This window comes from Glycine max, chromosome 10, assembly GCF_000004515.6.
Source record: "Glycine max cultivar Williams 82 chromosome 10, Glycine_max_v4.0, whole genome shotgun sequence".
Taxonomy (NCBI): Eukaryota; Viridiplantae; Streptophyta; class Magnoliopsida; order Fabales; family Fabaceae; genus Glycine; species Glycine max.
The window spans coordinates 50,712,026-50,772,347 of record NC_038246.2 but is presented as its reverse complement, the minus strand read 5'-3'; the positions used below and the strand labels follow the sequence as shown (position 1 = coordinate 50,772,347).

Sequence of the window (60,322 nt, the reverse complement as noted above, 5' to 3'; positions counted from 1 at the left end):
GGTTAAAAGTTTAAGTGAGTCAATTATTTAAAATAGTAAATATGTATTTTGCATTAGAATCTTTTCTATTAATTTTATAATTATTTTCTGCTAGTTTACAGGTTTGGCTTGTGGTTTTAATGTAATTTATAGATTAGATAGCAAATCAAAACTTAATTATTTTGCATCATGCTTCTTCCTTCAGAGACTCAGCAACCAAAAGCAGGGTACAGAACGAACCACTTAATAATTCGTCAATTTCTGATTGTCGTTATCCAAAATCAATGGAGATTATTCTCGAAAAAGATACTGTGGTAGTTTTTGTTGGCTTCATTAAGTGGACATAATAAAACCATTACAAAATACGATATTATATATATAAAATTAATAATTATTTACTTTGTTCCTAATCGTGAAATGAAAGTCTATACAATGAATCTCAATCTTGTATTTAGATGCCGTTTATATCAGATAATTTGAATTAGCATGGTCCCCATTGGATTCCAAGTGCGATCGTACCAGCTGTAATAATGCTTTGTCTAGCCAATGTTCATAAATTCAAACTATAGCTATTAACAATTTAACTATCAAGTGTTTGTTGTTAACTTCTGTTTTTCATCAATGTCGGTCTGAATTAACGATAAATTTTTTTTATTCTATTTGGAAGCCAATTTCCAAAAAGTGAAAAATTTAAAATAACGTAGGTACGTCATAAAAACATACGAATCTATAGGATATCTATCTATAATAGATTTGCGCTTGGAAGAAGTTCACAAACGAAATCATTAAGCTGGAGCCGGATATTTGTTTGTTAACAATGGAAAAAGAACATATACGAATACAAAGATAAAAGATTAACAAAACAAGGGTTTCCACTTTCCAGTGGCATGCATATATAGAGCCAAATCAAACTTCAACACTTGAAATTTCATATAAATTTACGCAGCTTCTATACGATAATTATTGCCCCCATATTACGTGTGATAGATTCGATGACATACACGTATATTGTTAATTTAAAAAAAATAACGTTATCCCTCAGGATTTAGAGTCCTCTTCCAATTGATTTTTAGATGGCAGAACTCACTGAACGGCGCTTAGAGTTCATTGGATAAATAAAAATAATTTGATAGCCAAGATTCACGTGTTCTTATATTATAATTTTGAAAACTAATTTTGTAGAACAAGATTCATGTTTCTTCTCAATTAATCTACTCATTACCCTCTCTTTCCTATTACATAGTGATTGATCTCCATATACAATTTAAGAGAACGAGATTAGTCCATCCATTGCAATAATTTATATTTTCCTATTCTGTAAATCAAATAACAGTGGAAATACATGTTCTGATTTCCTAGCGAAATAAGGCAACTCCTCGGACTATGGCTGTTATATGTTACAAGCTGCCCCTGCTGATATGCTTTTCTTTGTTACTGGCGGATGATATAGGAATCCATCACGTTAGAAGCTAGTTTTTTTTTTTTTGTCTCTGTCCTCCTTGTTTTACTGATAAAAATATCAAGTAACAGTTCTAATAGGTTACTGTTTATAACTTATTTTAATATATTTGAGTTGTGTTTAGAATTTATATATAGTTGCTCCATACATGCTTCAGTTATATCCATAACATACTCCCATCAAGTAATGTTTGACCTCCTGTACTGCAGTGTTAGGGAATGTATGCATCTCTTGAACAATGAAACTAGGCCTGCATATTGGAATTGGAAGTTAAAAATAGGGTCTCTCTCAACTTTTGTCTCTGACTACTCACTGGATGATGGTCAACAGGTTAAGTTGGCTCTGGTGTTAGTAGCCTAGTAAATTCAACATCAAACAAAAATGCAAAACCATGTAGAGGTGCTGGAAAAAACAGAAAATATGCATCAAGAAATACCAAGATATTACAGGCATGATAAAGTGAAGAAGAATTATTTAGTAAATTGGCAGAGTAACTAAAACAAAAAAATATTTGAAGGCTTTAGAGCTGGTCGTGAACAAAAGGAAGTTGACAAGTGAAGGATTTGCTTTAAAGAGTAAAGTGAGGAGTTTTTTGATTGAAAAATCAATGGTCGGATCATATTAAAAGCATACAATTAAATGTTTAATAAAATATGTAGCTATTTAAACCTCTCAACCATTGATTTTCTAATCAATGGGTAAGACTTTCACTTTAGTCTCCAAAGGAGTAAAATCAGAACAAGGCAATCTGGGTTGGACCCACAGAATTTGAGACGAGCAAGGGGAAGAAGAAAAACTAGCATCATTGATCTGAACAAGGGAGAGGTGACACGTTAGCTGTAAACAGAAATTGTAGCAGCAAGATTCAAAAGATAAATACTAAATACATACGCTACTGAAATGGAAGGGAAAGCAACAGAAAGTCAATTTAGTGCATTTGTCGTAAATATTTTTTCATTTGCCTTCCTTCATTATTCTTATTTTTTTATAATTTTTTTTATTTGCCTTCCTTCATTATTCTTATTGATTAATAGTACTTAAATAGGAGTATTATTTATATTTATTGGTCAATTTACTTATTTGATAAACGAAAACATGTATTCATTAAGTAAGAGAAGTACAAGTTGACAAAACACACAATAAAATCATATTTTATTGTGTAGTTTTTTGGAATCCCCTCTTATGTAACAGAAACATGATTTGTATTTTTTTAATGAAATCATGTTTCCCTACAAAGGTATTCTCAAAATAAACTTTTGTAAAACACAGGCTGTGAATAGCAAAAGGTAGGTGAGAGTAACATCTCACCAAATTTTACTATTTTAGCCCAACTCTTCAAGGGTGGATGGGCCAAACAAACCGGCCGATTGAGTATTGACTTTTAAAATAAAGGCCTTTTGTCTATACATTTGTTCTACACTTAATATTTTTTTTTTTAATTTTTAAAAATTATCCCTACTAATAAATATAATTCAAAGGAAAAATGTAATAATGTATTTTTTTAATATATAAATTTTATATAACCACAATAAAAAAACAAAAAATATTACATTTTCCCCTTTCTACTAGAGTGGAGAACGTGGGAGACGCAACCCCTTCCGTGACCACCGCGTCATCGTCGCCGGTGAATTGATTCACGGGCAGGTAATGTTACCCTTTCCTCCTTCCTTATCCCTTTTAAGATTCGTAATCTTGTTTTGTCTAAATTTTAAGGGGGCATAATTGCAACTTCAAACTTACCTGGAAAACCTAGGTATCATTGGTCATCGTGATTATAATTGTTGTTTACACTCAGTGTTATCAATGCCGGAAGGCCAAAATTCCGCGCCATACATGTATAAAGTGTAATAGTAACCATGATTAAATCAAATACATGTAGAAAAAACTCTCAAGTTAGTTGCAATTTGATTTTCCTAAGATGAGCTTGCCAGTTAGTGAAGTCCTTTGTAGGTGATTACAGTTTTCTGCATTGATTTAAAATTAAATTCGAATGATACACACAAGTAATGCTTCACTTTGTGTCAAACTGCAGTGAAGAATCTGGGTGAAAAATGAGCAAGTATGGCTTGAACCTTAGGCCGCCTAAGCCAAAGAAGCAGCCGCCAAGGCCTTCCCTCGCCAACCCTTTTGGCTTTAATGAAGATGATGAGAATGATGTTGAGAGAGAAATTGCTCTCCAGGCTAGCAAGAATAAACGTCTCAAGGAAGTATGTTGATCTTGCTGTAGTAATTTCCTTGGTGTTTTGATACTTTTAAACCGGTGTTTATTATTGTGACTGTTGTATTTGTTTGTTTATGTTATAATCTCACTTTCCATTTGGTTTTTCCTTTTTTAAGGTTGAGGAGCAGCAAAAGAAAGCCCTGGAGGAAGATCCATCTGTATTTGATTATGATGGAGTCTATGACCAAATGAAAGAGAAAGTTGCTCGTCCATTGGTACAAGATCGTGAAGAGAGAAAGGTATGGTTGCAGTTCTAATAATCTTTTCTTAATTACAATCAAACAACCATTGTGTTGTTTTTACAACTGTATAGAATCATATAAATATAATGAGAAACTGAGAATCTCTGCCAACTTACATCATAATTATGATGACTCTGGGATTAGCAACATATAGATACACTGTCGTACCTTTCTTTTCTTTTGTTTTTTTGGATAAAAAATTCCTTTTATTTATTTAAAATTTAAAATAGTTGGTTTGTGCTAAGATAGCGATGAAATCCTTATACATTTTGTTATCAGATAACTTTCTGTTGGGTTGTCTTCGATATATCATGAGTAATCTATGTGTTTTATGTTACAAAAATTTGCAAGTACCCTTTTGTTGTTTTGATAGGGTAGTGACATATGACAAAGGACATGGCAGATGTCACAATGACACCGAAAAAACCTAGATATAAGGAGGCATATATACAGATGATAGATTGGTAGATCATCAAGTAGAGCATATGGAATCATAATTAAAATATTCATGATGTGTTATGAGATTGTGAGATTTTAAGATTACTGTATAAAGGTGTTAGTGTCAATCTGGGTATTGGTGTTTGACATGTATAGACACAACTTCTCTCAAGGTGTGGAAGCTCCATTATCAACACATTGCTAGAATAGCGAAAATGTTGATAGTGGCTTTCAAATAGGCTATGTGCGAATTCCTTTTTAATATTTTGTTTAAATTTATTTTCTTGTTTTACTTTTGTGAGAGATAGTGTTGAAATTGGCTCATTTTGGGTTATTTTCTAAATGACATTGGTACTCATCATCAACCTTTAATCATTGCAATGCAGCCAAAATACATCCAAAATCTGATTAAAAAAGCAAAAGAGCGAGAGCAGTATCGTGAGATTGTTTATGAGAAAAAGATTGCCAAAGAGAGAAGCAAAGATGACCATCTGTATGCTGACAAAGACAAATTTATTACTGAAGCATATAGAAAGAAGCTTGCTGAACGAGAGAGACAAATGGAGCTAGAACGACTGCGTGAACTCCAAGAGGAAAGAGACGATGTATGCTTCTGTTCTTTATTATTTTTATCATGTTTTCATATCTCTTCTGGTTGTCAACCTAGATTAGTAATGGATTTTAAAAGTTTTCCTTTCTTCTTCATTTTAGTGTATATTTTAAAATTTTTTAATTAACCTGACCTGCTTGTTTATGGTGTAATTCCTATCCCTCTATTTTAAATTATTGACATATTTTGTATTTAATATTTGCATAGGTTACCAAGAAGAAGGACTTTTTGCTTGATTTTTATGCTAACCTAGATAAAAATGTTGCTTATGGCGCGAAAGATGCTGAAGCAAGGAAACGTGAAAATCAGGCTGAGCATAGAGTTCCAGAGACCCATGAGGGAGTGAGCCTTGCATCAAATGAGCACGAAAATTGTAATGTGTCAGAGGAAGTGCAACATTCATTGGGCAACTCAAGTTCACCAGCGGGGTCCCCAAGAGTAAAGCTTGAGGAGGATCAGGGTGAAGCTTCTAATCCTTCTGATAGAAGTTTCAATCCCTTGGAAACGAAGCCAAATCCTGAGGCTTCTATGGAGGAAAAGGGTTCAGCTGAACTGCCATCAGATTCTCAACCAAAGCCCGATCATCACAAAAGAAGTCAAGATGCTGTGGCTGCAGCAAAAGAGCGCTTTCTGGCACGTAAGAAAGCAAAGGAACAATGAAATTTTTCCTGCCCTTGTTCAGATGCCTGGTGGTTCATTTGGTCTTTAGTTTTTCGTCCTTAATCTAATATCCATGAACCTTGCTTCAATGCCAAATAGCTTTATCTGTGAAAATGTCATAGAATGAACTGGAATACTGTGTTACTATATTTAATTTGGTGTCAATTAATTCATAATTAGGGATGACAAGGCGGGCGGATTTGACTATCTTCCTCCCCGCAAATGGCAGTACAGTACGGATTCAGGTTTATAAAAGGCAGGTGTGAAAAAATGAAACTTAACCGTATCTCATTAGATTTTATCAGGTTCAAGGAAATTCATGGAAAATTTATCTACAGTATTTTTTTAAAAAAATTTAGTTTGTTAGATATACTTTAAATAAATGATAGATTAAGTCAATAATTATATTTTAACTAATTATAAAAAAAAAATTAGAAAATAGTTACAAATTATGTATAATTATAAAATTACATACAAGCATATAATTATATTATTAATAATTATAAATATATACACATCCGGATGGGTATGGGAGCGAGACGAGAATGACATCCAATATCGACTCTGATCCTGATTTCGGTCAAAGTGGGATTTCTCCTTCAAAGTCGGGCGGGTCAAATGGGTATTCACCTGTTTGATTTTTGTTGTTATGCTTATTTGTAATTCAGTTCATTTGATCATAAACCTTTTCAAATATAAAATTCATTTTAATCTGGCATTGGTTTGAATAAAATGTGGATATCACTCTATCCCACTAATCAGAAGTCCCAATTCCTAACAAAAGACGTAACTAATTGATGTCTTAGTTTTACTCTTGCCCCCCAGAATTCTTCTTATAATGGTTATTTTTTATATTCACTAAAAATAAACTCTACAAAAGAAAAGATCTACTCTTCTCTAATTGAAAGTGTACACGAGTTTGTTTAATTTGCTAGCTGATTTGAAAAGTATTGTTTTTTGAATGGGCATATTTGTAAATTTTATCATTAAACTTTTATTATTTTATAAATTTTAACACCTAAGTTTTATTTTTGTGCATTTTACCACTCAATTTTCATGATTTTGTGAATTTTATCACTCAAGTTTTTTTTCTCACGAATTTTACCATCAAACTTTTAAAATTTTGTAAATTTTATCATCCAAATTTTTATGTTTGTATATTTTATCATCAATCAGTTGTAGTTATAATCGATGTAAAATATTATTTTTTTACATCAGTTATAATTACAACTGATGTCAAAAGTTAAAATAATTTGTATTTTTGTCTATGATGTTAAAATGCACAAAAATTGAAAATATGAGTGGTAAAATTTTCCATAATAAAACTTAGGTAGTAAAATTTACAAAATAATAAAAATTGAGTGGTATAATTTATAATTAAGCCTTTTGAATTCAATAAATTGATTATTATTGAAGTAAACACAAACGCATGATGATATGACTGACCCATAAAATTCAATTTTCAAGTTCATTTGAGATAACTCATTTTAATCTTATTAACCACATTCTTAACTCTTCTTTTGTTAACCCTCCAGTTTATATGGAAAAAGAGACTCTGACTAATTCGAAGTTCGGTCAAGAGATAAGTAAAGTCTAACAAAATTATTTTTGTCAAGTATCAAACTCGACATTCTTAACTCTTTAAACTTACTCAAATAATTTTAATTTGATTTTTATTTATGCATTATATCACATTTAGACACCATAATGATGCAATAATAAATTACTGAATTGGAATGTAAAAGTAATGCTCTGTTCTTCTTCTAAGTGATCAAGTATATATGGAATTATAAATTATGTAGAAGAAATGTGTGTGACCTATTTTTAAGTTTTGATCTCATATTGTGGTGATGAAATATTTCTCTCAGCCAATAATTGGGTATGGAGTATGTAAAGTGTTGGATTCTAAACACCCAGACTTCAAAAAAGATGACTTAGTGTGGAGAGTTACGAAATGGGAAGAGTACAGTATCATCAAGACCGATAGCCTCTTCAAAATTGACCATACAGATGTTCCTCTTTCCTATTATACTGGACTTCTTGGTAAATGACTTGACACCATTATGCTTTCCTATTCATAACTGGATAGCTTAGCTTATGCAAATGACAATTCTTTTACTTGTAGGTATGCCTGGTATGACTGCTTATGCAGGTTTCTATGAAGTTGGGGTCCCTAAGAAAGGAGATTATGTGTTTATATCTTCAGCATTTGGTGCAGTTGGCCAACTTGTTGGGCAACTAGCAAAATTGATGGGCTGCTATGTTGTTGGAAGTGCTGGAAGTAAAGATAAGGTAGAGATATTGCATGCAACCTAGAGCAATTTGCCTCTATCTAGTTTGAACAACAACAACCTCAGTTAACTGTTCTGTTTTTGGTTTAAATAAGGTTGAAATTTTGAAGAATAAGTTCGGGTTTGATGGGGCTTTTAATTACAAGGAGGAACAAGACCTGGATGCAACTTTGAAGAGGTGAGTACATAATAATTGCCTTAATTGGCACTTAACATATCCTTAGAGACAAATATTAAATTTAATTATCCTAATAAACTGTTGTAATTGATATTTCACAAGATAAGGAAATCAATTTTCTCAACTAATTAAATTTGGAATTGTTTTATTAGTGAGCCAGAATGCTAAACATATTAAATGCCGTTGGTTTAAATGGTGATAGGTACTTTCCTGAAGGCATTGACATATACTTTGACGATGTTGGGGGAGACATGCTTGAGGCAGCCCTTCTTAACATGAGAAGGCGTGGACGAATTGCAGTGGCCGGAATGATCTCACAGTATGATCTTGATGAGCCTCAAGAACTTAGTGAATATCATATACAAGCAGATCAAAGTAGAAGCCTTCACAGTTTATGATTACTATCACCTCTATCCTAAATTCTTGGATACTGTTTTGCCTTACATTAGGGAAGGGAAGATAACATATGTTGAAGACATAGCTGAGGGTCTTGAGAACGGTCCAGCTGCACTAGAAGCAATGTTCCAAGGCCGCAGTGCTGGCAAACAAGTGGTTATACTTGCTCATGAATAATTTAGTACAACCTTACTGTTTGATCTTTCAATTCATTTTGGTTGTGTTTGTAACTCTCATTTTGAGAGGTTCTTTGATTAATAAACAACGTGGTATCATGTTTAACCATCTTTTAATAATTTATAAGCGCGATTATTAAGCTGTCATGTCAATCTTTTAGTTTATATATTACTTTATCATGTTTATATTTTTGTTAAATTAACTTTATATTTTAATCAATTGTATTTATAACAAATGTATATGATGAATTTCATTCTATTATATATAGACATTATTTTTATTTTATTTTTGGAAAAAATGATGCTTGTATAACAAACTGTATAATAATTTATATAACTTCAAGAGAGAAAGAGAAAATAGAGACATAGATTTAAAATGTAATAAATGATTTGACACGTAATAGACACAAAAAATTGTTATGTGTATAACATCTCTATTTTCTTTTATCTGAAATAACAAAATAAAATAGAAAGAATTCCTTTCGGCCTTCCTTTTTGTTGGGTCTTTCAATTATTTTATTTACGTTTTACGTCTTCCCTTACACACAGTTTTGATACATAATACATATAAGAATTTTATGTAAAGTCCACATCATTTATCACCTTTATCTATTTTCTCTTCCTTGTACCCATCTAAAAAAACATTATTAAATGAGTTTATATTAAAATTTAATCTTAGTTGCAGACCATGTTTAAGAGTGAGTTGAAGTGAGGCAGTGAATTTTTTATTCAACAAGTGGCGTGTTTGTCTTACCACTTTGAACTCATAACCTTTATATATATGATCTTTAATTTATTTTCAACTTACAATGGTGAGATTTGTTCTCCAAACAATCCTAAAAAATCCATAAACTAAATCAAAGCAATTAAGCTAGCTATAATAAACCAAGGAACTGACTTTGCAATTCAAGGTAATTGTTGTAGAAGCATTTTGCGTGCACTCTTCTCCATGTAAGAAGACGAGAAAAGTTCTTTTACATACACACAGGAATGTATGCATGCATACATGAATGTAGGCATGTAACTGTGATCATGGGATAATAAACACCAACTGCAAGGAAGAATATGCTCCAGTACTTCCTTTGGATTCTATACTAGTACTATTACTAACTACTCTGCTCCATGAGAAGGCAAGTCATTCTGAGCTCTATTCATGTTTGGTTTTTCGCAAGTGACAACAATCTCATCACCTTGGAACTCTTTAAAGTGTGCTACTAGGCCCAACTCATAAACTTCAACCATAACATGATCCAGTTTAGCCACCATCTCTACAAGCAAAGAAGTGAAAGCAGCAAAGGGTAATGCTTCTGAGAACTCAAGGCTAATGATTGCACTCGCAGTCATACTCATTTGTGGCCTTAAAACCTTCCTTTTCAGTTCACGAGAGTGCTCCACGGATTGCCTTAAACGCGGGGTAGAAGAACAATTCCCGAGACTTGTGAATGAGAATTTGGTGTCCTCTTCAAGCTTTTGGTCAGGATGTGGAAGTGGAATTGCTTGAACTGCGGTTTTAAGGGTTCGAGTTCGACCATTCCTCAAGCCAAGTACAAGTTGTGGTTGGGATTTCAAGGCATTGTCCAGGTCTTGTAATGCTTCATTGAGATTGTTTGAGAGTGTTTGAGGGGAGAATTGACGATTGTTCCTTATGCTGTTGGCCAGTTCCCTTAATACATTTGACACTTCCTCTCCAAGTCTCATGCAAGAATCTTTGTACAGGGTACTAATTGACTTTGGTGTCTTAAGAATCAATCAAATGTTAATAAATAAATAAGTCGATGGAATATATTATAAAATCATGATAACGAGCATCAAATAAGAAGTTGCATTTTGTAGTCTTAAATGTACTTTTAGTCATCCTATTATTATTGAAATTTGATTTTGGCCCCATATTTTTTTTTTTGCCGGATTTTAGTTCCCAACTATTTTAATTATGTAGTTTTGATCCATTTGTTAACTTGACATCTTACAAACCAAGAGAGTGTCATGTCAGCATAGATGTACTAGTAGTAGAGTATCATGTCATCATTCTCATTAAATATTGGATGTCAAGTTAATAAATAAAGCAAAATTACACAATTAAAATAGTTAGGGGACCAAATTCACCCCCCAAAACTTTGCAGACCAAAATTGAACTTCAACAATAACAAGGAAATAAAAATAAAATTAAGTCTACTATTCCGATAATTATAGAGATGCTACTAAAAGAATAATGATTGCTATACAAAATGATATTTCTAGTGATTCTTATCTATGTGCTGTTGACAGATAATTCAGGTCCAGGAGTTCAATGATGGACATAATAGAAGCAATTTTTGAGGGAAAGAAAACATGAACTGGCATAATGACCTAGATCAACTAGTAAGTTCTTTTTATTTGAATAGAATTGTCACAAGCATCATCTGTATGAATTATGCTTTAATTCACTTAGAGTTAAATGAAAGATAACAATAGAGAGTTTAGAAATGCAGCTACCAGCTTGCATCATGAAAGTCACTGGATTAAGATCTGATATAAGCATTTCATAGAAGTTTCATAGCCCTCTCAAATGTTATGATGTTTCAGACAGTGTGTTCTGCATAATTTTAAGATGTATTTACGTTTTTTAGGGAATGATAATCTTTTGATTTACATTTCTCTTTTGGGTTGAAAGTTAAGTCAATAGAAAGCAGAAGCACATTTAAGTTAATTTTGGCATTATACAAACTCATTTCTAAGTTATTTTGTTTTCTAAACTATTTGATTTAGTACCTGAATTTCAGACTGTAGACATCCATGTAGTGCTACAACAGTGTAACCGAATTGGCGAAGAGCAGCTCCCACTCTTGTATATTGATGCCACGGAAATTTGTGGCAATATCTTGAGAATCTTGGTTCCCAGCTTGCTTGTGATGCCTGTTTTCCACACAACAATTCCACATATGAACTTCCATCACAAAGTACTAGTTTTTGACATGTTTCGCAGAACAAGAAAGGGGCCCCGAGTTACCAGTGTTTCATCTTTTGCTTTGGAATCTAAAACAGCCTTGTAACCTTCGTAAATTGGATCCTCCGATGAATCATCATCTTCAGTTTCTTCTTTTGCAGACTCATAAAAATATTCCCTGACACAGACTGCATGATTCTTTAGACCATCAACGATAGTATATAAATCAAAGGGCTAAAGCAACATTTTCATATTTAACAAATAATCTTCAACGGTTCTTTGTTTTGCACTTTAATTACCTTGTATAGAGTTGGCTAAGCCTTCAAGCTTTGATATGGTGTTCTTGTGGAGGTCTTCCCCTGACCAGTTTGGAAATACTAATATGGTCATCACAAGACATAGGCCACATCCTATGGCAATGGTGTATATCCGATCTCTTGCAAAGTCCCAGATATAATCAACACGGTAGCTTGATACAGTTATCAAATTAAAGGTTAGAAGAAAGATCAGAACACCATAGTCATAATTCTTCTTGATATTGGGAATGAACCTCACATAAGTAGTTAGTGCTCCTGCCCACCAAAAGTGAAACTACGGCTCAGGAAAACATTTGGTAACACCAGTCACAGGACAGAAAATTTGATTACAAGTTCTTTGCTTTTGAGGATAATAAAAATTACAAACATGGGACAAGGATTAACACATTCCCACTTAAATGGTAAGTTCGATGGTTTTGGCATGTGACTCTAAAGGTTTGATGTCTCATGTTTTACATATCAATTGATTTTCTCTTAAAATTTCAACAATTAGATACTTTTTTGGCATGCACTATATGGATATATGAGGCAGGACAAAGAAACAGCATAAATAATTAACCACAGATTCAGAAAAAAACTATAGAAAACTTTATCTCTATTTTGGTAATTCTCCAAAAGCCTTTTCATATTATTTTTGAAGTACAAAGAAAATTTCTTTCATGATAACAATAGACTAATAGTATATGCTTACCTATCATAAAAACTGCAATACCAATGTATACTGCTTGAAAAATCCGACCAGGGGCATCTGCAAAATACTTAATAAGAAATGCCAATGATCCTGCTGAGAGAGTCCCTATTCCTCTATTTAGTCCTTTGCATAATGTTGCCCCTGCAATCAGAGGAAAACCAAAAGGAAAAAAGGAATGGATCCATCAATACCTATTGACTTACGAGGCTATGATCCAAAAACAAAAACAATGCCAATGAGATAGCCTCACCTACAGTGAACTCCATCACCACAACCACAGTCATGACAGCCCACAAAGCATTTTTCCCTATCCCTTTGAACAATGGCTCCAACAAAAATAACAAAGAAACTAGTACCAAAGCCACACCGACTTTCATAGAATGAACCACCCTTCTTGGATCCTCTTTGCCAACCTTCCATATTGCCTTCCTTGCCAAACCAGGAAATCTCTTCAACTTATCAGCATAGCTATAAATATATCTCATTTTCGTAGAGCTTGTATTGGTTTCAGCCATTAAAACTTTCAAATCCTGAACCAGTTTCAATTACTGAGTATAACAATTGTTGGAAATCCCACGTGAACTAGTGATATGACCGGTTTCGTAAGATTGAGTGAGGCTCAAACCCAAATGCTAAGATGATATCATAGCCTATCCCAGCGATCGACTAGTGATATGAGATTGGAGATCAAGATCAAACGTCAAAGAAAGACGATTGAAGATTTAAGATCAAGAACAAGGATACCATCCGAATAAATCTAAAACTAGGGAAAAACTGAAATGTTGATGTTACGATGAGATGATGCAGGGAATTTCTATTTATATCCCAAGAGAATTCCCAAAAAAAACTAAAGATGCTCTTATAACTAACTAACTGTCACGAATTTCTGTCAAAAAAACAAAAAAAAAAGTCACCAATTAACTATACACGTGTAATATTAATTAGTATTAATGTTTCAGATATGATCGAGAGTATGTTGTGTTTTTAGCTTAAAAGCTTTCACAAAGTGACAGGGAACAAGTAATAAAGACGGTAGGAAAACTTTATTTATTTATTTTTTTCCTCTTAATTAATATGGATGCAGATAGTTCCAGCCGTTTGGATGGTGCAATCCAGTGTGATTATAAAAGAGAAAGAGACAGAGTCAATGTTCAGTGGAGAAAACCAACCTCACAGAAACTGCTTGTCTTGTTATCTTATTGGTGAAGGTGCTGACCAGAAGCTTATAGATATCATACAGGCTGAATAAGTTTCTCCATAAATAAATATAACAAGAAATAATAAAATAAGTTTTTCTACAAGTTTGAATTAGCTTGGCTTATCTGTTTTTTTGTTTTTATTTTCACTAACACAAGAAATACAGGAAATTGTAGTTGAAAATATGTTTGTTTTAATTTTTGAAAACATTTGGAGAGAAAATAGGTTGAAAACAGAAAACAATAATTTGTTGTTTTCAATTGAAAAGCAGCGTCACGGTAAAGACTTGTTAGCACCCCCTCAACAACCTCTCTTGGACCATCTTCAATCCTCGTTTTGGATCTCGCTCAGTAAAAATCTCCTCCTGTTGCACAGACCAATCGTTCTTAGACCGCGTTCCCCTAATCAAATTTTCATTTTTTTTATATTTTAAAAATAGAAGATATCAAATCAAAATAAACATTTTTTAAAATCGGAAAATAAAAATAGAAAATATTATCTTAAAGTTCTAAAAAGCTGGAATATTTTTTTTTTATCAAACCACTCGTTAAATTAATTAAGACACAGGGTTAAGGTTCAAGGTTGAACAAACATTAACTAATAATATAAATACATTTTTTTAGAAGAATAACAATATATATATAATTAAATAATAGATAAAATAATAATAAGTAAATATGATCTTGTAACTTTATAACTTAAAAAATATTATTATATCTTCTTAATACTCAAAATACGCATAAAAATTTAATAAGATGTTGACTAAGTTATTTATTCAAATAGATTTTTAAACTTATGTTGAAAGAGATCATCCTTAAATAAATTTTAATTCATTGATTGTTAAATTCTAACAAAAAAAATGAGATTCACTAAAATAACACAACCTTGGTCTTTTGAACAAATTAATTGTGTACCATAAATTAGGATTTGAGTTTAAATTTCACTTCTCATTATAAAGATTGTGAATCAACTAAAAATTATTTTAAATATGATTTTTTAATTAACTATTATATAAAAGTTAATAATCTTATAATGCATGACAATCCAAATTTATATAATAATATAAAAAATATAGTATATGAAATTTAATTAAATTATTAGCATATTATGACATTTTGATTCATGGTCCTCATATAAACTCCTCCTGTATTTGTTTTTAACCCGCCCACATGAGACTTGTTCTTCAACACTTTCAAGTCTTGGCCGCCTTATGGGCTTCCTTTTTAGTTGGGCCTTCCAATTCTTTTACGGGTGTTGTTAGGTGCACCCAACACTATGGCTGGTGCATTCACCATTTAACTTGAATGGGCAAAAATGTCCTTGGCTTAAATTTAAATAAAAAAAAACACGCACCCAGCACCCTTACTCTTCTTCTTCTTCTATGCTATCCTGGTTTTCTTCTCAATCGTGGCTCTCCTCCACGCATCTTCTTCTCTGTCTATTGGTGCCATTTTTGAGTTGCATTTTTGTGCTTTTTCGCCGTCAAGGTAAGTATCATGTTCCTCCCCATTAATGGCATTTGATTTCGTGTTTTTGGCCAGGTTATTGTTGTAGGTTAGAGGATGTAGGTTATAAAATCGAATATAGTTCATCCGTAGTAGGAAAAATAGGAATAGGATGTAGTTTTACACATACGGATGTACTTCATCTGTATGTGTTAATGAATTTGTAACATTCATACAGATGAAATTCATCCGTAAGTATAACTTTATCCATATGATTCATACGGATGAACTACATTCATATGTTGTACTTCGTACTTACAAATGTACTTCATCCGTATACAACTTACGGATGTAGTTCATCCGTATAAAGTAGACGAATGTAGTTCATCCATATAAAGCATAGAGATAAACTACATTCATATGAATCATACGGATGAACTACATCCGTAGGTTGTACTTCGTACTTACAAATGTACTTTATCCATATACAACTTACGGATTTACTTCATCCGTATGTTAAAAATTTCAGATCTACTATAACACCAGTTACCCAAAAAAGCCAGAAAATGTGTACCTCCGCCAAAATAAAATCAACATCGGTAACACTTTCACCTCCACCAAACCGCTACCTCTCTTAACAATGCAAAACAACCACCAATGGGAGAAACCGGACCACAATGATAAAAGCAAGCGTTAAACACAAAAAACCACCAGCAATACTGGTGCCATTTAAAAGAAAAATAATGAGGGGGCATTTTTGCCATTTTCTAAATATGTTGGTGCACCAACAATAATGCTGGGTGCACCTTAGACCTTTCCTTACATTCCAGTTTTGATGCCATAAAATCTTTGTAAAATCCGAGTGAAAGAGAAAGTTAATGAGCTTTGATTTTGATTTTTGATTTTTTTTTCCATCTCCTCTTTCTTTTACATTCATTTTACATCCCTTTCTCTTTCTATCTTTCTTTTTTTCTATCTCATTTTTTTTTTTATTTTCTCTTCCTTTCACTCATAAAAAAATATTATTGAATGAACTTATATTAAAATTTAGGTGCAGACCATGTTTAAGAGTAAGGTAGAAAATTTGTAATTAAGTGCACAGAAACCAAATTTCAAAAAACGCTCAATAAATTATATCAAAAAGCACTCAGTTTTTAATTATATAAAAAACATTTGTCTTACTCCTTTCAATGCTTAACTAGAAATGTAAGTGGTGTCTATTGTGTTGAGTTTAATCTAATTTATATTTCAACTCTCAATTAAACATAATTATCTTGGGTTGATTGGATTAATTTTTTTTTATTTATTTTCCTGTTAACAACTTAATCCAACTCAACCCATCCAATATTAAATAGATTGGATTGAGTAATTATATTAAAAATAGAAAACAAAATAAAGAAATCAGGAAAAAAAAGGAAAGTGGACCCCAACTTGCTTCGACTCTACTCTTAACCCTGACATAATATTTTTATTTATTTTTAACTTAATGGTGAGATTTGTTCTCCAAAGAGTCCTGAAATCCATAAGCTAAAATTGTAAAATCATATACCCAGATGTATATATGTTATTCTTCCGTAATCCGTATGCACAAGGCTCGTGAGAAATCTTAACAAAAGCATTGGAGCTCACTTTGCACTTGAGGGTAATAATTGTTGTGGAAGCATTTTACGTACACCTTTTCCATGTAAAAAGACGAGCAAGTTCCTTTACATACACACACGAATGTATGCATGCATGCATCTATGTACTCATGTAACTCTGCTAATATCTCTCATTGCTCCCTATGGACTCTACCAACTACTCTGCTCCATAAGAAGGCAAGCCATTCTGAGCTATAATCATTTTTGATTTCTCGAAAGTCACTACAATCTCATCATCATCTTTGAACTCTCTAAAGTGTGCCATCCGACCCAACTCTTCAACTTCAACCATAACATGATCCAGTTTAGCCACCATCTCTAAAAGCAAAGAAGTGAAAGCAGCAAAGGGTAATGCCTCTGAGAATTCAAGGCTAATGATGGCACTCTTACTCAGTTGCGGCCTTAAAACCTTCTTTCGTGGTGAAAAAAAATCATTCTTAACACTCGATAATGAGGTTCTTGCTGCTGCTGTGTCCTCAGCTTCAAGCTTTTGAACTCGACCATTCCTTGAGCCTAGTACAAGTTGTGGTTGGGATTTTAAGGCATTGTCCAGGTCTTGTAATGCTTCATTTAGATTGTTTGAGAGTGTTTGAGTGGAGAATTGACTATTGTTCCTTATGCTGTTGGCCAGTTCCCTTAATACTTTTGACACTTCCTCTCCAAGTCTCATGCAAGAGTCTTTGTACAGGGCACGGATTGACTTTGGTGTCTTAAGAATCAAATGTTAATAAATAAATAAGTCAATGGAATATATATATATATATTCCATTGACTTGGTGAGGTAAAGTTGTGCCTTGGTGACTTGTTGGTCATGGGTTCGAATCCGGAAACAGCCTCTTTGCATATGCAAGGGTAAGGTTGCGTACAATATCCCTCCCCCATACCTTCGCATAGCGAAGAGCCTCCGGGCAATGGGGTACGAAGAAAAAAAAAAAAAAAAAATATATATATATATATATATATATATATATATATATATATAATAAAATCATGATAATAAGCATCAAATTAGAAGTTGCATTTATAGGCTTAATCCTCTTATTATTGTTTTTTAATTATTCAACAAAGGTCTTGATCGAGCTATGATTGAAATATCAAATGACTCTCAAAGCAATGGAAACGGTCATGTGATTCATGAAATATCAAACAATTTTAGTGCAGTGCAAGGGAGTGTCGCGTTTGCTAATGTGACAATGCAGTAGAATGTCTTACTCATATTTTCATTAAATATTGAATGTTAAGTTAATAAATAAATCCAAACACAATTAAAATAGTAGGGGACCAAATTTGTACAAAAAAGAAATATGGAGACAAAAATTAAATTTTAACTATATATTAAGTCTACTATTCCGATAATTATAAAAGATGCTAGCTAAAAGAATAATGATTGCTAGACAAAATGGTCTTGAATATTATTTAGATCCAGGTATCCAGTGATTGTTATCCATGTGCTATCAATAACATGACAGATCATAATCCAGGTTCTGGAGTTCAATGATGGACATAACGGAAGCAAGTGGAAGCAATTTTTGAGGGAAAGAAAACATGAGGTGGCATAATGGCCTAGATCAACTAGTAAGTTGTTTTAATTTGAAAAAAAAATTGTCACAACCATCATTTGTATGATTTAATTTACTTAGAGTTAAGTGAAAGATAACAACAGCAAAATTAGAAATGCAGCTACCAGCTTGTATCACGAAACTCACTCGATTAAGATCTGTTATAAGCATTTCTTAGAAGTTTCATATCCCTCTCAAATGTTTTGATGCTTCGAGCAGGGTTCAGGATACTTTTAAGATATATTTACGTTTTTGAGGGTAGAAAGAAGAAGCACATTAAAATTAATTTTTAAGTAAATTTTGACATTATACAAACTCTTTTTTAAGTTAATTTTTTTATTTCCAAAAACTATTTGATTTTAGTACCTGAATTTCAGACCGTAGACACCCATGTAATGCTACAACAGTGTAACTGAATTGGCGAAGAGCAGCTCCCACTCTTGCATATTGATGCCATGGGATTCTGTGGCAATATCTTGAGCATCTTGGTTCCCAGCTTGCTTGTAATGCCTGTTCAATTCCATACACATCAACTTGTATCACAAAGCACTAATTTCTGACATGTTTCACTAAACAATAAAGTAGCACTGAGTTACCAGTGTTTCATCGTTTGCTTTGGAGTCTAAAACAGCCTTGTAACCTTCGTAAATTGGATCCTCCGATGAATCATCATCTTCAGTTGCTTCTGTTGCAGAATCATAAAAATATTCCCTGACACAGACTGCATGATTCTTTAGACCATCAATGATAGTATATAGATCAAAGGGCTAAAGCAACAATTTCATATTTAACATAATCTTCAACAGTTCTTTGTTTAACAAAAACTGATCTAGCATTCTATCTTTAAAACTTCACTTTAGTTACCTTGTATAGAGTTGGCTAAGCCTTCAAGCTTTGATATAGTGTTGTTGTGGAGATCTTCTCCTGACCAATTTGGAAATACTAATATGCTCATCACAAGACATAGGCCACAACCTATGGCAATGGTGGACATGCGATCTTTTGCAATGTTCCAGACATTATCAATGCGGTAGCTTGATACAGTTATCAAATTAAAGGTCAGGAGAAAGATCAGAACACCATAGTCATAATTCTTCTTGATATAGGGGATGAACCTCACATAAGTAGTCATTGCTCCTGCCAACCAAAAGTGAAACGGGTTTGACATGTGACTCTAAATGTTTGTGCTTTGTATGATAGACACAAGTTTTACATGTCAATTGGTTTGTCTTAAAATTTCAACAAATAGATACTTTTGTGGCATGGCACTATATGGATAAGAAACAGGAAACTAATTCACCAGAATACAGAAAAAACTATAACAGAAGAGGTTATCTCTATTTTGGTAATTCTCCGAAAGCCTTTCAATTTTTTTTTTAAACTACAAAGCAAAAGTTTCTTTCATGACTATGATAGTAAAGGCTTACCTAACATAAAAACTGCAACACCGATGAAAACTGCTCGAAAAATCCGACCCGGGGCATCTGCAACATACTCAATAAGAAATGCCAATGATCCTGCTAAAAGAGTCCCTAATCCTCTATTTAGTCCTTTGGATAATGTTGCCCCTGCAATAAGAGGCAAAACCAAAATGATGAAAAAAACGGATTCTTCAGTACCTATTGAATCTATGATCTAAAAACAAAACCATGTGACAGAGATAGCCTTACCTACAGTGAACTCCATCACTACAACCACAGTCATAACAGCCCACATAGCATTTTTCCCAATCCCTTTGAACAATGGCTCCATCAGATACAGCAAAGAAACTAGTGTCAAAGCCATGCCAACTTTCAAAGCATGAACCACCCTTCTTGGATCCTCTTTGCCAACCTTCCATGTTGCCCTCCTTGCCCAACCAGGAAAACTTTTCACCTTATCGGCAAAACTATAAACATACCTCAATTGGCTAGAGCTTTTGTTACTAGTATTGGTTTCAGCCATTGAAACTTCCAAAGCCTGAATCAGCTTTAATTTCTGAACAGAATAATCATTAATGTTTCAGATATGATCAAGGGTATGTTATGTTACGTTTAGCTTAAAAGCTTTCACAAGGTGACAAGGAACAAGTAATAAAGACAATAGGGAAACTTTATTTTTTTTTCCTCTTAATGATGGGACTAATTATAATATGGATGCAGATAGTTCCAGCCGTTTTGCTGGTGCAATCCAGTGTGTTTATAAAAGAGAATAGAAGGTGGTAGCTTTCACAGGTACTTAGAGTCAATGTTCAGTGGAGAAAACCAAACCTTACAGAAACGGGTTGTTATCATATTGGTGAAGGTGGTGACCGGAAGCTTATATAACAATAGAAAAAAATTTCAAAAAAAAAAAACAAGATAGAATTATGAGTGACACATTCTCTGCCACATTTTTTAAAACTTATTATTATTGAATAAAATTTATCAAAAATCACAAAATTTTATAATTTTATGAATATAATTTCTTATTTGAGCTCCTCTTATAATTATATAATTTTTTTTGAAAAAATTTAACTAGAAAATGAAAAGTATGTTAAAAAAAAATCGTTAAAGGGTGAGTTACTAATACCTGTCTCTCTCTCTCGAGTCTCAATATAAATAAGTTGTAACAGGACATGTGGCACCTTGTTATGGGTGACTTCTCAATATGTTCTCTCCCATGTTACTCTATGTTTTCCGTATTCATTTTTCAGCATAGAATTGTCTAGACTAACGTGGACGGCTAACATGGCACAAGAAATTTAGTGCTATAATATTGGTTAATTTAGAAATTGACAACGGCTGATATCTACTTTTTGAGTTGCAAGTACAGTTGTAATCCTATGTATGCATGTTGGTATTTTATCATACTTAAATCAAAAGTGAAGCTAACCTGCTTATCTTTGGAAAAAAGAAGATATAAATTAAACATTTTGTAGGATGGCTGGTTAAAAGCTTAAAGCTTTCTTAAATTGAGCATCTAAATTAGAGGATTGGGCTGCATTAAATTCTTCCTAGCTTGGAGTTGAGTAGAAGTATAACACGTCTTGTTGAGAAATATTCACATTTAATGTGAGATATAATAAGATTTTCTCCTATTGAAAACAGCATGAAGGAAAAGAAAAATTATGGTAGCACTTAGTTAAGTGTTTTTTTTTTCTGAAAATAGTTTTTATTTTCAAATTTTTAAGATTTAAAAAATATATTTATTTTGATTTATAAAACAAATATTTATCATATTGTTATCGCGTTTTCAGTTCTTCTAATGAAAACATTTATTTGTTGTTTTCAATTTTAAGTGTATTTTTAAAAATATTTTAAAGAAAATATTTTCTAAATTTTAATCAAATATATTTTTTCCTTTTATTTTCTGTTTTCTAAATTTGTTCTATGTGGACAATCTAAACTAGATCTAGAGCTTTAATTGATTTTAGTATTAAATAATGACAATTCTTTATTGAAAAAAAAATTAAGTTCTTATTAAATAAACTTTGATAAACATTGAATATCCGAGTAGGCTTTTAAAATTGATAATATTTTTTGGATGATCTCAAACTTTGCAATTGTTATTCTGTCCAATAAAATCTTAGAACTTTTTAAGTATAAAGAATTTACTCTTAGAACTTTTTACATATAAAGAATTTACTTGTTACTTGTATATAGATTTCTAAAACTCATTTCTTTTATCCCCGGCTCTCTTGTTCTATTCATACTTAATTTTTCTTATTTCTTATTGTTTATATAGAATGATAGGATGTAGTTTTCTATAGCCAAAAAAAGAAATGAAATTTGCATCGATCTTTAAAACAAAATGAAAAAATGTATAGAGATAAAAGATAGAATATAGGAAAAAGAAAAAAAAAATAGTCACTAAATAAAGTAATTAAACTTATAAATAGATAAATAGATCACCCCTATTGAGGTGCTTTTTTTTTAAATGTTTCTTATTATTTTTTATTTTATTATCATTTCTTTTTAATCTAAACTAGATCTAGAGCTTTAATTGATTTTCGTATTAAATAATGTCCTTGACAGAAAACACACTTTCAGGTGATTGTCCGACAAAATTGTATTTCTGAATAATCTTTTGCGTTTACTCGTTATTGTTGCTTAGGAACGTATTATAATCGCTTTAAAGTTATGACTTGATATTCATTTTTGGTTAGTGGCCACTGTAACTCACCTACCATGATTTTTATTTTCAGTGAAAACTTGGGGAGTTACAATGGTTGATTAAAAAAATATATATGTATCTAACTATAATAAGTTAATAACCAATATAATTGTTTTTTTTTTTACTGCTTAACCGATATAATTCTTAAAATTTACATCAATGATTTTTTTTCTTATTGTTATTCTTTTTTTTTTTTTTAAGCAAACCTGCATTACAAATATAGCCAACCAGATTAGCTGTAATATGTGGATTAAAATTTCGCTGAATGCCAAATAAACTCCGTACGTGTGATAAAAAAAATTCAATGCAATTAGTGAAATCCAGTGGGGAGGCAAACTGGCAAAGAAAGCTAGTTAAAAAGGGAGAAGTGGTGCCTTTATTTTTATTTTAACACAAAGCTACAACTTATTTAATCCATGGGCCGAAGGAATCATGTTACGCGTTAATGGGCCGACAAGCAGTTACAGCCTGTTTAGGTGGCTCTAGTCCGGCAATTACTTCCTGCACCTGTTATTTTTGCTTCCTGTGCCGCGGAAAATAGTAAAGTTAGTACTTTTGTGACATAAAATAAAAGTCAAAAAAGGCATTTGGTAAAATCTACATCCATATATGCTAGGCTTGTAAATTGGTTCAAAGGCAGAAACTTTTACAATGAAATTCAATGCTTAAACTCAAATCTCTGATTATAAATAGCCGTCCATTTGATCAGTTTTAGCATCTCATCCAAGAGACAAAACATGAGATTGCTCAAAGTATTTTTCCTAATTCATAGAGATGTGTATTATCCTATTATGAGACTAGGGAGTGTAATTATTCTCTGGTATTTAAAGAGAAGTTGTAATTTTTCTCCACTTAATAAAAATATTTCTTTAATTTTATCTATAATTTTTCCCTTATCAATTGAGAATTTTTCACATTAAAATATTGTGTCTCAAATAAGATATTATTATGTTACTCTCCTATCATAACTCAAACCTTATTAGACATTATTACATGAACTAACCACTCGTTTATAAAGAAGTCATAGATCAAAAACTAACTATTAAGAAGGAAGGATATGGGGTGATTTCAACATTCATGCATTCTACTGAATCAATTGAGATTCTTTGACACACAAATTGTTACGTTGTGATTAAAACGTCTGCTAATAAAATTATTAGCTTTTGATTACATTTATGCTTTAAGAAGACCTAAAACTAAACAACTGCTATACCCACATATGCCTTATTCACGCACTTAAACACTTAACTCTGCTGGTGGGATGATAACAACATGAAACGCTGAGGGAGAATATGTATATATACTCCCATAACAATCCAAGTGGATTAATCTAATGCATAAGAAGGCAAGTCATTGTTAGCTACTTTTGGTCTCTCACAAGTCACAACAATCTCATCTTCATCTCTGAACTCTCTAAAGCGTGACAATTTGGCCAAGTCCTCAACTGCATCTATAACATGATCCAGCTTTGCCACCATTTCCACAAGCATAGAAGTGAAAGCAGCAAAAGGCAGTGCTTCTGAGAACTCAAGGCTAGTCATCGCAATCTTACTCATCAGTGGCTTCAAAACCTTCGTGTGTCCCTCCATTGACATTTCACCAGAATGCTCTTTGGATTTATATTCAAACATGGAAGAACAATCACCCCTAACACTTGAAAATGAGACTTTAGTGTCTTCTTCAGGATGTGTGGTTCCACCAAACTTCTTTGAGCCTAGGAAGAGTTGTGGTTGGGATTTCAAGTCATCGTTGAGGTTTTGTAGAGCTTCATTGAGATTATCAGAGAGTACTTGAGGGGAGAATTGACGTTTGTCCCTTATGCTGTTGGCCAGTTCCCTTAGTGCTTTAGACACTTCTTCTGCAAGTTTGATGCAAGAGTCTTTGTATAGGGCTCGAATCGACCCCGGTGTCTTATTTCATGTAAAGATGAAAGCATATATCAATACTTTATGAACAAATTGAAAAAATAATAATAATATTTTTATACTAGGGGTTATTCCGACCTATTATTGCAAAGATGATAGCCAAAAGAATAATGTTGACATTTTCATTTTTTATTGATAGACCTAACTCACGAGAAATTATTATATGGACTGAAATTATATGGTCCTAGCCAATATCCGTGTGTCACATTGTTAAGTTTTTTTTGGAAATTGGACAAGACTGGATGGTTGTAGATCATATAATAATTTCTGCTCATTCATAGGTTTCAAGATATATATTTGTTCTCTTCTATTTATATAAAAGTGATTCATAAGAAACCAGAAACATTTTTTCTTGTTACAAGAATAGTCTCTTTTGACATCGATCATGTATATAACATTTTCTAAGTGTAATTCTTTTCTTTTTTTTTCTAAACTAGTTGATTGAGATATAGTACCTGAATTTCAGACAGCAGACACCCATGTAGGGCAACAACAGTGTAACTAAACTGGCGAAGAGTAGTTCCCACTTTTGTATATTGCCTCCATGGGATTCTGTGCCAATACCTTGACCATCTTGGCTCCCAGCTTGCTTGTAATGCCTGTTTAATTGCACGTCCATATCAGAACTTCTGCCACAAAAAGCACTCATTTTGTACATTCTTTAACTTCACAAGGAAAGCGCACAGTTACCAGTGTTTCATCTTTAGCTCTGGAATCTAGAACAGCCTTGTAACCTTTGTAAATAAGATCCTCAGTTGAATCATCTTGAGTTTCTTGATTTTCAGAATCATGAAAATATCTCACTACACAAGCTGCATGATTGTTTGGACCATCAATGATATATACCAAGACAATAGAACTACATATACATTGTAGCATTCCATTGTAACCTTTTCTATGTTCATAATTAAATAGTGTATTATTCATCAATTTATTTTGTTTTCACAAACTTGAGTACTGTTCTTTAACATAAGGCAGAATACCTTGAAATTAAGTTCAGATTAATTACCTTCTATAGAGTTGGCTAGACCTTCGAGCTTTGATATGGTGGAATTATGGAGGTCTTCCCCTGACCAGTTTGGGAAAACCAATAGGCTCATTACAAGACATAGGCCACCACCTATAGCAATGGTGGCTATACGATCTTTTGCAATTTCCCACACATTATCAACACGGTAACTTGACACAGTTATCAAATTGAAAGTCAAGAGAAATATCATAACACCATAGTCATAATTCTTCTTGATATGGGGGATGAATCTCACATAAGTAGTCGTAGCTCCTGCCAACCAAAAATAATGTCTCAGCAAAACATTAGGGAAACTTCAATTACAGGACAAAATACTTGATTACAAGTTCTTTACTTTTTGAAGATGAGGATTACAAGTTATAACATACATGAGGAGAAAAAACTTGACTACAAGTTCTCAATTTGTAAAGGAGGATTTTCTTTTTAGACTATAGGCATGTTTTCTCAATTTTCCTATCTCAATTTGTTTGAATGATAGACTGGAATGTTTTATTCTGTTTTTTCATTTTTTACTTTCCTTTTTCAATACAAAATTATTACGTTATTTTTAATACATTTTCTATTTTCAAAGATTTGTACAGAAAAAACAAAAAAATATTTTTGGTTTTTTTTTTACAGTTTTTTGAAAACATGAAAAGGTTGAAAATAAGATGAATTTGTGGTTATGGTTAAAAGATAAAAACAGAAAATAAAAATAAAAGTAAAGGAGACCAAAGCAATCTGGGAATGAGGTTTATTTTTTTTATTTTTTTTTGGTCCTTTGGTTTCTTATGGGATTTTCTGACTGGAGGTTCATCTCAGCTTTTGTGAAAGTTGGATTCCGTTTTTCAGTTGGGCTTGGGCCTGCAAGGAATGATTCAGATTCGTCCATGATTTACCATTTTACCGTATTAATGGCCAAATTTTCTCATGTTATTGTTTTTAATATTTTTTTTTGTTTTTATTTTATCAATCATTTCTAAGGATTTCATAAATATTTTTTATTGAAAATTATAATGAGATATATTAATAACGTTAAATAATATAATTGTTTTTGATTTAATATATTTTCCGTCTCTAAACATTTTGGGTTTTTATTTTTAGTTCTTAATCTAAATTTTAATCGGGTAAAATTTCTCAACTTATTTTTTTTACCACTTTTAGTGTCAGTTGTTAAGTCACAACATTAAGTTACCATTATTATCATTCTTTAATTTACTGGATTAAAGTTTGTTTCTTTTCTATAATTTGGACATGATTAAAACACTATGTTTATTTTTTATATGAAATGAAGAAAAATAAATGAACTTAACTAACACCTGTAATTAATGTAAAATTAGGTATTTTATTTATATTTAAATCTAAAAAGAGTGTATGATGATTGTATAATCATATGCAATTGTGCTATTTTATGCGTAAAGAAATCTTAAGAATACTTTCTAACACAATCCTGCTACTGTTATGAAGTGCATATTGTTTAGCTGTCGGTTTTAGTTCGGACTCCATGCTATCCAGAATTTGATGCATGACTAGATTTGCTTCCTCAATTTTTTTGGTAATTCACCAAGAAACACATTACCCTTTAAAACGATTAAACTACAAGCAAAGATTCTTTCACTTAATAAGTGGTGATACTTAATTACCTAAAACAAAAACTGCAGCACCAATGAAAACAGCTTGAAAAACCCGACCAGCGATGTCTGCAATATACTCAACAAGAAATGCCAATGATCCTGCCAGCAGAGTCCCCAACCCTCTATTCAGTCCTTTGCCTAATGTTGCTCCTGCAATATACATAAGCAAAAAGGATGATGTATATATACATATACGTTTACGTTTAGTGTTTGATTATGCCTGGACTGAGAAATGAGTATAGCTATTAGCTAGCTAGCCTTACCAACAGTAAACTCCATCACCACAACCACAGTGAGAACAGCTGACATGGCATTTTGTCCAATCCCTCTGAACAAAGGCTTTATTAGATACAGCAAAGAAACTAGTGTCAAAGCCAGGCCCACTTTCAAAGAATGGACCACCCTTCTTGGATCCTCTTTCCCTACTTTCACTGCTGTTCTCCATGCCAAACCTGAATATCTTTTCACTTTCTCACCAACACTATTCATATTCTTCCAAATCCAATGCCTTCTGCTGTTACTTGCAAAATAATTGCTTTCAGCCATTTGAAATTAACTTTCAAGCCTGAATCAGCTGTGAGTAAGATAATCTAACCCTTAGCAGTTTCAGTTATGATCTAGAGGATGCTTGTAACGTTTAGCTTAAAAAGCATGCACAAGGTGACAAGGAACAAAGAGTATTAAATACTGTGGGGAAACTTCTTGTTAATTCCTTCGATCGATGATAAGGATTGTTAGATATATCTGGATACAGACAATTCCAGCTCCCCTAGTGTTTACAAAGAGAAAGGGAATAAGTTGGTAGCTTTCATAGGTACTTAATTATTAGAATACGTGGAGAAAACCAGCTTCACAGTAACCTGCAGAAGCATATATAAATAAAAAGGGTGTTTTGTCTTTGGTTATCATGGTGCACCATCTTCTAGAGGATCCAACAATATGTGTAGTACCGCCTTAAATCCTGTGCTTGACTTGTTTGTTGTCAAATAGAATTATTTAGACTTGCGTGGACGGTTTTAAATCCTGACATATCATAGAAGGCTTAATGCTAGAGTTAATTTTGAAGTTGACAATAGCTGGTATCTGCGCTTGAGTATTAGTACCAGTACTCTAACAAGCTATCTTGTCGTTTATTCTTTTAAAAATAGTTTGCTAGCAATGTGGTGAAGGTTCACTTTTCTTCAATTTTTAGTTTGAGTAATAAATATTTTTGGCACTTCAACAGTGGAAATACATTATTGACACCTATCCCTTTCTCTTTATTTTTCTTTTTAAATCACATATAATATTTATACTTCTCTCTTTTTTATCTTTCTCTTTCAGGTGTAGATTAGTATTTTTTTTATTATTATCAGTATGAAAGAATGTAGATTAGCATTTGAGTGTCCAGAGGTCATTTTTGTTCTAATTTCTTGACATGCAATACAACTTGGTTGTTGGGCTTATATTAATTATAATCAATGTAGCTAGAAATCTCACTTGTAATAGCAGTTATCTGTAAAAAAAGGACAATAATCACTGAATGTCAAAATAAACAACGTAAGTAATTAGATATAGGGTAACGAATGATCGCACTTGAAAGTTTCAACTTGAAAGTTTCAAGTGGGATTATTCTTCACTGTAATTTCTAACAGAAAAATATAGGGAGCGTTTTGTCTTTCGTTGTTGCAGGGACTTATGGTGCACCTTCTTATAGGGGATGTGCTCTTGGACCAAAAACACTGAAATTCGAGCCACCACGAAGCCAACAACCCGTGGTAATAGTCTGATAGACTCTCCCCACCTGTTGGGTCAGGTTCGAGACATTAGCCACGGTCTCCTCAACCCATGTTATGCAACCTACTTGTTTTAACATTGTTATATTAGAAAGTTTATTTAGTCTTCTTTTTTTTTGAAAGGGAAAGTTTATTTAGTTATTCTGTCATTTGTTGAACATTTCTTGTACTGAAAAATGTTTTTTTTTTCATTTAGAAAAGGCACAATAAAAAGTAAAAACAATCCTTAATTTCTTCAATTTAATCCTTCAAACTCTTAAAAGAATCATTCACTTTCCTCATTTATAGAAAAAGGCAATTTAACTTTGAGATATCGTGTTAATAAAAAAATTGTAAGAGACAAATTGACCAAAGTGAAATGGAGTTTCACTCGGTTACCCTAAGCTTTTATATCGAAAAACCCAAAACTGTTGAACTTTTTATTAACGTTTTGCTAAACAATATGATTGCTGTTGGGTCCAAAAATATTCTAACAGTGCTACTAGGATCTTGACGGTCATTATAGTCATAGTCATATGGTACATGTATTATCCATTGAGAATAGAGACGTTCTACTTAATTAATGATGGCTGAACCAGTGATTTGAAAATTTGTATATTATTCTACAAATATTACATTTAAGTTGAGATCCTATCATCCTCCAACTGATCCAGGTGTGACTCTACGACAAGCCACGGTGGATCCCATCAGCAAATAAGAACTCGCAGATAATATGAATGGAAAGAAGCAGTAAGTGTTGCCATCGCACAAAAAGCCCACCATGATTGAGACTAAGAACCAACTAAGGGCCCAAACATCAAAATTCTGTCGTGTCATAATCTTCAAATACTGATTCCTTGTCACTAGAATTGTGCCAAACTTTTCTGGGTATCCTGCAATCGATGATGATCTTAAAATATTATAGAGAAAATATTCACTAAATGTTGGTAAAAATGATCAGGGGACAAAAGAGCGGCCTTTACCTAACATGAATTTACCGGAACTCATCATGGTAATCGTCGTCATCATCTTCATCATCGTTGAAAATAGCACTATAAAATACATATGGGTTCTCAATCATCTCAGTCAAAGTAAGACGGCCATCCTTGTCCTCGTCTGCCTGTCATAGCATTATTTCATGGCTTCATACAATTGTTACTGATGAAATAAATGCATGATGTTATGCAACAGGTGTTGGGAGTGCGTATTGAGCCATCTTTGTCAGTAACTGTTTCTCATAACATTATTACGATGTTTAATGAGATGTAACGCAACAGATGAAGAAGTGCATGCTGAGGCCATCGTCAAGAAAAATTAATCCGAAGATAGCATCTAGTTGAAAGATCTTAACATGTAAATCAAGCACGATGGATATAACCCCTCAAAAAGAAAAAAGAAAGAAAAAAAAAAACAGAGACTTGTTAACATATAATACTTAATACTTCAGAATTCCAGATTGTTAAATAGAAGATACGCACCTCAGCTTTCCCACCAAAGAAAACAAAACAAAACCATCCCCTTCCTCCCTCTTAAAACAGTATAGAAGGGAAAGATTGTTAACATATAGTAATACTTTACATTGTTAAATAGAATATATGCACCCCTAGCTCTCCCACCATGGGAAAAAAAATGCTCTTTCCCTTCCTCTCTCATAAGTCATAAACCAGTACATATTTACTAAAACAAAATTTTAATAGAAGCAAGAAGTGGAGATAAATCTGGCTGTAGTGATTTATGCACTGAGTATATCAGAAAAGAGACATTATTTGACCATAAGCAAATGCTAAATGTGCATTTTCAACAACTAAAACTGGAAAATGGAGAGGAAAAATGGATGATAAAATTTATTTACTTAATAATGAAGTCCCCCAAGAAGCTATAATAATAATGAAAACAAGCAGACAAAGAATTGCAGACAAAATAAATTTCAATTATTCTTATCCAGAAAGAATGGGAACTCATTAATGAATGATTTTGATTTTAAAGAGATCGAAAAGAAAGTACAATTATCAATTACAAGCTAAAATATTTATTGAACAAAAAAAGAATCTTTAGTGACTAAGAAGCAGCTGCCAGCATGCTATCACCAATAAATACCACATAAAGTGCAGTGTGCAGCTATCAATTTACATGGCTATAGTGAGAGAAATTATTGATTTATTATTGATCTCAGAAAGAAGTGACATTTTAAGTTTAACACCAAAGATAGAGCAATGAAGAATTGCCCTCAGAACTATCAAGCTACAGAAAATTTATCAGCTTTATCAATTATATCAAATTATAACTTCAGATACATTGAGTACTGAAAATATCTAGCAATATTTATTTCAAACTTTTGTCTCAAGGCACTCTGGCAAAGTAAGCTAATAGATATTCACCAATTACTAGGATGTAAAGTAGGAGAGGCCCACATAGGCCAGAATCAATGATTCACTCACAGTTAGTGAGGGAGTTGTAAGTCAGCAAGGGGATTGTAAGTTGGTAACTGTAATCACCTGCTTACATGACAGGAGTATCGTGAGTAAAAAAGAAAAATCAGTTAAGAGGTTATAAAGGAAAAGGAGGAAAAGAAGGGAATGAGAGAGGAATAGAGAAGCGAGCAAAGATTGAGTGTGCGATTGGATAGTGGGCTACAGGTCTCTTGAATGACCTTTGTGGCTGTTATTGTAATAGTGAATCTGTTATTGTAACAGGGAATTATTCCCACTTTTTTATAATCTGATACAGTAATATCTGGGTTCCTATCAAAGCACATAAAACGTTTACTCAAAAAACAGTTATGTATGTGATCCATCTTAAGCCAATATCAATTGAATAAATAGTCATTTGCATGATCCGCTGACTTTGCAATAAAGAATTGGCACCTTTGTCGACAATAAAAGTGTAATTATTGTAAAGTTAAATACAGTACCTGTGAAATGATATAATCTGCTTGTTGTTTTGCATAATAATGCTCAGATGGATGGAGTTTGCCAATTATGGGCAGTAGTTCAACATCAGACAAGTACCTGCAAAGATCGAGATGATAACCCAAAATCGAAAGATGTATGCTATCAGGAGACTATCATAATGATTCAAAGAATGTAGACTAATGATGAAAATAGAAAGGGTGAATACCCGTCCCCATCCTTGTCAAGCTGAGCAAACAACCCTCTAGCTGGAGCATCCATTGAATTATCTGTGTCATTGTGACTTTCTTCATCATAGTTCCTTACCAAATCAAATAGCCCATGGAAAAATTCTTTAAAGTTGACCTTCTCATCTCTGTCGGTATCTCTTTCCCTGTAAAAAAGAATTGGGTATATCAAACAATAGTAAGCTAAGGCAGTGATATAAATAAGCCCATTCCATATAAACTGAAGAATCCATTCACATCAGACAATAAAATTAACTACAAATATTGTTCCCGTTTCTAATATATGGCACAATAGTTGGTGAAAAAACTATACAAATATTGAAAGTTGAAACTTCTTCTAGAGGAGGCAAATGACTGCAAGGAAAAATTCATTTTCAAGAATAACAAACCAACCATACATCCATCACTTACAAGTAATCAGCTGGGATGGCTAAACAATGGATTGAAACATTCAACTTCAATCCTAATAGGTTGCACAGATTACAATGGTGTTTGGCTTTATAGTTGTTTTGGTTACTGTTTGGCTCCCTTTTCAAATTTACAGTGCATAACGCTAGCTTTTGTCCTAGATGCAAAATAGCTGCTATAGTGGGATTATTACTCTATGGCATTGTAGAAATCCTACAATCCACTATCATGACTCCATTATAGTGCAGCTTCCACGAAAATGCATCCTCCTATCATCTCAAGAGAGTAGAGTAGTCGCCAACAAGTTAGTCACTGAAGTTGAAGATGTTGCAATATTGGAAGAGGTAGAAGGCATTGATTTTGAGGACTAAGAAGGAGAAAGAAATAGAAGGATATGGCTCAATATCCGACAATGAGAATGATGATTATATTAGGGAAGAGGTAGAGGAGAATGAATAGATATTTTGTCTTTTACGTTTAACTTCTTTTTAATGTTTACATGAACAATTGAACTTTTCGGTCAATATGATGCCAATGTTTATGCAACTTAATTTTAGTTGCATACAACTTAATTTGTTATACATAATTTATTTCAACTGCTATGCAACTTTCACCATTTGCCCAGAACACTATCTGCTATATGATATGGCGGATTTTGGGCTTTATGCCATTTTCCACAATTTGCTATTGATGACCCTGAATTTAGTCCCAGAAGTGGTCTGGTCCAACCAGTCTCCAATCTTAGATGCCCCTGCCTTGTATCCATCCAATGTTGTTATCATGTTTTTTTTCATTTACATTTATTCCGGTGACTTCATTTATCCAATGAGTCATAGATTAGTGAGGAATTATTGGGAAAAATCCAAGTCCTACATTGACTAGAGATAAGGCAAAGATAGAATATATAAGAGGGGGACAACTCTTACCCCATGAGTTAACTTTTGGGATTGAATTAGACCCAAACCCACATTCTAAGAGGAATTGACTGTGATTCATACCAGCCTCCTATTGTGAATAATATAGGTGGCAATTTCTCTTTCATTAATGAGTCATGTGGTGATGAATTCCTTCCTTGGTTGTGCAACACTCCAATATCTCGAGCATCCTCGAGTTTTCTTTTCAGCCATGTTTGGTGGAGCCCATATTATATATTTTTTTCCTTTTTATACCAAGGGTTTTTAAAGCATATTGAGCTTCACCTTGACAGGGAGAATTATAGCATTTGAAAAATATCCAACACTATCTTGATTATGTCTTGGAATAATCTAGGGTATCTTAGATATTTATTTATGATCCCGTGATTTATTTCCTTATTCAGTTAGAATTATGATTTAGTATATTGGTATAAATGAAGTTTAGTGCTTTATGTCTTGTATCACTCTGTAACACATCACAAATTCACAATGCACAATAAAATATTATTCAAAGTTTCTATTCTGTCAATTTCCTCCCTCAACACCTAAAACATAACCCTGTAATTTCGACACAGATGTATTAAGATTAAGCCTTCATAGACTTTTTTTCTGATATTTGAGTTACCTGACTTCCTCCTTGCACAACCACTGAAGAAGCTTAGGGTTTTTGCTGTCAGCAGGGTGCAGAAAGCTAGAAGACAACAGACAAAAAAAACAAAAAGGAAAATCATCAGCAAAGAGCAAAAGGGATTATCAAGTACAAGGTTTCCTAGCAAGCAGTAGACTAGAGGCCTCACTCATTGAATTCAGTTAAGTTTAGAACACCATCTCCATCAGCATCCGATGCATTAAAATGCTCTTCTTTCCACCAACCCATATCATAACCGAAAGACTCATTATCTGACGAAAATCAAAAACACATCGTTCAGCAACACACAATCATGAAGGTAAAAAAAAAAAACACAACAACCAAAACACAATACTGTAGCTCAGAAGACAGTGATCACATACATTTGCACAACTATTAAAAAAAAAAGTGGAAATTCAAAGCAAATTGATCTCAAGTTGGAGTCCTGAGTATGTAACTGTACTTGTTGCTTATAGTAGTCCTACTCAGGTCGTGCAATTTCGTAGTAATAAAGAAGAAAGAAAGAGATCTAAAGAAGGGACGTGCCTGCATTTTGAACCCAACTGGGAGGATCGTACTCGGAGAAGGAAACGAAGCCATCGTGGTTCTTATCGTGAAGCTCCATCTCCCTCTGCGTGCGATGCAGGACCTCGCGCTGGGCCTGCTGGAGGTTCCACTGAGTCAACTCGTGCTCCGTCACGAACCAATCGGTGGGGTCCACATCGATCTTCGGGAACAAGAGTATCAACCTGTTGGTAACATTAAACTTGTCCTCGTCATTGAGGTAATCCTCGGCGTCCATGAAGTCCTCCCACTCGGGCTGGGACTCGTGGGCCGGGGCCGGGTCCGACTCCAGTTCGGGATGGGCCTGGTGGATTATCTGCTTCTCCCACTCCTTGTCCTCGCGGTGGCGCTCGAGCTCAGCGACGAGAGGGTCGAAGGCGACGGCGTGGTGGCGCGAGGGGGCGAGGGTGAAGTTGGAGCGGAGCTTGAGGCGGCGGTGGCGGTGGCCGGAGTGCTTATCCGGGGAATGAGAGAGGAATAAGAGAAGCGCCGCTGCGACGAGTATGTAAATGAATATCGACGCTTTGGCCATCGCTGCTAAGTGCTAACAGTAACAGCCACCACACCACACCAGATCTGATTCTGAAGCTGTCTTCAATTCAACTCGCGATCACGTTCATGCTCGCCGCCTTTATCCCATTTTTAAATCGCATTTCCTCATTATCGCTTCTGTCACTCCTCTTGTTAATTAAATAACAAATACTTTCTATATAATCTCACAATTAAGATTTCTATACACTCAATTAATTATAATTTTTTTTTCATAGGATAACTTTTAAAATAATTATTATATAAATCAATAATACTATCTTACATAAATCAGATAAAATGAAAAAATTAATAATATTTATAATTTATCAATATATTTAAATTAAATTAAAAATAAGATTAAATATGATTTATTAGTAAAATAAAAAATAAACTTTGTATTAATAATATTTTTTTTTAATAATTATCTTAAATAACATGTAAATGGTAATTCTTTTTATTAATTAACCGTATAACTATGTTTTACATTATAAATATATAGCCATTAAATTCTTATTAAAAACATTATTAATTTTGTTTTTAATTAAGAAACTGCGCATTTATATAAATGAGTTATCAAGAGTGATAATTTTATAATAAAATAAACTAATGAATTTAATATTCATACACCATCGAAATATAGAACTTTACAATGTTAATTAATTAAAATTTACCAGTAAAAAAATAATTAAAATTTATATCAAACATAAATTTAAAAATAAGTAATGCAAAAATCAATGTTTTATTCAAACTCGGTGATCGACTCAGTCGATTACTCAGACTTCGAATATCTAAAAGATTAAAATAAGGTAAGAGAAAAACTTTATCCCTTAGTTATAAGATAAATATATAATCTTAATACTAGAAAATATCTTTTATTAGAGAAAAGATAAGATAATTACCTTATTTTTTTCTATTTACATTATTTGAAGGGAGAAAATTGAGATTAAATAATCCAACATCTCCCTATATAAGAGATTATAGTGACTTGGGTAAAACATTCTAATTTCAACTCATATATTATTGTTTGCATACTTCTACGTCTCTAACTTAAGCATTATAGTGTCCTTGAATTGGTAAGAACATTTGACACTTATCATGGGGTTAGAGAAATTTTTTTCCTTCAACCATATCATCATCAACAATAGCAAACTACGACAACAACTTCGAATGGAAAACACTGCCCTTGAAGAACAATACCAGAAGATCTGAGAAGACAATAATGTGCATTTGGCACCCATCAAACTCATCTACCAAAGACCAATGAAGTCGACATGACATGGAGGGAACGAACTCCATCGGTTAGTGAACAGGGTCCATAGAGTGGAGAATCAGTTCCATCCTTTCATTGATGGCATTATGGAGATATCGCTAGCACCCGAACCCGGGTGGAAGATGCTGGTGATAGATAGATACAACAGACTCTCAGATCCAGATGAACACGTAGATACATTCCTCACCCAGATGAACCTTTTCACCAATGATGATGTCATCATGTGTCGAGTATTTTTGACAATCCTAAGGGGAGCAACACTTTACTAATACACCTGTCTACCGAGAAATTCAATCGGACTAAACTCATGTTTGACTCATTGATCAAAAGACTGAAACTCACAAACGGCTTAAATAAAGACTACTATGTGTAGTCGGCTTAGACCACAAATAACTTGGCTAAAATTTTGACTATGAAAAAGACCAAAAGATCAAGTTACTTGGCTAAATCAAAAGACTCAAACTCGCATACGGCTTAAATAAAGATCACAACATGCAGCCGGCTTAGACGCAGAAAAGATTAAAGGATTGAGTTAATTAGCTAAATCCAAAGACCAAAACTTGCAAACAGATTAAATCAAGATTGCTATGCGCAGTCGGCTTAGACCATAGATAACTTGGCTAAAATTTTGACTGTAAAAAAGACCAAAAGACTGAGTTACTTAACTAAATCCAAAGACTGAAACTCGCAGACGGATTAAATAAAGATCGCTACACGCAGTCGGCTTAGACCATAGATAACTTTTGGGTAAATTTTTGGTTGTGAAAAAAACCAAAAGACCGAGTTACTTGACTAAATCCAAAGATTGACACTAGCAGTTGGCTTAAAACAATTTTGTTTACTTCTATAATCTGTTACAGTCAACTTGAGAGCTTGGGAGCATATGTTCTACTCATACTCAATAACCCCTGTACTCGATGGTCAACCGAGTCAACTACTCATATCCTGAATTTCTAGGAGATTTAAATAAGGTAAAAGAGAAATTTTATCCCTTAGTAATAAGATAAAGATATAATCTTAATACCATAAAGTATTTTTTTATTAGAGGAAAGATAAGTTAATTACCTTATTTTTTCCTTTTTACATTATCTGAAAGGAGAATATTGAAATTAGATAATCCAATTTCTCCTTATATAAGAAACCATCAAGATTCAGGTAAAACATTTTGATTCTAATTCACATACTATTACTTGCATACCTCTACATTTCTAATTTGAGCGTCAGAGTGTCTTTGTAGGTATCTCCCATAGTTTGTGGATAGGCTCATGAAAGAGCACTACCATGAGTAGGTCTTGTCAAATATGATAAAAACGATTAATAAGTTTATTTACTTATATAAATAATATATTTATACATAAGTTATGTTTGACAAGACATTATAATTAATTTTTAGTTTTTTTTACTAGCTGAAAGCTCATTTGGTTTTTCCATAAGCAAACTTTTTTTTAGTAATTTTTCAATAACTTCTAATGTTTTTATAAACACTACTTGAATTAATATTTTTTAAAATGCTAACTTTTAACTTTTTATATTTTCTTTTACTTTTATTCTTAATATATTTATTCATTTTCTTTGTTATTTTTTTAAATAAATAATGATATTATTTTTTTTATCCTTTTACACTTTTAAATTACTTTAACCGAACATTTCAACTTCTAAGTAAACTTTTTAGTTTCAACGATCAATAATACAACACATAAATTTGTCAAAATGGACATTTGACTATCGGTTTCATCTCTAGAGTGATACGGTCATCACCTATGTGAGATAGTAGTAATAATTATAGACATTGAAAAATTAAAACCGTGAAAACAACACACATATGTGTACAGTACACACATACCCTACGTAATACTAGTACTGTTTACAAAAGTAAAATTGGAGGGGCAATCGTCCCCTAAAACTTAAGTGTAGGTCCATCCGAAGATAAAATCGTTTGTTCAACTCTTATAACATGTAGAGATACTAACATGAGTCTCCTTAAAGCATTTAAACTTGTGAATAAATGACCTAACCCGGAGTGACATATGTAAGTATTTATTATTTCCCTTTTCCTTACAAAGTTTCTTATTTGAAATTTGGCACAAATGGTATATTAGTCAACCTAGACAATTTTTTTCTTTCTTAATTTAAAAATGCCAATAAAAATTGTTTATTTTTTTCATTTTATGTAAGTAAATAAGTAATAAGCTGGTTAACAAACTCACGTAACAAACTTAGTTAACCAATAAGATGGTCTAATTTGCGTGAGTAATTGTAAACTTTAATCCTTAAATTGGATTCCTATAAATAAACAAATATTTAATCAAAGAATTTCATCTATCAACATACATGTATAAATTCATCATCAAATAAAGCATGATTATTCAAATCCATTAAAGTTTTGAATTTTGGGGAAATACAAGTTATATATATATATATATATATATATATATATATATATATATATATATATATAATTAGACTCTTCAATTTGATCCTTAAATGAAATTGGGTGAGTTAAATGTGTAGTTCCTCAACTTTTTAATCTTTCATATTTTAGTTCCTCAACAAATTTTTGACAATTTTTAATTCTTTATTAACTTTTTGTAATAAATAGGGACGATAAATCTTAAATGTGATTAAATAATCAAAAATTAATTTTATAGTCGATCAACATGATCAAAGCTTATAAAAATATCTTGAAGCCTTATAGAGAAATCAAAAATCTTAATTAAGATGATTTAAAAAATAACAAGTACAAATTAATGTAATAATAATATCTATTTTTTTCTATTTAATTTCTCTTTGTTGTGAATTTTCTCATTTTAAATATATATTGCTCCATTGAATTCAAACCATCCAGATCACTTTGAAAGGTTGCATCTCCTATATTCATTGCTAAACAAACAACCAAAAGTCTAAAACACGAAGTCAATGTATGACACATTGAAGTAAAAAGAGAAAAAAAGATGAACCAAAATGTTGAATACAATGCTGACATAAATGCGAATCCGACGATAATGATTACCAATGACCGATTGGTAGGTTAGGTGATACTATAACAAATTGTCCGAAAAAGTCCCGAACCATATCATCGAAGGTAACTGTGACATCATCACTATATTGATCGCAAAGAAAGAAGCTGATTTTTTTTGAAATAGTTGTGTTAGATGGAGATGTAGAACAGTTGGTCGAGGTCATGGCAATGGCATCACCCACCTTCAGGTATCTGGTTCGTGCTGCTGCTGAATCATGAAACATGTTGGCTGCTACAACTACTAGAGCAAAGACAAAAGCACTTGTTCTCCTTCCCATCACTCTTTGTTTTTGGAACTTTCAAGTAATTAAGGTAAGCCTTGGTTTTATTTTATACAGAAAAAGAAAAAAAAAAAGCAACTATTGCCGACTAATTGAGATGAGATATTACTCCCTAGGTGTTATCTTATCATTTAATTTGTTTTAATTTTGAATTAACATTATCTTATCTAATCCGACATTTTTACTTTATTAAAGAAATTTGAATTGAAGTTTAATTTTACCTATTTTTTAAAATCCTTTTTAATATAAAATATTAAACTTATATAATTAAAAGTAAAAGATATAAAATATGAAGAAAGTAATGAGATTTTATCTCACTTTTTTAATATAAAATATAACGTTTAATTATATCTTTAAATCAAATTTATCATATAGAAATAATTTTTTTGACTTTGTTATGGTAATGTAACCCCCTGGATTTTTTATTTTTTTTACAATTTCATCACCATTTCATCCTTACTGGAGTTGGGGGGAAAGAAAATCCAAAAAACTTATCACCACGGCCTCTAATTTTGCTCTCTTTTAACTGAATCTACAAGTTTTTAAAGGCCAGAGTAGTATTCTGCAAAAATCTGCCAAATAAACAACAATTTCAGGCTTGTGAGAGGATTTCTTGGGTATTAAAGTTAACTTTATGGGGGATTTGATAAGGGTGTTGAAGTATCATTGATAAGTTAATAACTTGTTATACCTGTAAACCATTTACTGTTACCCACTTGACAACATGCCAACTAACAGGAATTAGTCTTCAACTGTGGTGAATGGCCCATGGCAAGTATCCTTTCTCAGAGCTGCAAGGGAAAAAACTCAACCTGGAACTGGAAGGCTGGAAATGATTGATATTTCCCTTTTCTACAAACAGAAATGTATAAATACAATGGTTTCAGTTGCTGCAGATTTCAATTTCTTCAATGATGAGTCAATCACTCGAAAACAAGATAAAGGCATATATACATCTTAGATGGTCACACCGGAATAACATCACCGTCTCTTTACTTTTTCCTACCTCATCACAAGGGAATTTGGAGAAGTCTGACATCAGAAAGTTCAAATGCCAATTCATAAAGCCTTGGTGATGCATCCTCACATAGGCAGGTGTAAGTGGAGAGTATTGCAACTAATCGGTGTATTTCATCATTTACTTTTTCTTTTTTAATTCCCTTACCTGTTTCCAAAACAGTGTAGTTCTTCAATGGTTTGTGTGACAAAATAGCAATATGCTACCAGCGAGAATGCTTTTATTTCCTTACTTCGATCAATCACCATGAAACCTTGCTCCTGAAGATACATAAACTTCTCTCTAGCTTATCCTCTTAATAAAACTAACCTTTCAAATATTTTTTAAATTTAGAAAAAGTTGACTTGAATCTTTCTGTACCATCTTTTTTCTTTCAAGTTGCCATGCCAGTGCCTTTATATCAATCATGATCATGGTTGATGATTTAAGGTTGAGTCATCCCACCAAAGGGTCAAGATTCCCTTCCTAGTTTTCATCCCTTTAAATACCTCTTTGGAATACAAGGAACTCATCAACCCAATTCCCTTAGCTAGTTCAGACCATTCCTCTTCAACTTCTGCTAGTCCCTTCAATTACACAGAAAATCTTATTAATCATCAATCATGCAGACCTCACTTCTTTGAGAGCTAGGTGTTGGAACTCCAGTCATCGGAAACATATGATCAGCTTCAAAACTCAGTTAAAAGATACTTACCTGTTCCTGCCACTCAATGCCAATATTCAACCACGACATCAAAGCAAAGTAAAAATTTCTTTTCCTTTACACACAAAAATCTAACTTTGTTCAGACGTAGTTATATATACATGAAATTGTTTAGCTTGGTGAACGGATCTAATTCTATTTATATTACTCTGAAATTGCAGTGAGACCGAGGACAAATATATCTGAAACTGTTATGAGAAAGTTAAGCTTAGGGGCTCGCATTCTTCGAGTCGGTGGAGTGGAAAAAGTGTTGAAGCAGTTTTTAGTATGGGAGAAGGGGAGAGGCTGTTGAAAGTTTCCCAGTGTTATCTGTCCACCACATCCGGTCCTCTAGCAGGTCTCCTCTTCATATCCACAGACAGGGTTGCCTTTTGCAGTGAGAGATCAATGAAAGTCTTTACTCAGAAAGGTAATATATACGTAGGCCAAATTTGGATAAACTTTCTGAATAAGTACTTACAGGGAGCAAAATAGAAAAAGCAAAATGAATCAAAATTCTCTATGTGTTAAAATCAACTTTTTAAAAATCCCTCTCATTTAACTTCTTCAAAACTTCTCTAATTTTTTCCTGGCCTACAAAACCTCTTAATATTTCTTTGTTTCTCAAGATCCAAAATTTGTTAAAGTTCTGAAAGTTATATTCAATCATGTGCAGGTTGTCATTCCACTGAAGAAGATCAACTGTGTGAACCAAAGTGAAAATGTTCAGAAGCCAACACAGAAGTACATAGAGATGGTCACAGTTGACAATTTTGATTTCTGGTTCATGGGTGTATTAAAATATCAGAAAACTTTCAAATATCTTGAGCAGGCAGTTTCTCAATCTTAGTTGAGTAGCCAAATCCACCATTTGAATTTTGAACTCAAAGATTCATGTTGTCAAGCTTAGATGAGTTGCAAAACCTACCGTGTGAGCTATAAGCTTCATGTACTCAGGAACAAACACAGAGATACACTATCAGAAACAAATTAAAACTTTGCAGCTGTCGTTGATGATCATGCGCTTTCTCTTTGATAAAAGGGATTTCAGTTCATGGTATATATCCGTCCTGCTTGACACTACATATGACCTATGATAGATATTCAAACATGGTTCATATCAGCTGAGTTGCAGACTTAGCTGCCAACATTTCACGTTGTGAATGCAAGAGTTCAAAATTTGGTGCCTTATTTGTAGCAGAATCCAAGCTAAATGTATTCTGTGGCGAATTGGCTGGCAGTGTAAGGGCCACACTACTTTTGTGGAAGGTATCCATCCATCCATCCAGGCACAGACCTGTGCTATAAAGGAAGTAGAGGAGTAAAAAATACATAGAAAAAGAGGGAACAAAATTGTTAGCTTCCCAAATGTACAGGTTTCAGCCTTAATTTTACCCATTGTTTTATTATGTTTACCAGAGTTTGTAATTCAGCTTGTATCATACCATCTAACATTTTAGTCAAATTTGTGTATAAGTATTTAAAGTTGTGTCTGTTTTATTTAATTAGTATAAATAATCAACAGGAAGTCTGATAGAATACAATTGATAAATGGGCACTTCAACTATAATTATTGAATTGATTTCGTTAACTGTTATCAAGTATTTTACTTATTTAAGTTAGTAAAGTAGAGTGATGTTTGATTAATTAAACTTAGTTTGGTTGAAGTTATTGATCTCACATTCTCACTGGATCCAACTTGTAAATCAGTTATAGGGAGTTGAGCATGAATCCAGATGGGTTGTGAAATATGGATGTGTAAGTGTAATCTCTCATTAGGATACGTTATAGACAGAAAGTCATTTGATGCTCAATGTAGTCCCACATCGGTAAGTAAGGATAACAATTACCTGAAGTTTTATTATAAACTGCACGTTACATATTAGTGCAACTCATACCTTTCTCGGCCTTTTGGCTAAGATCAAGTGTAGTATCTGTTCTTATCAGATTAATATCTGATATGTGGGTCATTGGTTCATTCTATTCAGATCAGATCCTTTTTGAAATGAAAGACTATAAGAGAAGTTATCAAAAAGGATCTTAAACTTAATGATCTGAAACTTAATGATCTGGAAATATGATACTTGATAGAAGATTATGGTGGAAGTTGATACATGTAGTCGATCCCATCTAGTGGGATAAGGTGATGTTAATTTTTTGAAGGGGAGATCCCAACACAGTAGCTTCACTATAGCATGGGCATGGCGCACCCTACAACATAAGTTTAACTATCTTCAATGTGTTAGTTTCGGGTATTGTTGTTTGGCTTTAGTAAATTTTTAAATGATATGTAGTTGTTTGGGTTATTAATTTTAATTATTTAGATTTTGTTGGTTTATAATGGCAAAATTACTGGTGCGGCAAGATTAAATGGTAGTATTAATTGATGTTAATTTAGATATCGTGAAAATAATCCGGCTTAATGCTGAATTTTAATTTTAATTGGTATATTATTTTCTCAAATATTCTTTAGATTTAGTTATTTAAAAATGATTTTTTGAAAATTTGTTACAATTTTCACAGATAATTTTAATGTTTTCTATGTATTCTCAAGTATACAAAGTTAATGTTTTTAGCATATTTTTCACAAATGATTTGTCCAATTTTATCATTCATTAGCATACGATGTTATAAAAGTCATTAAAAAAACCATCCGTGAATTTCTTGAATGAAGCTTCTGGATGAACATAAAGATACAAGTGATGGTCACAAACAACATTCTAGTCTGTGAGAGTAAATGGTCGAGGTTCAAATATCGGCTGAATTGCAGACTAGGCTATTGGCACATTATGAAATACAAGACTGCTTTTGCAGAAGCTAAGCCAGCCAGGGACTTGTCACAGAAGAAAAGTTCGAAGGACAGAGAAATCGAATAAAGAGGGAAGAAAATTGGTTCTGAATTCAGTTTTAGAACAAGACAGCTAATATAAAAAGAGATGTAACTGAGATGGTTGAGGTGCTGGTTGGTTGAGGTCCCACATCGACTAGAAAAAGAGGTGGAGCTTAGAGCAGCCAATATAAAAGGAGAGATCAGACGCGGTAGTGAAGCATCTTTGCGCTTGGGGCAATGACGCAGCTAGTGAGGTTCTAACCGAGGCGCGTCTATTGCTGGTTGAAAACTATTTCCAAACCCCCTCTTAGGCCTGGGTTCACCCCTGGCCTTCGAGAATTTCTGGAAGGGCTCCCTACGGGGTTAAGCCCTACAATGTCTAGTTCAATCTTTTTTTTTTATTTAAAATTTCAGTTTCTTATGCTACTTAAAATCCCAAGAAATACAAGAACCTTCAACATAAGCATGGGGATGATGAGCGTATGATTTGGCAATTTCTTTCTCACAATGTCAAAAAGTCTACTCTTCAATATCCCTGTCAGCAACCTCACTTTATGACATGGATTGTTGTTAGATCCCATAAAAAACACTGATGGCTTCGTTGATGACTGCCTGTGCTAATCAGGGTGCTTCATCCTTTACTTTTTCTGGTTTAATTTCCAAAACTGCGATTCTCGAATAGTTTGTGTGGAAATATATTACTAGACACAGGATTTGTTTCCTTCCATCAACTACCCTGGAATCTTGCTCCAGAAGATATATAAACCGAGCCTCAAAAAGCTAAACCTTACCGAACCATATTTCTTAAAGCAAGCAAAACAGTCCATGATGTGAAAATATTATCTTGAATAATTGTCACGGTTGTCATATCAGTACATTTTTATCAATCAAGGTTGATGATCCAAGGTTGAGTTGCCCCACTAAAGAAAGTGTCAAAGATTCACTTCCTAGTTTCCATCCCTTTAAATACCTCTTTGGAATACAAGGAACTCATCAACCCAAGTTAGCATAACTTCCCTAGCAATCTAGTAGCTCCACCTGTTTCTGTTCACCCGCTTCTAGTCCCTTTGATAAAACAAAAATCTTTTTTGTTAATCATCAAACATGCAGACCTCACTTCTTCATAATCTAGTTGTTGGAACTCCAATCATCTCAGCTACATATGATAAGCTTCAAACGCCAGTTAACAGATACTTACTGGATCCTGCCATTCAATGTCACTACTCAACCACAACATCAAAGCAAAGTAAAATTTTCTTTTCCTTTTCAGACCATTATCTAATTTTATTATGAAATATTGACAGGGTTACCAATACGAGAGATTCTATGTTTCAGGTAGAGTATATTCAGTTGCGAACAAACTTGGAAGGAAGACGGGTAGTCTTTCACAAGGAGTCCAAGAACATGGTGAGTATCCTTGTAAGACCGAGACATGTTTCCAAGACAAATATTGATGGTACTGATAATGAACTATTATGAACATCATGCCTAATTTTCATCTAAAGGACTGGTTTCGAGAGTATAACTGATTTTCTTCTCCCTTCAGTTGGGTTCAGTATAACAGTTGAATTGGCTTTGCTTGAGGCCTTATGAACATATCTGAAACTGTTAAGAGGAAGTTAAGCTTAGGAGCTCGCATTCTTCAAGTGGGAGGAGTCGAGAAAGTGTTTAAGCAATTTTTTAGTGTGAGAGAAGGGGAGAGGCTGTTGAAAGTTTCCACCACATCCGGACCTCTAGCGGGTCTCCTCTTCATCTCTACAGACAAGGTTGCCTTTTGCAGTGAGAGATCAATGAAAGTTTTTACTCAGAAAGGCCACATGTTGAGGATCTATTATACGGTCAGTCATGAAGTAATTTATACATAAAACCTCTTCATGTTTCTCAGTTTCTTGATCCAAGATTTGTTGAAGTTCTGATAGGTATACATGGTTGTGTACAGGTTGCCATTCCATTGAAGAAGATCAAGTGTGTGAACCACCAGAGTAAAAATGTTCAGAAGCCAAAACAAAAGTACATAGGGATAGTCACAGAGGACAATTTTGATTTCTGGTTTATGGGTATCATGAAATATCAGAAAACCATGAAATATCTTGAGCAGGCTGTTTCTCAAGCTTAGTTGAGTAGCAAAATCCACTGCTTGAGCTTGAGGCTTCATGTTGTTGGGACAAACATAAAGATACAAGAGATGATCAGAAACAAAAATAAAAATTGGACTTTGTCTTTGATAAAAACAGCTTCACTGTTTCATCCGTTGTTCTGGACACAACATGTTGGTGTGACAGCAAATAGAAGTGGTTAATATCAGTTGAATTGCAAAACTTGGTTGCTAGCACATTTTGGACAAAGGTTGTGAGTACAAGAGTTCATCATTGATGCCTTATTTATTGCCGAGTGCAAGCCGCATGTATTCCAGTTGATGGTTGGTTGTTAATGCTAATTAGTTAAGGACCAAATGGCTTTTGCAGAAGGTATCCATCCATGGACTGGCCTACGAAGGGAGGGAGATTACGGTGGAAGAAAAGTTTAAAGGAAAGATAAATGGAATAAGAGGGAAGAAAATTGCTAGTTTCCCAACTGTACAAGTTTCAGGCTCATTATTTGTAAATATTTTCAGAACCAGGTTGCTAAAATTGTATTCCAGATTGTATTCTTCCCATCCAACTCTTTAATCAAATTTGTATATAATTATTTAAAAGTGAGTTTGCTTTTGTTAATAGCTTAAATAATTAACAGGAATATGACAGATAAAACTTGAAAGTGATAAATGAAACTCTGGTATAATTAGTGGATTTATTTTATTGACCGCTGTTAATTAATTTTGTTACTTATTCCAATTAGTTGCAGTAGAATGATATTTGTTTTTAAAATTAAGGTTTGGTGGCAGTATAGTCCAAATTATACAGGCTACATATTTGGTCTTGTTTTCTGACTGAGTCGTGACAATGTGACCTCTGGACTTCAAAATATTGCTAGGATACCATTTTTGTGAACCAAATCTAGTCTGGCTGGTGAATACAAACTTTAAGAAGAATTTTTTAACTACCTCCATATTTATATATACATAAGCCCTGTAAGAACAAAAATATTTAAAATATTTCGATCAATACTCACGGGTTAAATTTCAGCTTAAAAGTGAAGTTGTCACTGAGACTTCCTAACACGTATAAGAAATAAGAGTCAATTTTTCTCAAGAAAATTGTCGACCTTTGTGTACAATTTCTTGGGTATGAAAATTTAACTTTATGGGTATATCATAAGGCATCACTTATCACTTATAAGTGGTAACTTCTTATATCTGTAAACCATTTGTAGGTACCCACTTGACAACATGCATAACTGACACTGGAATATATACACATAACCAATAACCGATATCCACATTCCAACTAATTGGGTACCTACAGCTTTACATATGATATGAGACTTGGCAATTTGGTTTTCCACAAAACTTAGAAGTATCTTGAACACTCTTCTCTTCCCCTACTGTTCCCCGGCACATGACTTTCATAGCCAACTTGCGGCCGCAGATAACTTTCCATTTTTGACATAGACAATTTCACGTTCTATTGTCATGTTTTTTTAATATATTATTTATCCCTTACCAGTTACCATCATCATAGCCCTGTCAGCAAGCTCACTTTATGATATGGTTTAACCTTTGATACAACAAAAAGAACTGATGGCTTCGTTAATGACTGTTTGAGCTTTGGTTTAGTCTCAAACCACATGATGAGAGCATGCATGCAATGGTTTTAGTTGCTGCTGATATCAATTTCTTCAATGATGAGTCAATCACTCGAAAACAAGATAAATGCATATATCTATGTTCAGGGAATGGTCCCCTTTAATTTCCCTTAAGAATAGCAGGAGATTGTGTTGTCTCCCACATCACATGTCGGCACATGTCATGTCACCTTGCCAAATGCCTACCCTTGAAGAGTGTATACACCATGCAAGTCCCAACTTGAATTTGGAGAAAAATGCCATCAGAAAGTTCAAATGCCAACTCATAAAGCCTTGGTGACACATCCTCAATAAGCTAGTAAAAGTATTGCAACTAATTGGTGTATTTCATCATTTACTTTTTCGAGTTTAATTTCCTTACCTGCTTCCAAAGTAGTACAGTTCTCCAATGGTTTGTGTGACAACATGGCAATATGCTATCAGCAACAATGCTTTTATTTCCTTAAATGAATCACCATGGACCCTTGCTCCTGAAGATATATAAAATCTTTCTCTAAGCCTCTTAACATTAATCTTTCAAGAATTTTTTAAATTTTGAAAAAGTTGACCTGAATCTTTCTCTACCACTTTTTTCTAAAAGCAGGCTAACAATCCATGACATCAAAATATTTTCTTCAATAACTTTCCTTCAAGTTGCCATGCAGTACCTTTATATCAATCATGGTCATGGTTGATGATCTAAGGTTGAGTCATCCCACCAAAGGGTCAAGATTCACTTCCTAGTTTCCATCCCTTTAAATACCTCTTTGGAATACAAGTGACTCATCAACCCAAGTGAGCATAACTTCCTTAGCAACCTCGTAGCTAGCCTGTTCCTCTTCACCTGCTGCTATTCCCTTTGGTAAAACAGAAAAATCATCAAACATGCAGACCTCACTTCTTCATAATCTAGTTGTTGGAACTCCAGTAATCTCAGCAACATATGATCAGCTTCAAAAGTCAGTTAACAGATACTTACCTGGTCCTGCCACTCAATGCCAATATTCAACCACAACATCAAAGCAAAGTAAAATTTTCTTTTCCTTTACACACAAACATTTAACTTTGTTAAGACGTATTTATATATACCTGAAATTGTTTAGCTTGGTGACCGGATCTAATTCTATTTGTATTACTCTGAAATTGCAGTGAGACTGGGGACTAATATATCTGAGACTGTTAAGAGAAAGTTAAGTTTAGGGGCTCGCATTCTTCGAGTTGGTGGAGTGGATAAAGTGTTTAAGCAGTTTTTTAGTGTGGAAGAGGGAGAAAGGCTGTTGAAAGTTTCTCAGTGTTATCTGTCCACCACATCCGGTCCTCTAGCAGGTTTCCTCTTCATCTCCACTGACAAGGTTGCCTTCTGCAGTGAGAGATCAATGAAAGTCTTTACTCGGAAAGGCCATATGTTGAGGATCCGTTATAAGGTCAGTCACAAAGTAACATATAAATAGGCCAAATTTGAACAAACTTAACAAGTCCTTATTGGAGAAGAAGAAAAGAAAGTAAAATAAATCAAACTTCTCTCACAAGTTTCTTGATCCAAGTTTTGTTGAAGTTCTAAAGTATATTCGGTCATGTGCAGGTTGTCATTCCACTGAAAAAGATCAAGTGTGTGAACCAAAGTCAAAATATTCAGAACCCAACACAGAAGTACATAGAGATTGTCACGGAGGACAACTTCGATTTCTGGTTTATGGGTGTCTTAAAATATCAGAAAACTTTCAAATATCTTGAGCAGGCAGTTTCTCAAGCATAGATTAGTAGCGAAATTCAGACTTGGAACTGGAAGATTCATGTTGTCAGGACAAACAAAAATACAAAGGATGATCAGAAACTAACCAAAATTTGTCTGCTATCACTGAAGATGTTGAACTTTGTCTATGATGAAAGGGATTTCACTTCATTGTACATATCCATCCTTCTGGACACGACATTTGACCCAAGATAGTAGCGAATGGATGTGGTTAATATCAGAAGAGTTGCATACTTGGCTGCCAGCAAATCACATTGCAAATGCAAGAGTTCACCATTCGGAGCATCATTTGTTGCAGAATCCAAGCTATACGTCTTCTGACAGGCTTGCAGAGCTAAGGACCAGAATGCTTTTAAGGAAGGGATGGGCCTATGTTAGAGCTCTATGAAGGGAAATTACTTTAGGACAAAAGTCTGAAGGAAAAATACATAGAAAAAGAGGGAACAATGCTTTTAGCTGCCCAAATGTACAACTCTGAGGATCCAATTACACATTTAAATGTAAATGTTTTCAGAACCTGATTTTGTAATTCAGTTTGTATTTATACCATCTAACTTTGAATTCAGATTTGAGTATAATTATTTAAATGCGAGTCTGTTTTACTTAAGTAGTTTAATTAATTAGCAGGAATCAATTGGTCTCACTGGATCCATCTTTTGAATTAGGATTTCTCTAATTGTGGGGCAACATCTGATAACGGATAAGTTTGGATTGTCCAAATGATACAGATATATAGGGTCTGGTTGTGACTAAATTGTGGCAATACAACGCCTGGACTTTGTTTCACAATTTCATCAACTTTCCTTGTGTGGAATTGTGCGATGGCAATCAGAAATCACCATAGCTTCCAACTGTTGTGTATTTATTTTAGTTTGTAATGTTTTAATTTTTTTTACATGTTATAAAAAAAATTATTTATATTTTTAAAAAAGAGGCGCCCATGGACTGGTCCATTTGACCCAGAATTCGTCAAGAATTGAACCACGTTATGAAAATTTCAGGCAGTCATAGGAACAGTAACATTTGACCCTTTCAAAACTCAAAGAGAAAGCGCTGAAGAAGGAACTTGTACTACAATACATATCAGCTTTACATGGCAATTTGCTTTTCCACAAAACTTTTAAGTATGTCTGTCCAAAACTCAGTCACAGACTCTTCCGCTAGCCAACGTGCGGCCACATGCAGATTAGTTTCCATTTCTGACAAACAATTTCAGGTTCCTTAGCTTTCTCTTAACCATCATATACAGCCCTGTCAGCAATCTCACTTTATGATTACATATTTTGACGCAACAAAAAGCACCGATGGCTTCGTTAATGACTGCCTTAGTTTCAAAACCCCCAAGATTGCAATGGTTTTAGACTCTTAGTTGCGGCTGATGAGTCAATAACTAGAAAACAAGATTAAGGAATGGTCCCTTGAGAAAAGCAAGAGATTCTATTGTCTCCCACATCAGCATGTAGACTCGAACTATCATAAAGTGATCTTAACAATATTTTGGCATTCAACTTTCATATATTTAGTATCCTTATGTTAGAGACGACAAAATATGATATTTTATTTTAAGCAGAGGTCATATATATTAGATGGTCACATGGGATAAACTTCACAATTTCTTTACTTTTTCCTACCTTATCACGAGAATTTGGAGAAAGTTCAAATGCCAACTCATAAGGCCTTGGTGATGAATCCTCACATAGGCAGGTGTAAGTGGAAAGTATTGCAACTAATCGGTGTATTTCATCACTGACTTTTTCTTTTTTAATTCCTTTACCTGTTTCCAAAACAGTGCAGTTCTCCAATGGTTTGTGTGACAAAATAGCAATATTCTACCAGCAAGAATGCTTTTATTTCCTTACTTCTATCAATCACCATGGACCCTTGCTCCTGAAGATATATATACACCTTTCTCTAAAGCCTCTTAAAATTAACCTTTCAAGGATTTTTAAATTTTTGAAAAAGTTGACATGAATCGTTATGTACCAATTTTTTTTCTAAAAGCAAGCAAACAATCCATGACATCAAAATATTATCTTGAATAACTTTCCTTCAAGTTGCCAGGCAGTGCCTTTATATCAATCATGGTCATGGTTGATGATCCAAGGGTTAGTCATCTCACCAAAGGGTCAAGATTCACTTCCTAGTTTTCATCCCTTTAAATGCCTCTTAGGAATACAAGGGACTCATCAACCCAAGTGAGCATAAGTTCCTTAGAAACCTAATATTTCAGATCAATCCCTTCAATTTAAAGAAACCTAATTAATCATCAATCATGCAGACCTCACTTCTTCGTGAGCTAGTTGTTGGAACTCCAGTCATCTCAGCAACATATGATCGGCCTCAGAAGTCAGTTAACAGATACTTACCTGGTCCTGCCACTCAATGTCAATATTCAACCACAACATCAAAGCAAAGTAAAATTCTTTTTTGTTACACACACCTGAAATTGTTTAGCTTGGTGAGCGGATCTAATTCAATTTATACCACTCTATAATTGCAGTGAGATTGAGGACAAATATATCAGAAACTGTTAAGAGAAAGTTAAGCTTAGGGGCTCGCATTCTTTAAAGTTGAAGAAGGAGAGAGGCTGCTGAAAGTTTCCCAGTGTTATCTGTCCACTACATCCGGACCCGGTCCTCTAGCAGGTTTCCTCTTCATCTCCACTGACAAGGTTGCCTTCTGCAGCGAGAGATCAATGAAAGTCTTTACTTGAAAAGGCCATATGTTGAGGATCCGTTATAAGGTTAGTCATTAAATAATATATCTACACAGGCCAAATTTGGGTGAACTTAACAAGAACTTATAGGAGAACAAGATAAGAAAGTAAAATAAATCAAACTTCTCTCACAAGTTAAAATAAACTTTTTTCAAACTCTCTTATCTAACTTCTTCAAAGATAAAATGCATAAGATGATTTTAACTTGCAAAAGTTTTATTCATTTTTACCTCCTATTTTCTTCTCCTTTGAGTGTTCATGGAAAACTTTATCCTAGCCTGTATTCATATTTCTCAGTTTCTCTTTATCCAAGATTGTTGAAGTTCTGAAGTATATATGGTCATGTGCAGGTTGCCATTCCACTGAACAAGATCAAGTGTGTGAACCAAAGCCAAAATGTTCAAAAGCCAACACAGAAGTACATAGAAATTGTCACGGAGGACAACTTCGATTTCTGGTTTATGGGGGTCTTAAAATATCAGAAAACTTTCAAATATCTTGAGCAGGCAGTTTCTCAAGCTTAGCTGGGTTGCAAAATCCACCATTCAAACTTGAAGATTCATGTTGTCAGGACAAACACAAACATATAAAGGATGATCCGTAACAAACTAAAATTTTGGCTGCTGTCATTGAAAATGTTGAGCTTTGTCTATGATAAAAGGGATTTAAGTTCTTTGCACATATCCATCCTTCTGGACATGACATTTGACCTGTGATAATAACGAATGGATGTGGTTCATATCAGAAGAGTTGCAGAGTTGGCTGGCAGAAAATTGCGTTGTGAATGCAAGAATTCACCATTTGGAGCATCAATTGTTGCAGAATCCAAGCTATATGTGTTCTGTGGCCTCGGCTGGCAGTGCTGAGGACTGCTTTTGAGGAAGGGACAGGCTTATGTTAGAGCTCTACGAAGGGAGATTATTGTAGGAGAAAAGATTGATGGAAAAATACTTAGAAAGAGGGAACAATACTGTTAGCTTCCTCAATATACAACAAGTTTGAGGCTCAATTACACATTGAAGTAATGTAATTCAATTTGTATTTATGCCATCTAACTTTTAGTCAAATTTGAGTATAATAACTTAAATGCGAGTCTGTTTTATGTAAGTAGTTTAATTAATTAGCAGGAAGTTGTTCGTCTCACTGGATCCATCTTATAAATTAGGATTGCTCTAGTTGTGGGACTGTATCAGAAAACTGATAAGTTTGGATTGCCCAGATGATTCACATAGGATCTTGTTTTGTGACTGAATTGTGGCAATAACGCCTGGACTTTCTTTCACAATTTCATCTCCTTTCCTTTTGTGGAATTGGTGAAACGACAATCAGAAACTATAGTTACCATATCTTCCAACTGTGGTGTGGATGAGACTAATACAATAGGTTTAAGTCCCACATCATTTGATTATACTTACTTTTAAGTTTTTATATATTGTCTTTTGTTTAAACTTGTTATTTGTTAAATATATTTAAAGACACTTAGCTTGTGTGCATAAAATTACTTGAAGTAGCTTTAATGGAATTTTATTTTATTCCTATAATTATTTTTAGACATTTAATTTAATTTTGAATTTGAACTTATTTTTTGTCTCTCGTTTTTGCAGCTCTCTTTTGTTCTCTGAAATTCTACAATTTCAGGGATCTCATATTTTTAGTTTTGTTAGTTCTTAAGCCTCTGACAAGAACTTTTATTAATAATGACTTAGTTATTAGTTAACTCTATAGAAACTTTCCATAAAAACTCTACTAAAAAAATTCAAGATGTGTTGTTGCAAATAAGTGGCTATCTCTCTTGTGACAAATGTTTGAGAAGCTGAAAAAGATGATAGAGCACCAGAAAGTTAATTCCTCTCTAGTAAGGACACCTGTAGCAACGGTAGCATTATTGACCCTTTCAAAACTCAAATAGAATAAAGGGATCGAGTTTAGTTGGCTAATAAGATGCGTGAATTGTTATAAGTGTTTATAATTTACTCCTATGGATAAAAAATAAAAAAAAACTCAAACAGAAAGAGCTGAAGAAGGAACTTCTACTACATATCAGCTTTACATATGAGACCACATGGCAATTTGCTTTTCAAGGAAACTTAAGTATGTCCAACACTCTTCTCTTCCGCTAGCACATGACTTTCAAAACCAACATGCGGCCACAGATCACTTTCCAATTCACATATATAAACAATTTCACGTTCCACAGCTTTGCCTTCATTCTCTTAATTATCCCTTCCCATCATAGCCCTGTCAGCAACCTCTCTTTAGGGATATAGTTTGACCCAACAAAAAGCACCGATGCCTTAACTGCCAGAGTTTTTAGTTTAGTTTCAAACCCCAAGAGAGCATGAATACTATGTATGCATGGTTTTAGTCTTTTAGATGTAGCTGATATCAATTTCTTCAATGATGAGTCAATCACTCGAAAACAAGATAAAGGCATATCTATATTCAGGGAATGGTGCCCTTTAATTTTCCTTGAGAAAAGCAAGATATTGTGCTGTTTCCCACATCAGCATGTAGGCATATGTCCTGTCAGCAAGCCTAATAATGCCTAATCTTGAAGAGTGTATATGTTAATCGTAAGTACTAACTAGTATCTTTAGAAAATTGATTAAAAAATTAAAAGGAAAAATATTTTTTATTAAAATATATAAAATTATCACAATTAATAATTTTTTTTAATTCTTTAACCAATACCTTAAAAGTACTATTCAACAAGATCCTAAGTTAATATATGTATATTGACACATACCAACTTTAACTTTCGTAAGGTCTTAACAATATTTTAGCATTGAACTTTCATAAATTCAGTATCCTCATTCAATCTTCAACCGTTTTAGAAAAAGCAAAAATAAAATAAAATGATTTTTTATGTTAAGCAGTCTGTCAATTGCAAATTCTTTACTTTTTCCTACCTTATCACAAGAGAATTTGGAGAAATCTGGCATCAGAAAGATCAAATTAAATGTCAGCTCATAAAGCCTTGCTGATGCATCCTCACGTAAGTAGGTGTAACCGAAAAGTATTGCAACTAGTCGGTCGGTGTATTTCATCATTCAACTTTTTCTGCTTTAATTTCCTTACCTGCATGTTTCAAAAACCGTGCAGTTCTCCGATGGTTTGTGACAAATGGCAATATGCTGTCAGCAACAACGCATTTATTTCCTTAATTACTTCGATCAACCACTGTGGAACCTTGCTCCTGAAGATATGTAAACCTCTCTCTCTAAGCCTCTTAAACTAATCAACCTTTCCAGAAATTTTAAGTTTTGAAAAAGTTTAATATTTGTGTACCATCTTTTCTTCTAAAAGCAGCCAAACATGCAATCCATCCATGACGTCAAAATATTATCTTGAATAACTTTCCGTCAAATTGCCATGACAGTGCCTTTATATCAACCACGAACGTGGTTGATGATCTAAGGTTGAGTCATCCCACCAAAGTATCAAGATTCACTTCTGCTGCGGATAAAAAAAAAAAAGGGATTCACTTCCTAGTTTTCAGCCCTTTAAATACCTCTTTGCAATACAAGGAACTCATCAACCCAAGTTAGCATAACTTCCTTAACAACCTAGTATTTCAGACCATTCTTCTTGATCAGAATCCTTATTAATCATCAATCATGCAGACTTCACTTCTTCAAATTGTTGGAACTCCAGTAATCTCAGCAACATATGATCAGCTTCAAAAGTCAGTTAACAGATACTTACCTGGTCCTGCCACTCAATGTCAATATTCAACCACAACATCAAAGCAAAGTAAATATTTTTTTTTCCTTTACACACAAACATCAAACTTTGTTCAGACGTATTTATATGTACCTGAAATTGTTTAGCTTTGTGAATGGATCTAATTATACTTATATTACTCTGAAATTGCAGTGAGGCTGAGGACAAATATATCTGAAACTGTTAAGAGAAAGATAAGTTTAGGGGCTCGCATTCTTCGAGTTGGTGGAGTGGAAAAAGTGTTCAAGCAGTTTTTTAGCATGGAAGAAGGGGAGAGGCTGTTGAAAGTTTCCCAATGTTATCTTTCCACCACATCTGGTCCTCTAGCAGGTTTCCTCTTCATCTCCACTGACAAGGTTGCCTTCTGCAGTGAGAGATCAATGAAAGTCTTTACTCGGAAAGGTCATATGTTGAGGATTCGTTACAAGGTCAGTCATGAAGTAATATATACAAAGGTTAAATTTGGATAAACTTCTCAACAAGTACTTGTAGTTAGGGAAAAAAATAAGAAGGTAAAATGAATCGAACTTCTCCCATATGTTCGAAACAACTTGTGCACCTCAACATTTTTATAAAAGTTCTCTCATCTAACTTCTTCAAAAATGAAACGCATAAGTTGATTTGAACTTAGAGTACAAGTTTTATTCATTTTAATTACTGTTTTCTTCTCCTATAAGTATTCATTTAGAACTTTATCTTGACCTATCATATTTCTCAGTTTTCTCTTTACACAAGATTTGTTGAAGTTTTAAAAGGTATATACGGTCTTGTGCAGGTTGCTATTCCACTAAAGAAGGTCAAGTGTGTTAACCAAAGTGCTAATGCTCAGAAGCCGACACAGAAATACATAGAGATTGTCACTGAGGACAACTTTGATTTCTGGTTTATGGGTGTCTTAAAATATCAGAAAACTTTCAAATATCTTGAGCAGGCAGTTTCTCAAGCATAGTAGAGATACTTGAGTAGCAAAATCCACCATTCAAACTTGAAGATTCATGTTGTCAGGACAAACACAAAGATACAAAGGACGATCAGAAACAAACTAAAATTTGGCGGCTCTCATGAAGATGTTGAGCTTCGTCTCTGATAAAAGGGATTTCACTTCATTGTATATATCCATCCTACTGGACACAACATTTGACCTGTGATAATAGCGAATGGATGTGGTTCATATCAGTTGAATTGCAGACTTGGCTTTCATCATATCTCGTTGTGAATGAAAGAGTTCACTGTTTGGAGATCATTTGTTGCAGAATCCAAACTATATGTGCATTATTTGGACCAGAATGCTTTTTGAGGAAGGGATGGGCTTATGTTAGAACTCTATGAAGGGAGATTAATGTAGAAGGAAAACTGTTAGCTTCGTTCTCAAACGTACAAGTTTGAGGCTCAATTACACATTGATTCATTATATAAATGTTTTAAGAACCTGAGTTAGTAATTCAGCTTGTATTTATAACATCTAACTTTCAGTGAAATTTGAGTATAATTATTTAAATGCGAATCTGTTTGATTTAAGTAGTTTAATTAATTAGCAGGAAGTTTGATATAATACATTGATAAATGGACACTTCTAATATAATGAGAGTCGATTTTGTTAATCACTATTAATTAAATTTGTTCCTTATTTCAGCTAGGTTTTTTTTTTTTTGAAGGAATTTCAGCTAGTTAATTATAGCTGAGTGATGTTTGATTATTTTAACTTAAGTTTGGTTGTAGTTATTGATCTCACCGTTATCCATCTTATAAATTAGGATTGCTCTAGCTGTGGGATTAATGCATCTGAAACGGACAAGTTTGGATTGTCCAAATATTGTGGCAATATAACGCCTGGACTTTCTTTCACAATTTAACCACTTTCCTTTCGTGGAATTGTTAGAATTACAATCAGAAATGCTAAGCACCGTAGCTAACAAATTTTTACATCAATCTTTGTTTTAAAGGCATGGTCAAGTTAATCAAAGTATGGGCCTGTTAATTATTTAAATCCCAGGATACTTGTCTTTGAGGCTAATGAATGTATTAAAAAAGTTCATTAGCTAGGGTACCATTTTTGTGACCCAGCCAAAACTATTTTCGGTGAATACAAAATTTCAAAAGATTTTGTGAACGGCCCCCCGCGACCATACTGAAAAGGGTTTATTGGGTATTAAGATTAACTAATTTATGGGTAGGTGATAAGGGTCTTAATGTATCATTTGATAACTTCTTATACCTGTAAATCATGTGCTGGTAACCCACTTGACAACTCGGGGTACCAGATTGAGTTCTTTCATACCGCTTGACTACATGTACAAGTTACGCTTGAATTGAATATATGTACCCAAAAAATTGAGATTAATTGTTAGACAGCTACTCCTAATGCAACAATATATATATAACAGGTGGAGTAAATTTGACCACTTCTTTAAATTTGAAAGCACAACAGTAAATTCTTTTTAGGTGAGGTCAAGTGTGTTATGCTATGCTGATAGTAACAGTGTTTTCCCTTTCAGAAATGAAAAAAAGGAACTTTCGCTGTCAGCTTTTTATATGTGGGGGCATGGGTATGATGTAGGAATGATTTGGCAATTTGCTTTTCCACAGAACCTTCAAGTAATATAGTTTGACCCCAAAAAGAACACCGTTGGCTTCAGTAATGAGTAATGACTGCCTGTGCATGTGATGCAGAAGATTCATTCCCTAACTAAAATTTGCAATACTGCATTGATCTCACAAATGAAATATCCACCTGTTGTTCTCACGTTAAGGACAGACACAGGAGACATAAATGATTTGTTACATTTATACATATAGTTTACCTTAATTAGAATTTTGATATATCAAAATGCCTTTACTCTCTCTTCACTTGTTCTTTTCTTAATATATACAACTAAACAGGAAATAAAACACAGTTAAAATGGACATCAAAAGTGTGAGAGATTATATAAAAAATATATTTTCATCATTTAGTGCAAGGGAAAATCCAACTTGGCCCCTAAACTACAAAACTATATATGCGTTCAATGGTCCGTGGTATAATGAAAAGTAAAAAAGCTAGCCAACATGGAATGTTCTGGCAGTTGCCTGATGCATATGGAAAATGATTTGGTGATCCCCTTTTCTACAAACACAAAAGCATGTGCTCCCTCTTAAAATGCAATGCCAAAAGCAAGGGATTGTGTTTATTGTTTCCCATATCAACAAGTGCCGGAAGAGGTCATGTAATGTATGTATTTTGATTCGACACATGGAATCATGGAATCATGGCAACTTTATTGTTGATCAGACTATATAATTATATATCTTTGACCTTGAGAAGTCTCATAAACATTTCTGCTGTGAATGTTCACAAATTTAATATTCTAATTCACCTTTCAGCCATGTAGATAGAGAAATTAATTAAAATGATACTGTAGTTTGAACTGCGGTATATTGGTTGCAACTTGCAAACAATACGTGAATATATATAGGATACACCTCATCTCTTTACCTTATCACAAAAGCATTCAAATTAAGGAGGCTGGCATCAGAAAGTTAAAATGCCTGCGTCAAAAGTTTTAATGATGCATTCTCGCGTAAGCAATTTTTAAGCTACGAGGCTCAAATACTCCGGTGCAACGCACGTCGATACAAAACCCCGAAACTTCTTAAAGTATATGCTAAAATAATTTTATTAGAAATAAATATACAATATTTATAAAGTGATACTTTGCTTCTTATTAATATATACTTATATTATTAGGTAACCTTGTCAATCACTCAAATGAGAAAGCACATGCATAGCATTCAATCCTTAACTTTAGCTTCCTTTGTCTTTTCAACTTTTTTCTATTATTTTTTGTAAAACCGTTTGTGATTACTTTCCATACTCTTCTTTTATACATATTTAACCATATCATTCTCTACATTCTGCTATTTTTTTGTTGTTCATAAAAATAAGGTAGACACACCTTTCTGTATTTTTCAAAGTCATTATTTTTAAAAAAGTTTATGAAACTTCAATTTTTTTTTATATTTTTTGCTTGCTTATTTTTTTTTCAATAGATCATCATGTTCATGTGCTAAAATCACTAAATATTTTGATGGAACCTGTATAGCCATCTAGTTTTATTACAATAAATCAAAGCATGTTAACGCAAATAAAAAATAAAAAATTCATATAAGTGATGTTATATATTGAAGAAATGGTTTTTAAATGGCATCACAAGACGTGCGGGCTTACATTTAAATATATTTTTTCACCATTTTTTAGGCAACAAAATCCCG

The 60,322-nt window shown here is 33.4% G+C and overlaps 7 protein-coding genes, 1 non-coding gene and 4 pseudogenes across 14 annotated transcripts; 9 read left to right on the top strand and 3 right to left on the bottom strand.

The window, feature by feature from the left end:
* The first annotated feature begins 2,789 nt into the window (after nucleotides 1–2,789).
* LOC100809279 (nuclear speckle splicing regulatory protein 1) lies at nucleotides 2,790–5,795 on the top strand. Its single transcript, XM_003536708.4, has 5 exons — nucleotides 2,790–3,082; nucleotides 3,471–3,645; nucleotides 3,776–3,898; nucleotides 4,726–4,944; nucleotides 5,157–5,795. Exons 2-5 carry the CDS (start codon nucleotides 3,490–3,492, stop codon nucleotides 5,607–5,609), a joined length of 951 nt encoding a protein of 316 aa, XP_003536756.1. The 5' UTR covers nucleotides 2,790–3,082; nucleotides 3,471–3,489; the 3' UTR covers nucleotides 5,610–5,795.
* Nucleotides 5,796–7,450: 1,655 nt separating this feature from the next.
* On the top strand, nucleotides 7,451–8,651 carry LOC100811059 (NADPH-dependent oxidoreductase 2-alkenal reductase-like; annotated as a pseudogene).
* Nucleotides 8,652–9,555: 904 nt separating this feature from the next.
* LOC100810525 (aluminum-activated malate transporter family protein) lies at nucleotides 9,556–20,764 on the bottom strand. 5 transcript variants are annotated; one of them, XM_041006020.1, is made up of 11 exons: nucleotides 20,093–20,764; nucleotides 19,850–19,990; nucleotides 19,287–19,559; nucleotides 19,019–19,143; nucleotides 18,789–18,932; nucleotides 12,832–13,111; nucleotides 12,582–12,722; nucleotides 11,873–12,145; nucleotides 11,637–11,761; nucleotides 11,399–11,542; nucleotides 9,556–10,387 (listed from the first exon to the last, which is right to left on the bottom strand). In XM_041006020.1, exons 1-11 carry the CDS (start codon nucleotides 20,364–20,366, stop codon nucleotides 9,761–9,763), a joined length of 2,547 nt encoding a protein of 848 aa, XP_040861954.1. In that variant the 5' UTR covers nucleotides 20,367–20,764; the 3' UTR covers nucleotides 9,556–9,760. The 5 variants fall into 5 exon arrangements, with proteins under 5 accessions (XP_040861954.1, XP_003535771.2, XP_040861957.1 ...); XM_003535723.5 differs by having other exon boundaries at nucleotides 12,832–13,006; nucleotides 20,093–20,761; XM_041006023.1 differs by lacking the exons at nucleotides 18,789–18,932; nucleotides 19,019–19,143; nucleotides 19,287–19,559; nucleotides 19,850–19,990; nucleotides 20,093–20,764 and adding an exon at nucleotides 13,751–14,317.
* Nucleotides 20,765–23,623: 2,859 nt separating this feature from the next.
* ALMT18 (aluminum-activated malate transporter family protein) lies at nucleotides 23,624–29,273 on the bottom strand. The gene is made up of 6 exons (XM_003535721.5): nucleotides 27,388–29,273; nucleotides 27,134–27,274; nucleotides 25,491–25,763; nucleotides 25,172–25,293; nucleotides 24,937–25,080; nucleotides 23,624–24,466 (listed from the first exon to the last, which is right to left on the bottom strand). The coding sequence occupies exons 1-6, from the start codon at nucleotides 27,668–27,670 to the stop codon at nucleotides 23,882–23,884; spliced, it is 1,548 nt and encodes a 515-aa protein (XP_003535769.1). The 5' UTR covers nucleotides 27,671–29,273; the 3' UTR covers nucleotides 23,624–23,881.
* A 153-nt stretch (nucleotides 29,274–29,426) lies between these two features.
* On the bottom strand, nucleotides 29,427–35,260 carry LOC100808739 (reticulocalbin-2). Of its 3 annotated transcripts, none has more exons than XM_003536707.5 (7): nucleotides 34,511–35,260; nucleotides 34,134–34,236; nucleotides 33,962–34,027; nucleotides 31,996–32,160; nucleotides 31,790–31,886; nucleotides 29,862–29,998; nucleotides 29,427–29,771 (listed from the first exon to the last, which is right to left on the bottom strand). In XM_003536707.5, the coding sequence occupies exons 1-6, from the start codon at nucleotides 35,058–35,060 to the stop codon at nucleotides 29,873–29,875; spliced, it is 1,107 nt and encodes a 368-aa protein (XP_003536755.1). In that variant the 5' UTR covers nucleotides 35,061–35,260; the 3' UTR covers nucleotides 29,427–29,771; nucleotides 29,862–29,872. The 3 variants fall into 3 exon arrangements, with proteins under 3 accessions (XP_003536755.1, XP_025979980.1, XP_040861953.1); XM_026124195.2 differs by lacking the exon at nucleotides 29,427–29,771 and adding an exon at nucleotides 31,317–31,373 and having other exon boundaries at nucleotides 29,861–29,998; XM_041006019.1 differs by lacking the exons at nucleotides 29,427–29,771; nucleotides 29,862–29,998 and adding an exon at nucleotides 31,317–31,619.
* A 4,913-nt stretch (nucleotides 35,261–40,173) lies between these two features.
* Nucleotides 40,174–42,838, top strand: LOC100808211 (GEM-like protein 4; annotated as a pseudogene).
* A 385-nt stretch (nucleotides 42,839–43,223) lies between these two features.
* LOC112998215 (uncharacterized) lies at nucleotides 43,224–43,348 on the top strand (annotated as a pseudogene).
* LOC100807679 (GEM-like protein 4) lies at nucleotides 43,251–46,895 on the top strand. The gene is made up of 3 exons (XM_041006018.1): nucleotides 43,251–45,405; nucleotides 45,744–45,997; nucleotides 46,099–46,895. Exons 1-3 carry the CDS (start codon nucleotides 45,264–45,266, stop codon nucleotides 46,273–46,275), a joined length of 573 nt encoding a protein of 190 aa, XP_040861952.1. The 5' UTR covers nucleotides 43,251–45,263; the 3' UTR covers nucleotides 46,276–46,895.
* Nucleotides 44,379–44,529, top strand: LOC112998236 (U4 spliceosomal RNA). Its single transcript, XR_003263275.1, has one exon. It is a non-coding gene; the product is annotated as a U4 spliceosomal RNA (small nuclear RNA).
* Nucleotides 46,896–48,685: 1,790 nt separating the features above from the next.
* On the top strand, nucleotides 48,686–50,195 carry LOC100807154 (GEM-like protein 4). Its single transcript, XM_003536704.5, has 3 exons — nucleotides 48,686–48,909; nucleotides 49,032–49,306; nucleotides 49,465–50,195. The coding sequence occupies exons 1-3, from the start codon at nucleotides 48,768–48,770 to the stop codon at nucleotides 49,636–49,638; spliced, it is 591 nt and encodes a 196-aa protein (XP_003536752.1). The 5' UTR covers nucleotides 48,686–48,767; the 3' UTR covers nucleotides 49,639–50,195.
* Nucleotides 50,196–51,187: 992 nt separating this feature from the next.
* Nucleotides 51,188–53,781, top strand: LOC100806088 (GEM-like protein 4; annotated as a pseudogene).
* Nucleotides 53,782–55,774: 1,993 nt separating this feature from the next.
* Nucleotides 55,775–57,572, top strand: LOC100805562 (GEM-like protein 4). Its single transcript, XM_003536701.5, has 3 exons — nucleotides 55,775–56,104; nucleotides 56,228–56,502; nucleotides 56,850–57,572. Exons 1-3 carry the CDS (start codon nucleotides 55,969–55,971, stop codon nucleotides 57,021–57,023), a joined length of 585 nt encoding a protein of 194 aa, XP_003536749.1. The 5' UTR covers nucleotides 55,775–55,968; the 3' UTR covers nucleotides 57,024–57,572.
* The last annotated feature ends 2,750 nt before the right edge of the window (nucleotides 57,573–60,322 follow it).

Bases quoted from the DNA above. Each gene is read 5' to 3' on its own strand.
- LOC100809279 (XM_003536708.4), top strand. From the start codon at position 3,490: ATGAGCAAGTATGGCTTGAACCTTAGGCCGCCTAAGCCAAAGAAGCAG. The intron at 3,899-4,725 runs GTATGGTTGCAG...ATTGCAATGCAG, and splicing joins AAGATCGTGAAGAGAGAAAG to CCAAAATACATCCAAAATCT. The intron at 4,945-5,156 runs GTATGCTTCTGT...ATATTTGCATAG, and splicing joins TCCAAGAGGAAAGAGACGAT to GTTACCAAGAAGAAGGACTT.
- LOC100810525 (XM_041006020.1), bottom strand. From the start codon at position 20,366: ATGGCTGAAACCAATACTAGTAACAAAAGCTCTAGCCAATTGAGGTAT. The intron at 12,146-12,581 runs GTAAGCATATAC...TTTGGTGGGCAG, and splicing joins TATTGCAGTTTTTATGATAG to GAGCACTAACTACTTATGTG. The intron at 11,543-11,636 runs GTAACTCGGGGC...TGTGGAAAACAG, and splicing joins AAGCAAAAGATGAAACACTG to GCATCACAAGCAAGCTGGGA.
- ALMT18 (XM_003535721.5), bottom strand. From the start codon at position 27,670: ATGGCTGAAAGCAATTATTTTGCAAGTAACAGCAGAAGGCATTGGATT. The intron at 27,275-27,387 runs GTAAGGCTAGCT...TGTATATTGCAG, and splicing joins GGTGATGGAGTTTACTGTTG to GAGCAACATTAGGCAAAGGA. The intron at 25,764-27,133 runs GTAATTAAGTAT...TTTGGTTGGCAG, and splicing joins TGCTGCAGTTTTTGTTTTAG to GAGCTACGACTACTTATGTG.
- LOC100808739 (XM_003536707.5), bottom strand. From the start codon at position 35,060: ATGGCCAAAGCGTCGATATTCATTTACATACTCGTCGCAGCGGCGCTT. The intron at 34,237-34,510 runs GCACGTCCCTTC...GATTTTCGTCAG, and splicing joins CAGTTGGGTTCAAAATGCAG to ATAATGAGTCTTTCGGTTAT. The intron at 29,999-31,789 runs GTACTGTATTTA...ATGCTATGACAG, and splicing joins CAGATTATATCATTTCACAG to GCAGACGAGGACAAGGATGG.
- LOC100807679 (XM_041006018.1), top strand. From the start codon at position 45,264: ATGCAGACCTCACTTCTTCATAATCTAGTTGTTGGAACTCCAATCATC. The intron at 45,406-45,743 runs GTAAAATTTTCT...GCTTTGCTTGAG, and splicing joins AACCACAACATCAAAGCAAA to GCCTTATGAACATATCTGAA. The intron at 45,998-46,098 runs GTCAGTCATGAA...GGTTGTGTACAG, and splicing joins TGTTGAGGATCTATTATACG to GTTGCCATTCCATTGAAGAA.
- LOC100807154 (XM_003536704.5), top strand. From the start codon at position 48,768: ATGCAGACCTCACTTCTTCATAATCTAGTTGTTGGAACTCCAGTAATC. The intron at 48,910-49,031 runs GTAAAATTTTCT...CTGAAATTGCAG, and splicing joins AACCACAACATCAAAGCAAA to TGAGACTGGGGACTAATATA. The intron at 49,307-49,464 runs GTCAGTCACAAA...GGTCATGTGCAG, and splicing joins TGTTGAGGATCCGTTATAAG to GTTGTCATTCCACTGAAAAA.
- LOC100805562 (XM_003536701.5), top strand. From the start codon at position 55,969: ATGCAGACTTCACTTCTTCAAATTGTTGGAACTCCAGTAATCTCAGCA. The intron at 56,105-56,227 runs GTAAATATTTTT...CTGAAATTGCAG, and splicing joins AACCACAACATCAAAGCAAA to TGAGGCTGAGGACAAATATA. The intron at 56,503-56,849 runs GTCAGTCATGAA...GGTCTTGTGCAG, and splicing joins TGTTGAGGATTCGTTACAAG to GTTGCTATTCCACTAAAGAA.